Source organism: Microcaecilia unicolor, chromosome 8 (genome assembly GCF_901765095.1).
Source record: "Microcaecilia unicolor chromosome 8, aMicUni1.1, whole genome shotgun sequence".
Lineage (NCBI taxonomy): Eukaryota > Metazoa > Chordata > Amphibia > Gymnophiona > Siphonopidae > Microcaecilia > Microcaecilia unicolor.
Window position 1 is genome coordinate 30,021,268 of NC_044038.1, and position 72,089 is coordinate 30,093,356.

Consider the following 72,089-nt stretch of genomic DNA (forward strand, 5'->3'; position numbering starts at 1 on the left):
TTCCATATAGGAATCCTTGTGTGCTTATCCCACACATTCTTGCAATTCTGTTAACCATTTTCATCTCACCACCTCCCATGGAGGGCATTCCAAGTATCCACCAACCTCTCTCCATAAAAAAGTACTTCCCAACATTACCCCTAGGTTGACCCCCCCCCCCCCCCCCCCAACCTCAATTTATGTCCCTCTTGGTTCTACTGCTTACCCTCTCTCGGAAAAGGTTTGTTAGCATATTAATACCTTTTAAATATTTTAAATATCTATATTATTGTTACACTTGTACCCCTACATTTATTCAATGTGGCAGTACATAGTGCAGAAAGCAGTTGCAGACTCCCAGCTTACATGTCTGACCCTGATTGACCTACCACCCAGGAATGCCAAGAGATCATCTCGCACATTCCTTAATCTTCACTTCCCAAACTGCAAAGGCCCTAAAATATAAACTAATGCAACGCATCAACCTTTTCCTATGTGAGCACGCAATTCTGTGGAACGCATTGCCATGTAACCTAAAAGCGACCTATGAACTGACCCAACTTCCGAAAACTGCTGAAGACCCTCTTTCGACAAGACATACCACAATGACTAAAACATATGAAATCCCTCACATACATCTAGCAAGCAATGTTAAGAGCGCCTCACATTATATCTTTATCATGTTTTTCCATTACCATGCAACCCAAAACACTTCTGTAAACACTAAATGTTCAACTCTCCTCTCCAGTTCCACCATCCACAATATATTGTAAGCCACATTGGGCCTGCAAAGAGGTGGGATACAATGCAATAAATAATAATAATAATAATAATAAAGGTGAAGATTGTGATAGGGTAAGGTTCCCGTGGTAGGACCACACAGAGGAAACGTCGGACGGTAAGGTTCGGTGATGGCCATTACGAACTTTAGCGCTGTTGTGTCGCTGAGCTCAGGTAGTTACTTTGGATCGGGGTATGCCTTTTTAAACAGGTGGATCTTAATGTCTTTCTGTAGTATATCATATCACCTCTATCCCTCTCTCGTGTAGGTCGTTTGGCACAAACCCTCACATTATTTTTGTCACTTGCAAGCTTTAAAAGTTGAGTAACACTTCTTGTTGTCGGGACTCAAGTGTTTACTGCCCCTCACTGAATCAAAGTTAATTAAATACTTCTATACTTTTGGCAATTTCCAATAAAACAACAGGTTCAAACATAAAACATCAAGACTTCTTGACTACACAAATAACACTCAAAAATTACAATGCACTGCTAGTGTTGGAATTGCATTTAGAGGCCTTGTACCAGTGAAGACAGCAAATTGCTTTTGACAAATGAAACAACCGCTGTGCTCTTCTAAAACAAATATCTTAGAGTTGAGGTCATGGCATTCGTTTTCTGTTTCATACATCACTGGAAATCACCTTGCCTGAAGGTGTCATTACATTTATCACTTAGTTGATCACTCTCTGTGGACAGCCCTGATGTATGTCTAGCAAAGGTTACATTCTGTTATTAAATTCTGTCCCTATTGTGAAAGGTATCACAGCAATGACTATCCTCATACCATACTATACATAACAATTCCCACAAATAAATGTTGAGCTCACACGGATGTGTCAACCTCAGCGGGACTCTACTTACAAAGGAATTTTGCCAAAATTTCAACTAGAAGACTACCACTGGGGAATAAGCCCCATACTTTTACACTAAGGCTCTTCCCATTTAATTGATTATTGGGGGGGGGGGGGGGGGAAGGAGGGAAGCTTAGTGAATCAGGCTCCTCAATTGTCATTTGAAAGTTTAAATATATGTTATCCAATGAACATCACGATTCCTTTCCTTGGCCATCATTATGTGGCCTTTCATAACTAAAACTATATAAAACGATTTTCTTGATCCTTGGAAAACTACAGACAGGCCATCTGGACCACTCACAGACATTATAATCAGTGTTTCTGGTTTAACTTCACTTCAAGATGCCACTTGCGGTGAGGTGTAAATGAAATCATAGCTAAGGCGCTGGGAGGAAGGAGAAAATTACCAGCACTCAGAAGAATGCAGCCAAGAAGAAACGTTCAAATTGCTGCTGAAAGTTCTCTAGTGCAGTGAGTTTCATTTTTAAGGTATCATTACTGTGCTCTCAGATGAAAAGTTTTACAGATAACTGGAAATGTGTGGAAAATGTCAAAGCAAAACAAGTATGAAACTGGCATTTTTGCACCTCTCCCTCTATTGGCTTTTGCCTTTCAGTCACGGATACATATTAGTAACAAACCATTCATTTTCCTTTTTTTTCTTGAAAATTTACGATATTTTGCCATCAGTTCACTTTTCTTTTGCAAGCGTTGCATCCTTTTTGGCTTTTTTTAACATAGAGTTTTGACATTTTTTCAGTGCAATTCTCCTAGCGAAAAAGGTGCCGGTACTCAAATGCCTGGCCACCCTTCAGGGGTTGGGGTGATCACTGAGGGACCCAACCCACAATAGCCAGGCCCCCTGCAACCAGTCACAGAATCTATGACAAGGCAGAATTGGTGTGTAGACCCTGAGCTCTCTTCATTAAAACTTGGGGGGACCATGGGTCAATTTTAGCAGACAATGGAAAAGGTGCCGGTAATCAGTACCCCCCCCAAGTACCCCCTCAAAAAAGCCCTGCATTTTTTTTAATATTAAGTTTTGACATAAGAATGGTAATGCTATAAATATTTTTTGCATGCTAAAATGCTGATTGATGTACTTAAAAGGGGCCTCTTATACAATGAGGACATGAAGTCAGAAGCAGAACACACATTTGTAAAGTAGGCATGTTCGGCAGAGTGTGGGCAGGGTCATGCAGAGGAACTTAGAGGTCCTTTTACAAAGACATGCTAGCATTTTATGTGCGCTAAACGCTAGAGATGCCATATATTCTAATGAGCTAACCAGTATTTATTTATTTATTTGTTACATTTGTATCCCACATTTCCCCAGATATTTGCAGGCTCAATGTGGCTTACATAATACCTTAAAGGCATTTCACCAAGTCCGGTAGGGGATAAGTACAATACATGTTGTAGTGGGATAGGGAAGTAAGAATCAGTCAAGTTGGGTTTAAGGTAAAGGGTTTGTTAATGTCTAATACGCTCTTTTGATTGTGAAGTGTTGCAGGGTTGAGACATTTAAGTTGGGTCAGTCGGGTATGCCTTTCCGAATAGGTGTGTCTTTAATAATTTCCTGAATTTTAGGTGATCGTAGGTTGTTTTCACCACTTGTAGCAGTGCGTTCCACAGGCGCGTGCTTATGTAAGAGAAGTGTTGGACGCATGGGTTGTCTTGTATTTTAGTCCTTTGCAATTTGGGTAATGAAGATCAAGTAAGACCGTGATGATTTGGTACTATTTCTGATTGGGAGGTTGATTTATGGCAATTAACTTAGATATATCGTGCTAGGAGCCTTAGATACACAAACTTCAAATTATATGGATCCTAGATATAATTATGCTCCCCTTCTATCATCCATGCAAATTTTAAACAGTATTAAATATATTTTTTTCTTCAATTTTTTGCCTCAGCGGTGCTCATGACCAACTCTTACCTTATGGACTAAAGGGGTGGTCATTTTGTATGGGAAGCTAAGCTAAGACTCATACATGATGAATTGAGGTGGTTTATGTTTAATTTGCAGGTGAAGTCCTTGACACAGCCTAGCTGGCGAAACTGCATGTGGACAACTTTGAACCCCCAGTCTGACTAATTATTAATTAAGTATAAGTACTTAAATCATGAAAATATAATGAATTGATTGCATTTAAAAGCCAACAAAGAACTGGTGCTAATATACATTTCCAACATACGATAAGAGTTCTATGTTTGTGCAGCACTGCATACGCTTTGTAGCGCTGTTAAAAATGCTAAATAGCAGTAGGTAGTAATTTTTGTGCGTCTGACTTGGACAAGGATGTGTAAACAAGAAGGGTTTCAGCAAAGAAGGCAATTTCTCCCTAACTACTGTACTGATGAGATTCAGTTTCTAATTTGTACAGGCACACGCTTGCTGTCCTTGCCATAAGTAGTCTCAGGCTTATGACAACACCGTGCAGGTATTGTCTTCACCCAAGCTTCGGTCCAGACAAATGCCTGAAACATGTTCTAGATGCTTCACAATATTTATTGAAGGAGCTGCAGCCAGCGAGCTCATATCATCAGCCTTTTAGCCTGTCAGCAGGGCTTTACTAATGACCTTGATCGTCCAGATGAATCATTGCATAATCTGTGGAAGAATTCCAGTTGAAACAGGTGAAGTGTGCTTTGCTTTCAAGCATGCAAAAGTACTAACAATTATTTATTGCCCCCACCCTCCCCACCTACAAGGAGCAGGTGATCTTGGTGAGTTAGGTGAAATCCTTTTCCTGGCATTAATTGATAATAGATTTTTTAAAACAATTGGAAAATCATTTCACCCTATATCTTGTCTAAGTCATCAGAGATAAAAGAAGTGGGAAAAGTAAACCAGGCTTATCCAAAGAACTGGGACCAAACAAATAATTAATAATAAATCGACACAGTTTTATTAATGTTTCCTTAGAAATGACTCGACACAACGTTGTGTTTCAGCCTGGTGGCCTGCATCAGGAGTCTTATGTCTTAAGGAAAGGACTGATGGTCTAATTTTACATTAGGTTGAAAAACAGAAGGCTTGAAATAACAACCTAAAGTTGGTCTTAAAAAAGATCGTTGTGTCAAACCGTAAGGCACTGGAATAAGCACTGATGCAATAGTGAAGCAAATTGATAATAGATTTTTTTTTAAACAATTGGAAAATCATTTCACCCTATATCGTGTCTAAGTCATCAGAACATCTTATTCTAAAGAGACTGTGTTGTACCTCTTTCATCCATGGTTTGACTTCATCTCTAGAACAACCTCATGTGAAGAGCTCATGTCAGGACAAGTCATAAGTTTGAAACCTTCCACAGAGTCTGGGGCAGGTTTGTCTGAACTGAGACTCATTTGATAGCAGTTATTCTGAGGATGGAGTACAGCTTGGATCTGCTCACTGAGTTTATGTGGAACTGGGGATGGTAAGGGAAGGGTTGGAATGTGGGGTAGGCATTTAGTTATTGATTCTGTAAATTATATATATGTTTAGATTTGTTCACAAGGTACAGTAGACATTTCCCTGCCCCTGGAGAACTCACAATCTATCTGGGGAAATAGAGGATTATGGGGCTCATTTTCGAAACAGAAAATGTTTAAAAAAAATACAAACAAAAAAAAAACAATGGCACAAAGTGGCAGATGGATGTTTCTTCTGGTCAAAATGTCCAAATCACTATTTTGAAACACATACTTTTAGATATTTTTCTATGCAGTTTGTGTGTTAGTGCGTCCAAGTCACAAGGGGGTGTGTCAGGGTAGTACCGATTTGGGCATTCCCATAACTTGGAAATTTTTTTCTGCCATAATGGAACAAAACAAAATGTCCAGGGCTACAATTTATACATTTTGGTCTAGACTTGTTTTTATGACAACTAAATCAGAAAAAGCTACCCTAAATCCTAAATGACCAGGTGACCACTGGAGGGATTAAGGCATGACCCCTCCTTACTCCCCCCATGGTCACTGACTCCTTCCGGCCCCCAAGATGTGAATGAAACAGTTCATACAGGCTGTATGACAGCACCAGATTTTATGGCCAGTTCCTATTAGAGCAACAAGCAGGTCCATAGAGTAGCCTAGTTGGTGCAGTGCACTATAGAGAAGGGGACCCAGGCCTATATCCCACTTCAACTGTTACACATGGTGGAAAGTGTGAGCCCTCAAAACCTACTGTACTTTACATATAGGCGACCCCTGCAGCATAAGGGCTATTGTAGTGGTGCATAGTTGAGTACAGTAGGTTTTTGGTGGGTTTTGGAGGGTTCACCATTCACTATAAGGAAGCCCCTCACTACCTCTCTACCCCTCATCTCCCCTTACCTCTCCTACCCATAACCTCCGCTCAAAGGACAAATCCCTCCTCTCAGTACCCTTCTCCACCACCGCCAACTCCAGACTCCACCTTTTCTGCCTCGCCTCACCCTATGCTTAGAATAAATTCCCTGAGCCCATACGCCAAGCCCCTCCCTACCCATCTTCAAATACTTGCTCAAAGCCCACCTCTTCAATGTTGCTTTCAGCACCTAACCATTGTACCTCTATCCAGGAAATCTAGACTGCCTCAATCTTGATTGACTGCACTTTTTGTCCTTTAGATTGTAAGCTCCTTCGAGCAGGGACTGTCCTTCTTTGTTAATTGTACAGCGCTGCGCAACCCTGGTAGCGCTTTAGAAATGTTAAATAGTAGTAGTAGTAGATGTGTACTTGGGACCTTGTCTGTGAAGTTCACTGCAGGCCCTCTCAGGTGCCCCACTGCTCTACAGGGATATCTGTTTGGCCGTCTACTAAGAATGCTGGTTCCTCCTACATCCCAATGGCTTGATTTTCTGCTTCTTTCATTTTGATGGTTTTTATTTTTTCAAAAATGGTCCAAAAAGATAGATGCACTGAGAACAACATCTAGCAAATGGCCATTTTCAAAACAAAAAGATAGATGATTTTCTGTTTTGAAAATGGGTATTTTCTCTACTGGATTTTTGGCTGTTTTCTGCAAAACGTCCAAAGCTGGATTTAGATGTCATATCGAAAGTGCTTCTTCACGTCACTTGCCCAAGATCACAAGTAACAGCAGTGGAATTTGAACCAGGATCCCCTGAATGTAAAGCTGGCTGGGAACATACATTTGTCAAAATACCAATGGTACCTGGATAGATGTGTTTATTAGTCTAAGGGGTATGCATATGTGATTTTTTTTTTAACTCTACATTATTGTACAGAATTATCTGTAATTACTTTTGTGTAAAACATTCTTTTTTAAAGAAGTTCAAACCATCTTTATTGAAAATTTTTGAATAATAAACACAATAAGGAAGAAAACAAAATCATAAAGCACATTCTATAAGTACATTACACAAGTAAGTATCTACTATCCTGCTTAACTATTATCATGTTACCCAAGATCCTTAAGAAATACTAAATGTATATTTTCTTATAGATTTCCACTATTCATAATGTAATGTAAGCCACATTGAGTCTGCAAAGAGGTGGGAACATGTGGGGTACAAATGCAATAAATAAAAAAATAAAAAAAATAATAAAGTATCAACGTACCATGTCATACACTTTGAGTACTACAGTATTATTGGATGCATTCGTACAAAAAAGTAAAACCAGTTCCCAAACCTTATTAAGTTTAAAAATAGAGTTAATGTTCTCCACCATATTTATACCCTAAACAAATAGCATTCCACCAGAAAGAGAGAGATACTTTTTCCATTATCTTTCAATTCCATTAATATTGTTTTAAGGCAGTTGCAATCATAATAGGAAACAATTTACATTGTTCAAAGGAAAGAAAATCAGAGGCAAATAGTACGAAAAATAATTAACTTAAATGTGATGGGGAATGGATAAATTCAAAAGGCCAGTTTTTCTATCCCACACTGAAAACCAAAGTTTTAAGTTGCGGACATGAAAAAAACCATATGTTCTAAATGATTACAGGGCCAACATTTGTTAGAAGAATCATGGCTCACCCTATGTTGTTTCACTGGAGTCCACAGAGACCTAAGAAGAACATAGGTTGTAAAACAGGGGCAGAGGACAGAGGTCCATTTGTTTTGGTCCAGAAACTTAACCATTGAGAGTCCAAGATCTGTTCACCAATTTCAATTGACCATAATTACTGTAATGTGGATACAGTAGGTTTGAGATGGGATATTAGTAACTTATGAAAATCGGAAGCCCTATTACCAGTAATTATAGCTTCTGAAAAAAAGAGTATAAATGTCAGGAGAAAAGGTAGTGTAATTAGCCAAACATTTGCTGGATGATAATGCAATTCTAATTTAAAGATATTTATAAAATTGAGACTTAGGTAAGGAGAATTGTGTTGTAAGCATAGAAAAAGGAAAAAATCTTATTATATACAAAATATCATGCATTTGTGTTCCAAAGAAATAGCTTTTTTAAAAAAATTTTTATTTATAACCATTAAAATTTTTACAAGCGATAAAACAACTTGTTGGAAATACAGAGAAAGTAATATGTAGGAATTATTTCAGTCAGGTAATTCTATTCTCTTCCTTAGACCACTAAATGGGGAGAGTGAAACAAGATAAGGAGATCAATTAAACAGTAAACTGAACCCCCCCCCCCCCCCCCGTGGTATTAACCTGATTATCCCCAGATATTACTCATCTAATTCATTATTCCACATTGATCATCTGGTTGGCTTCTTCAAGGCCAATACGGTGTATAGTCAAATCATTTCATTGAAAACATACTTATTGTCCAATATTAGTTAGAAATAATACATCTGATGACATTCTTTCTCTTTTAAAAACCAGAAGTTATTTAACAATACATATACTAAGTCTCTAATTCAAAACCCTCTGATTAAAATAATCCCAGTTTTCACAGGCTTCACTCCTTTTAAAGTAATAATTTGAGGAAATATTTCTGAGGAAAACTTTAGGAGTCATACCCAGAACTCTGGGAAAAACAATAATCTCAATATTAATCATCTATAATAATATTCATTTTATTATTCAAAATTTCTGGTCTATTATCATTTTCAAAATCATAACCACTTCTTGCTCATGTAGAATCATTTGTTATATCGATTTTTTACTCTCAAAGGGTTCAGTTGAATTGTCCATGTAACTCTCTAATAAAATTATATCTGAAACCAAATTATTTACTGCCACCGTTAGGTCCCGAAGCGCCTTCCAGATGGTATTCAATGTAACCTCCACGGGAGCCAAAAACTCCAAGTTGATTTCTCTTAGGTGTTTAGGAGTGGTTCCGCCGATTTGGGTTCTGCTGTAAACGTCCTCCTTTTCAGCATATGCCTCTAACTCACTCCTCCACTCCTTTGGACATGGTGGTTGAATAATTCGGGAGCGATGGAGTTGTTTTTTTCCAAGTCCAAGAGCGTCGGCAATGACCACAACCTCCTCCCCCTGTAGCATCCTCTGCCTCAGATCAATCCAGGAAGTGGAAGATCCAATTAGGGGAATGAACTGCGGATCTTTCACATGGTAACACGCTGTATTGTAAGAGCCACTTCCAAAGTTCCATAGGTTTCTATGGAACTTTGGAAGGCTAAGTGCTTTGAAAATGAGCCCCTATGCCAGCCACAGGTTCTAGCGTTGCTGCTAACTGTATGTAGCACATAATGTTTGTTTTTAAAGTACTATTTTCCTTTTATTTACTTCTTTGCTGAAAGCTGTTGGATGGCCCTTCAATCCCAGTTTCTACTGGACCTACATTATGACAACAGCCATTACAACTTGCATTAACAGCCACCATAATTTACAGTCTTCCTGGCAGAGAGGCAAAACATTTGTAGTGCATGGGGACTCAATTAACTTTACAGTCCTAGAAACTGGTTGAACTCTTAGACACCAGAACAACTAGAAGAAATGCTAAACAGCAAAAATAAACCTGGAAGCTAATAATTTTTTAGTATTTTTAAGAACCAACAGCTATAGCACTATAGCACCAGAAACTTCACATTCCTCTACAAAGGCCTCTCAGGTACTATGTAAGCCACATTGAGCCTACAAATAGGTGAGAAAATGTGGGATACAAATGTAACAAATAAATAAGTAAATGGTCTGTTCAAAGCAAAGGCACATTTGTAGCCTAGTGAAACAACGCTTGTCCTGGGTCTGTGTATTTTGTGGATAAATGGAAGTATTTGGTTTTCTAGTCCAGTCAGTCCATACATGAAATTGCAAAAAACATTTATGGAATGTTAGAGACCTTATCTTTAGAATAACCACATCAGTTTTGTATTATAGCCAGATAGGGGCTCTGCTTATTTTATTTTAAAACATAGCAAAATCAAGATCAGGTTTTCAAAATACTCAGAATAGCTTGATTCTTAGAACAAAGGAATGCAAATATATCTCATGAATAGTCATGGTATAAATCTCCCAAATTCAGACTGCCATTCGAGGTTCATATTAATGATAGAATAGCTCACCTTGCAAACGTTGGCTAGCCAATAAGAACGTAGAATCCCTGTACAGACAAATTTCTAATCACTCTCTTCAGGTCATAATGCAAAACCAATGCCATGTTTTACAACCTTCAACCAGGACTGCTGCTGTGGTATCATGAGATTTAATCCTAGCCAAGACGCCACTAAGCCACAGTATCAACCTGATGCGTTTGTTCCAGATGTTATGTAAAAACATGTGTATCCATGAATTTGGCTGTGACATGATGAGATTACATCAATATTTTTCATACCTTAACTATGTAAGGTGTCGGCTAGCTAAACTGACTTGCTGAGCGGTATTAGGAAGACAAATGGACGTGTTGCATGCAAGCTCTCTGTAATTCAAACACTTTAAGAAATCTGATTTATCAGAATCCCAGTATTTTCAGGTTTCAGTAGATCAGTTGCATCCTGGTACAAAAAAAAAAAAAAAAAAACGAATTGCAGAAACAGCAGTGCCTTGGGTGAAGTCTGTATCTGGCAGCACTTCAAACGTAACATAGTATAGGTTTGGAAAAACTGGTCCTCTGTCGAACTTCTGACCTTAGAAAGATGATAAGTTATTGATCGATAGCACCCTGAAGACTTCAAAACTCCATGCATGCATTCAAGCTGTTCTTTGATAGGTTAATGGATGTGGGCAGAGCTGATATGCTATGTGAAGAAACAGGGGTAATAAGAAAGTTTGGGGTTTAGCCATGCTTCCAGAACATTCTTACATTTTGTGACTGTTTCTCACAACTTTTAGCAGCTGATATTCAAAGCAAGTTACATGCTTGCTGGCATGTCCACTGGTTCAGTATGTGTCATCATGTTATGGCATGTACTCTTATGTCAGCAGCTATTTTATATACAAGTGGGAATGACCTTATATTTTTAATATCTCCCAGGTTAAAATGCTGTGAAATGTAGTGTTACACACTTGCATGGGTGCATTTCAATAAATCTGACGTGTATGTTTGTGTGTGTTAGGTTGAAATATCACTTTCCTGCTTATAATCGAACGAGAAAAATGCCCAAGTTCCCACCTAAATCGGGAGATGGACGTTTATCTCACAAAAACGAATAATGCGGTATAATCGAAAGCCGAACTTGGACGTTTTCAACTGCACTCCATCGCGGAAGTGTACAAAGTTGATGGGGGCGTGTTGGTGGCATGGTGAAGGCGGGACTGGAGCATGGTTATCACCCGAACAGAGATGGGCGCCTTTCGCCGATAATGGAAAAAAACTATGCGTTTGTAGCTAGATTTTAGGGCACTTTTCCTGGACCCTGTTTTTTCACGAATAAGGCCCCAAAAAGTGCCCTAAATGACCAGATTACCCCCAGAGGAAATTGGGGATGACCTCCCCTGACTCCCCCAGTGGTCACTAACCCCCTCCCACCACAAAAAATGATGTTTCACAACTTTTTATTTTCACCCTCAAATGTCATACCCACCTCCCTGGCAGCAGTATGCAGGTCCCTGGAGCAGTTGTTAGGTGGTGCACTGGACTTCAGGCAGGTGGACCCAGGCCCATCCCCCCCTACCTGTTACAATTGTGCTGCTTAATGCTTAGTCATCCAACCCCCCCAAACCCACTGTACCCACATATAGGTGCCCCCTTCACCCCTTAGGGCTATAGTAATGGTGTAGACTTGTGGGCAGTGGGTTTTGAGGGGGATTTGGGGGGCTCAACACACAAGGGAAGGGTGCTATGCACCTGGGAGCTCTTTTACCTTTTTTTTTTGTTTTTGTAAAAGTGCCCCCTAGGGTGCCTGGTTGGTGTCCTGGCATGTGAGGGGGACCAGTGCACTACGAATCCTGGCCCCTCCCATGAACAAATGCCTTGGATTTATTCGTTTTTGAGCTGGGCACTTTCATTTTCCATTATCGCTGAAAAACAAAAACGCCCAGCTCACAAATTGTCGAATACAACATGGACGTCTATTTTTTTCAAAAATACGGTTCGGTCCGCCCCTTCACGGACCCGTTCTCGGAGATAAACGCCCATGGAGATAGACGTTTTCGTTCGATTATGCCCCTCTTTGTCTCCTGGGCCAATAGGTTTTTATTCTGAACAGGGGTGATCTGCATTTCATTGATGAGCAAGGGACAGCTCCTCTGCAGATCAATGAGTCACCCTGAGATCTTTGCAAACTATGTTCACTATTCCAAACAGGCAGTGTTTTCTTTCACAGTACTCAGATCCTCAATAGTGAGAGCTGTGTCATGCATGCGCCACCCAGGACAGAGGTACAAGCTAAATTAGTAACTAAAAGATAAGTAGGCTTTTTCTTACCAGCTGGTGATCTCTAGATATTAATGTCTTTGTTAACTCACTTTTAAAACATTTTGCTGTAGTTGCTTATAATTGGTATTGCATAATGTATTAATGTGCTATAGCTGTTGGTTCTTAAAAATATTACAAAATTATTGGCTTCCAGGTTTATTTTTACTGTTTAGCATTTCTTCTAGTTGTTCTGGTGTCTAACAGTTCAACCAGTCAAATTTTGCATTTTTGCTTAAAGAAATATTAAGATTTGCTTTGCTTCTACATTTTAAAGTGTTTTCTAAGGACACATTTGTTGATAGAGCAGAATGGACCAGTGGCTGTTTCAGTGGTAGCTCTCATGGTTAAATGGATTCTCGGCAGTCCAAATCTTATCCTAAACAGAAAATTAAATGTTACAAGGCTACAACCCATGTTCATAAGGAGAATTAAGGAAGTTACCAAGTTTGATGACACAGGATGCAAACTGAGCATTTTTCAGTAGATTAAAATCGGATACCAAATAATGTTTATTCCTCAAATAACTACTACATTTAGGACTACTGGTCATTTTTTTTTCTCTTCCAAAACTCTCCAGAGATAAAAGTCTCTAAAGATCAGATGCCATAATTCTGACTTTTCAAAACTACAATGAAATCTGAATGCAAACAATTCTTTTAGCTTCCATTAAAACTTCTAATGTCACTGACCCCCTGACCAGAATTGGCTGTGCATGGCTATAGAACAAGATTGATGACCTCAGAACATACAGAAGCTGCAGAAATTTCAAGCATGCAGGTTTTGAGATCAAAGTGTTGTAAGCGAAAGCTTGAAACTTTTTCAGCACAGGGTGTGGTATCTTCTCTCCAGCCCCTGTCATCTGCTCGACCTTGGCGATCGCTCAAAAAAAAAAAAAAAGAAAGAAAGAAAGACATGTGTTCCATCTGAGGACAATATAAAGTCCACACAGAAGCATTTCTGCTGGTTTCCTAGCCAGGGCTGCTCTTCAACCTGGGCTCTCTGCATCCCTTGGCCACTAGGAGCTTACTGCACCTTTCTCCTTCTCCAGCTCAAGAGCTTTGCTTGTTCGAGGTATGTAACTGTATTTCAGATGCTCAGGACCAAAGTTCTAGATTTCAAGATGAAAATGTTGTTGAGTGATTACATTTTATTTAGATACAGTAGACCAGGATTAAGTCAAATTGTTATACTAAAATGTTGATATACTGTAACAGAGATCAGTAGAGATGAAATAAGACATGACAAAAGACTTCATTCTACTTCTACATTGTCCACATAAACTCCTTTTTGCTTTTGTGTCTTCTGTTGCATGGCACCTGCCATTCCACACTATTTCCTTTTCTCTTTCAGGGAACTCATTCGTAGCTATGAAGTTCTGGGAAGCACTGTTGCTTCTGTTCTTCTTGAGTGAAGTGCTCTCCCAAAACAAGCGCAATCCTAAACCTAATGTCAGGACTCCAGCTCAAAATAGAAAAGGTGCGAGCTCCAGCGGGGAAGCAGGCCGGAGCCTGAGTGCTGAGGAAGTTCCTCCAGTGGCTCTTCCTCCTGTGGAGAATGTCTTGGTCTCTCAGTTGAGAAGTCCGTCGCAAGCGCCTCATCCTGTCCTCAAGTCGGTGGATGACATGAAACTTTGCTTCCTCAGGAACACTTCAGTGACCTGTAATGATGGGACTACAGCAGGGTAAGAACCTCAGAACTGTGCTGGTTTGGTAGCATGAAGTCAATGCTCACACATACATTTATATTCTCTGTTTACCATTTGACAGGTATTACTTAAGAGAAGCCAAAGGAAATAAGTTTTGGATTATATTCCTAGAAGGTATGTTAAAATACTGTGTGAGAATGAAATTAAAGGGGGGGGGGGAAGGGAAATGGGACTTGATATACCACCTTTCTGAGGTTTTTGCAACTACATTCAAAGTGGTTTACATATATTCAGATACATATTTTGTACCAGGGGCAATGGAGGGTTAAGTGACTTGCCCAGGGTCACAAGGAGCTGCAGTGGGAATCGAACCCAGTTCCCCAGAATCAGAGTCCGCTGCACGTATATGCAGGACGTCAGACTCACAGAAACAGAAGCCTGCGCGGCTGCGTTGCTGATCTGCAAGGGCAGGCTTCTACATGGAATGTTGCTAGTGGAATAGCAACATTAACATTCCATGTAGAATCTCAAAGAGTAGCAACAGAATCTCAATAGTAGCAACATTCCATCTAGAATCTCCAATAGTAGCAACATTCCATGTAGAATCTCAAATAGGGAAAGGGAAATGGGACTTGATATACCACCTTTCTGAGGTTTTTGCAACTACATTCAAAGCGGTTTACATATATTCAGGTACTTAGTTTGTATCAGGAGCAATGGAGGGTTAAGTGACTTGCCTAGAGTCGCAAGGAGCTGCAGTGGGAATTAAACTCAGTTCCCCAGGATCAAAGTCCACTGCACTAACCACTAGGCTACTCCTCCACTCAAAAGTGAGTGGTATCAAGATTAATCAGAAAGCCTTCTCATGGTTTCACCATTGCAAATACCTTTAATTTAACATAGGGGTCCTTTTACTAAGGTGCACTGAAAAATGGCCTACGCTGTTGTAGACTTCTGTATTGGACGTGCGCAGGTCCATTTTTCAGCACGCCTGCAAAAAAGGCTCTTTTTTTGGACAAAAATGGATGTGTGGCAAAATAAAGATTAGCACACATCCATTTTGGGCCTGAAACCTTATTGCCACCCATTGACTTAGCGGTAAGGTCTTACTCATTAACCAGGCGGTAATTGTCAGCTATACTGCCGATTACTGCCTAGTTAGCAACACACGGTAGAAAATAAAAATATATTTTCTGCCCTGCATATCAGACATGCACCAAAAAATGATTTACCGCTCAGGGCTTGTGGTAGTTCCAATTTGACACACGTTGGACGCAATTAGGTGCCTACAGGCCTTAGTAAAAGGGCCCCATAGAGAAAGTGAACTACAATTTCACCCAGACATATTCTGCATCTGTTGTTTTAAACTGGGCTCTTCCTTCCTTCCAGGAGGCTGGTGTTGCTACAACCGAGAGACCTGTGACGCTAGATATAAAAACATTCGTCGATTAATGAGCTCCTCTGAATGGCCGCAAACAAAGAGAGGTATCACAGATGCTCTCTACTCACTCCTTCCTCAACCTTGTGTTCAGTCATTGAGACAAAATGTTCTACCTTATATTAATGATTTTCCCTTCTGTGGTGGGGCTGTTACAGGTACTGGGATTTTATCAGCCCACCTAGATGAGAACCCCCACTGGTGGAATGCTAATACAGTGTAAGCTATTTTTTTTTTCCTTGGTTCTCTTTAACTATCAGTGTTACAATGTAATTTTGTGTCCTAATAACTTACACTACTGGTGTGGTTTGCCTGCTTGCTTTGCAAGGTGGGGGGGGGGGGGGGCAGAAAAGGTAAGATAGACATACTGACAAAGGGGGGAGGAGGAGGACCAATGCAACATTTGGAGGGGGCACTGCCCCCATGCCCTCCCCAAACTACACCTATGAGGTTGTCTATACAAGAAAATGCCAAGGTACTGTGTAGGTCAAGGAACCTATGAAGGAAATGTATTTAAAGCTAACTGCATGGTATTCTCTGTCACAAAGCATTAGCCTTACTTGGAACCAGGTATGCCAGTTCCTGGTTGTGCTATTTCAGTAGAATTATGCAGTACCTACATAAAATATACCTTTGCAGGAGTATGAGAGAGAAATATCACAGCTCCTCCACAGCAAATGGACTGGGAGCCAACAAATGTGCTATTATAAAGAGGATATAATGGCGGGATTCAGCTGCTGTAATAAATGTTAGGTTAGGTTTGCAATGGGAAATAAGACTTCCCTTGGATAGGGAGGGTTTGGCTATAAAGGTGGACCACTGTATAGCTTCTCTTCCTAAGCTGTCCTTAATGATGTGTCTACTGTCTCCTGGGTCTGTTCAGGTTTGTGCCTTACTGCTCCAGTGATGTCTGGAGTGGAACGCAGCCAAAGGGTCGCCACGGTATGTAATCCTCATGCAGCTCCATACTTACATTCCTCAATAGGCTTTAGTGTGTGTGGAATTTATTCTCTGTCTTGTTTTTTTTCTCTCTCTCTAGAATACGCCTTCATGGGATCTCTGATTATCCGGGAAGTGATTAAAGACCTGGTACCAAAAGGAATCAAACAGGCTAAAGTAGTCATGTTGGCAGGGACCAGGTAAGTTTCCTACGAGAATCAAGGGTGTTTGGAAGGCACATCAACCTACCGGCACAGGTAAAAATGAAGGCGTGAATAACCCACTCTCTGAACCTCCTTGACTGCAGCTGCACTCTTTCAAGGTAGCAGTGTAGTTCTCTTGGCAATTCCTGGCATGACGTGTCACAAACTTTCAGCAAAAGGCCTACAAAGGAAATGTAAATGAAAAGAATTTAGAGCACCAGGCCGAGAACCAGAGAAGCCAGGGCATCAAGCCCATTTCTCCTACTGGCTTTCTTTGTGATTTTGGGCAATTAACTTCCCCTTCTATTGCCTCGGGTACAAATTTGGGGGGGGGCCTATTTACTAAAGGAATCAAAGAGAGGCGCTAGGTGTCTTGCAACAGTGCAAAAGAACTGGAGCAGACACTATCAGATCCAAAGACTCGTTATTTGAACAGACCTGACGTGGCCAAGTTTCAGCACTTCCTCAATGGCAGATAGCACACAGGAAAGGAGCAGCTTGTGTGTTATCTGCCATTGAAGAAGTGCTGAAGTCATCTTGGATGCTCAGTTTTACTACCAGGGCTAAGCATAGTGTGTCCCTGGCTAGCTGTTTTAGTTTTGTACCCCTGATGCAGCCTATCTGGCGAAAGGTGGCCATGTTGGGTCTGTTCAAATAACGAGTCTTTGGATCTGATAATGTCTGCTCTGGTTTTCCTATTTACTAAAGGTCACCTCCCATTTTCCCCTGGATTCTATAAATGCCAAACCAAATTTGGGCACACAAAATTGCTCGTAATCCTGAGATCAGCGCACAAATAAATTAGGTAATGAGTCAGTAACAATCAGTTTTGACATTAATTGGCTCTAATTTGGATTAGCATGCAAATCTGGCTGCTCGCAATTCTATAAATATCCACACCCAGACTTTCTTGCATACAACCTTAAAGGGGGGGGGGGGGGGGGTCAGGGGCATTCCAAAGAATTACACATATTGTTATAGAATTTGGAGGCTGTGTGCCAGGATTTACAACACGTTTCTGTTGGTGTAAGTTCTCGCACCCAACTTTGGGCGCTGGAATATACACTAAGATCTATTCTTTAATGAGCACTCGGTCCAGAGCACCCTTTATAGAATAGCGTTGAGCATGAATTTTTCCCAGTACCTACTTTTCAGCACCATTTACTGAATTCTTCCCTTGGTGTCTACATAAAAATGCTTAATATATAGGGCCTCTAAGCTTAGCTTGGGGCAAGAAAATGCCTCCCGTCCCTGAACGTCACTCATCTTGAGCTCTGATTTGGAAAGATGAGTAATTAAATGTAAAATCCTAATCCAAGTGAATACTGTCTGTCCCGGTCAATAGAAGACAAGACTCATTTGTAACAGCATTTGTAGATCTCAAACAACGGCTTTTAAAAAATCTTTCTATGAACAAATACAGAAATGAGTGCTTGCTTGTGTTTATAATTTCTTTTCCGCTCATCAGGAGCAAAACTGTTCAAAGAGCAAGTGATCTATAGTAGACACTGACTGGCCCACCCTAATTTATAGTAAGAACTGATCTCACTTACACCTGTTGGAAACAGGTTCTTCAGCATCAGAGCTCGCAGAATCAGTTTTGTAAAAGCTGTTTCCCTGACAAATGAAGGCACTGGGGAAAGGAGAAGCTTAATTTTGGAGCCATCTCAGCTAGAACATTTACAAAATAACAGATATTTTATGCTTTATGTATCTTCATATATATATATATATAGTAACAAAGTAAATGACGGCAGATAAAGACCTGTACGGTCCATCCAGTCTGCCAACAAGATATACTCATTTTACATGGTATGTCATATTTTATATGTATGCCTGATTTTGATTAGTCCCTGCCTTTCTCATGGCACAGACCGTAGAAGTCTGCCCAACACTGTTCTTGTACTAAAAGTTCTGAAGATTCTGGAATCCTAAAGAGTTACAAGATTCTGGAATCCCAACATTCCATGTAGAACCCCAAAGAGTAACAAAGTAACATAGTAAATGACTGCAGATAAAGACCTGTACAGTCCATCCAGTCTGCCAACAAGATATACTCATTTTACATGGTATGTGATACTTTATACCCGAGTTTGATTTGTAATTGCCATTCTCAGGGCACAGACCGTAGAAGTCTGCCCAACACTGTTCTTGTACTAAAAGTTCTGAAGATTCTGGAATCCCAATTAGTAGCAACATTCCATGTAGAACCCCAAAGAGTAACAAAGTAACATAGTAAATGACTGCAGATAAAGACCTCTACGGTCCATCCAGTCTGCCCAACAAGATATACTCATTTTACCTGGTATGTGATACTTTATATGTATACCTGAGTTTGATTTGTCCTTGTCATTCTCAGGGCACAGACCGTAGAAGTCTGCCCAGCACTGTTCTTGTACTAAAAGTTCTGAAGCTAACATCGAAGCCCCTTAAAATTTACACTCTAGCCCATCCATATCTATTCAGTCACGATCAGGGCATAGACTGTAGAAGTCTGCCCAACACTGGTTTTGCTTCCCATATACTTCTTGTGAGGTCCTATTCTGTAATAAGGTTATTGAAAATCATTCCCAGTACATACAACCCTTTAATTTCATCTCCCTGATCTTACGTTAATACCTTCCTTGATTCTTTAAAGTGTAGGTCTCAATAGCAACCTATGGGCCCTGTTTACTAAGCCGTGCTATAGGAGCGCTAGCATGCATTAAAAATTAGTACGCACTAATGCTAAATACACCCATAGGAATACACGGGTGTCTCTAGGATTAGCGTGCGCTAAAAATATTAGCGCACCTCAGTAAACAGGGCCCTGTGTGTAGAAATGACAATGCAGTACTGTTTTTTTTAAATCACAAAGGGGTCCATTTACTAAGGCGTGCTGAAAAGTGGCCTGCGCTGGTGTATACACGTGTATTGGACGTGCGCAGGTCCATTTTTCAGCGCACCTGCAAAAAAAGTCCTTTTTTTTGGCCGAAAATGGATGTGCGGCAAAAATGAAAATTGGCGCACGTCCATTTTGGGCCTGAGACCTTACTGCCACCCATTCACTTAGCGGTAAGGTCTCACACGTTAACCGGGCGATAATCGTCAGCACATGTACAATATTGATTACTGCCCGCACGCCGGAAATTTTCTGGCGTGCGTAAAAAATGAAATTATTGCCCGTGCCACGTGGTAGCCAGGTGGTAGTTCTGAACTGGCGCTCAGCCTATGCGGCGTTAGTAAAAGGGCCCAAAAATCCTTCTAATGAAATGCTTTTTCACCTCTATGTGCTATTACAAGGGGTCCTAAACCTTAAGCTCATGGATGTTGTCTTTCTCCCTTTCAGTGCCGGAGGGACTGGTGTGCTTCTGAACATAGACAGGGTGGCAGCCCTCCTAGAGGAGCTGGAGGCTGAGGCAGTTCAGGTCAGAGGACTGGTCGACTCCGGCTGGTTTTTGGACGTTAAACCCTCAAGGCAGGCTGACTGTGTAGACGCCACCTCTTGCACCCCAACTGATGCCATCAAGAAAGGGCTCAGGTACTGAATTTGAAGAAATGGATGTGCTTTGCTTGTATAGTTGAATACCTTTCTAATTGCAAGTCTTCCCAAATATAGCCTAGTGACCCAACTGCTATTCAGGTTTTCAGAATACACAGAAACACTATTCATGAGAGAAATTTGCATATTTGGAGTCTTAGGTGCCTACATGTATAATTTAGCTATAGCATAACCTCAGTGGTGTCACTCACTGATACATATCTTCATACAGTGAGAATTACACACCCACCTGCTCATAGGTATATGGTACTGGTTTTACTATCAAAATTGTTTCCTTTTTATCTTTTTTTACTTATATCAAATTCTTATCATTTAATAAACTTTTAAGATTCAATACTCATCTTAATGATGTATTGCTGCTGGTGGCGTTTTTGTCTGACATAATTTCGTTTTCAGCTGTATCAAAACATACCCCCGTGCAGTGGCGATCCTAGGTTGGCTGCCACCCGGGGCGGATCGCCGCTGCACCCCCCCCCCCAGGTGCAGTGGCATCCATCCCCCCAGGATGCAGCATGACCCCCCTCCCCGGCACATCAAGCCCCTCCCCCAGGTGCATTCTTGGCTGCTGGAGGGTGCAGAGAGCAGTTGCACGCCTGTCGGCTCCACTGGCTCCCTGCTCCCTCTGCCCCGGAATAGCAAGTAACCTGTTCTGGGGCAGAGGAAGCAGGGAACCAGCGGAGCCGACAGGCGCGCGGCTTCTCTCTGCACCCTCCAGAAGCGTGCACCCGGGGCGGACCGCCCCCACCGCCCCGCCCTTGCTACGCCACTGACCCCATGCCATAAGCCTTGTGCTCAGATAAACCTAGTTCCCATTTCTTCCAGGGTGTCCACAAAGCATGAGGCTAATGTAGGTCACAAGTACCTGGCAGAACCCCAAAGAGTAGCGAGATTCCATGCTACCAATCCCAGGGCAAGCAGTGGCTTCTCCCATTTCTATCTCAATAGCAGGCTCTGGACATTTCCTCCAGGAACTTGTCCAAACCTTTTTTTAAACCCAGATATGCAAACCACTGTTCCAGATCTTGGATAAATCACTATAAATCAATTAACCCACCATTGCCTCGGGTGCAAACTAAGGGGTCCTTCTACTAAGCTGCAGCAGGCTGTTAATGTACATTTAGCGTGGGAAAAGGGCTAACGCAAAGCGAGTTAAAAGTGTTTGGCAGTATTTTATCCTTTTCTGTGCACTAGCCATGCACTAACTATTTTATAAAAAAATATTTTTGGGAGGGGCGTGTCACGGGAAGAGAATGGGTATGGAAACGTTAATCAGCTAGTGTGTTTGGATTACTGTACACTAACTGGCTAACTTTGAGGGGCCCTTTTACTAAGCTGCAGTAAAAAAAAGGCCCTGTGCTAGCAGCGGGGGTTGGTTTTGCCGCTTGCTCAGGCTCTTTTTACCGCAATAGGTAAAAAAGCCAAAAAAAGACATGGCCATGCAGTAAGATTGCACTTACCGTGTGACAGGTGGGGGGAGGGGAGCACTTTCCACCACTCACTGAGGCAGCGGTAAGGGCTCCCGCGCTAACTCAGCCATTACCAAGTAGCACGTGGTGCTGCCCGATTACTGTCGAGTAATCCCCTCTTGCACTGGGGGTGGAAACTACTGTCAGTGCCCGTGTTGGGCTGTCGGTAGCTCCAGATTGGCATGTGGTAAGCCTGCGGTGGACTTACTGCTGCTTAGTAAAAGGGCCTCTGAGTTAACGTAGGGGCCAGGGGCATAGCCAGACTTTGGTGGGAGGGGGTGCAGAGCCTGAGGTGAGGGAGCACATTTTAGCCCCCCCCCCCGGTGCCGCCTACCCCCCCACCATTGCCGACCCCCCCCCCCACTGCCACCACCAGCACCAACTTTGACCCCCCGCCAACGACCCTCTCAACCTTCCCCGCCGTCGCCTACCTTTGCTGGCGGGGGACCCCAACCCCCGCCAGCCGAGGTCCTCTTCTTCCGGCGCAAGGCTTCGTTGTGTTTCTGAGTCTGAGGACCTCGGCTGGCGGGGGTTGGGGTCCCCTGCCAGCAAAGGTAGGCAACAGCGGGTTTGCGGCGAGAGGGGAGGTCGAGAGGGTTGTCGGCTGGAGGGTCCAGGGCCAAATCTACGGGGGCCCAGGCACCCGTGGCCCCATGTAGCTGCGCCACTGGAAGGGGCACTTAGGGCCAGATTCATTAAATGGCACCCAACTATAAGTGCTGGAAAGATCCACATGAAACTCGCATTCCACAAAGGCTGCTCCATGCCAAGCGCCCATCAGTGCCAGGACTTATGCCTGCTGAAACCTAGGGTAAATCCTGGCACTGAAGTTGGGTGCGCAAACCCTGAATCCTAGAACAATGCCCTGACTCGCCCATGCCCTTCCCATGGCCACACCCCCTTTTGGGTTGTATGCAAGACGCTTTAGGCACACAGCGTTATAGAATAGCACGTAGGCAGATGCATGCGTAAATCCAAATTAGTGTCAGTTAACACCAACACTTGATTGTCACCAACTCATTAACTAATTAATTTGTGCACTCATCCGCCTAGCATGCCCAAATTTGGGTGACCTTTACAGAATCCAGGGGGTAGTGCCTTCAAATAGGAAACGGTAAATGCTCCCGCATTAACTTTTTTCCAGGTTTTTGCTAACGCTGTTTTGTAGAAAAGCATTAGCATCTCTGTTTGAATGTTCTAATGTATGATTATTATTAGGTGTTTCATTGGTATTATGCTGTCATTGTATTATATCTATTTGTTTGAATTTGGTGCTGTTAAATGCAGTGCATTTTGTCTAGCAAAAAAGGTGCCGGTACTCAAATGCCAGGACACCCTTCAGGGATGGAGTGATCATTGAGGGACCCACCCCACAATAGCCAGGCCCCCTGCAACCAGACACAGAATCTACGACAAGGCAGAATTTGGATGTAGAACCTGAGCTCTTTCATTAAAATATGAGAACCATGGGTCAATTTTAGCAGACAGTGGAAAAGGTGCCGGTACTCAGTACCCCCAAGTGCCCCCTCAAAAAAAGCCCTGGTTAAATGTGTGTATTTGATACTGTTTCATCGTAGTCCTATTAGGTTTCACCTTTAAGTTGTTTTATCTACCCCTCTATAGACTCCCGTGGGATCCTTCCACACGGAGGTGTACAGAGGGTCTGTTCTTCTATGATCTTGTGGACCGCCTCCCTGAATTCCAGTGACACCCCTTCCCATGGGTATCGCTGCTGGGAAGGCATCAGAAGGCTCAGTTCAAATCTAATTCCAATGACCACAGCTTTCTGTCTGTTAGGATGTAAGTGGATTTTTGGCCATTTATGTTCCCACATATATTCTATTAAAAGCCAACCCAAATTAGTTCAGAGACTGAGTGTTACTTGTGTGTGGATTACCTTGCAGAACAAATGACAGGCAAAGAATGAATTAGAAATACAGAGATAGTTTCCAGAAATAAAGTGTTTATTCTTACCAAAATCAAATCTTCAATTTGGTACATTCATCAGACAGATTCTAGGTTCAACTGCACAGAGTTCTGCCTCTGAGGATGCGTTGGGGACAGTTCCAACGATCTGCCAAAATCTCATCTCTTTTATAGGCGCAGGTCTACATGCAAGTCAATGGCAAGACCCTTTTTTTTCTTAATATTGCACAACCTCTGAATCATACTTTCCTTTCCGGCAGGTGCCCATCTGTACCCACCTCTCCTTTCCGTTTTAGCTATTGCAAGTTATTTTGCAATTTCCGTTTTTGTCAACAACTTGTTTTTCTTGTTACCAAAATATCACATATCAGTTTCACATCTTCTTTTATATCATCTTATGATCTGTGTGCCATCTTATAGAATGACAAACTCCATTTTAGACCAAACTTTATCCATTTTTGTCCATTATTTTTACATCTTAGGTGCTATGTTCAATTTGACAGTTGTACCAGATTTTGTTAAGACTCATCATGCAGGCCTGCTTTTGCAGGTTCTCATCTATGAGGCCATTGGTGGGCTTTCAGGCCTAGTCAGGGCTTCTCAGCTGGTTAAAGCTGTGTAACTTGGCCCATCACCATTCCAGTGGATAGGCCTCAAGCTAGAACCCATATTAACAAAGTTTACCTTGTTTATTGTATTTATGTTTATAGTTAGTCATTTTACTATTGTTATGCTGTTAAAATTGTAAATTTTGTATTTACTACTACTACTACTACTTATCATTTCTATAGCGCTACTAGACGTACGCAGCGCTGTACACTTGAACATGAAGAGACAGTCCCTGCTCGACAGAGCTTACAATCTAATTAGGACAGACAAACAGGACAAATAAGGGCCAAGGACACAGAGTAGCAAGATTCCGGAATCCCAAAGAGTAGCAAGATTCTGTGTAGAATTCAAAGAGTAGCAAGATTCCGTGCAGAATCTCAAAGAGTAGCAAGATTCCGGAATCCCAAAGACTACTACTACTACTTATCATTTCTATAGCGCTACTAGACGTCCGCAGCGCTGTACACTTGAACATGAAGAGACAGTCCCTGCTCGACAGAGCTTACAATCTAATTAGGACAGACAAACAGGACAAACAAGAGATAAGGGAATATTAAAGTGAGGATGATAAAAATAAGGATTCTGAACAAGTGAATAAGGGTTAGGAGTTAAAAGCAACATCAAAAAGGTGGGCTTTTAGCTTAGGGTCAGAGATGGAGCTTGACGTACCGGCTCAGGAAGTCTGTTCCAGGCATATGGTGCAGCAAGATAAAAGGAATGGAGTCTGGAGTTAGCGGTGGAGGAGAAGGGTGCAGATAAGAGAGATTTACCCAGTGAACGGAGTTCCCTGGGAGGAATGTAGGGAGAGATGAGAGTGGAGAGATATTGAGGAGCTGCAGAGTGAATGCACTTATAGGTCAATAAGAGGAGTTTGAACTGTATGTGGAAACAGATAGGAAACCAGTGAAGTGACTTGAAGAGAGGGCTAATATGGGCATAACCACACTGGAAAATAGGTACCTAGTTTACCTATGTTTTTGCTAAACTAGGTACTTTTACTTTACCTAGTTCTGCTAAAGTTTACCTAGTTTTTGCTATATAAAAGTAGGTAAAAGTACACGGTAAAACAAGGTAGACTTCATCATTGGATGAAGCAAATCACTTGAATTTCTAGTGTATACAAGGGCACGAATTCGTGAGCATACTGTCTGTGTAGATTCATTTTAGGCCATGTGCTACAACTGTATTTAACTGCATCTGCAGTACACCACGTTGGGTGAATCTCTTCATAACGAAAAAAATTAGCGCATGACTTGAAAATAAAAAAATAGAAAATGCCCTTAAAAAGTGCTGTGTTAAATGTGGGCTTAGCAGTGGCTTAGCCACAGGTGGGGCTGGGTGGGCCGGGGCCCACCCACTTAGGGCTCAGGCCCATCCAACAGTAGCAGATGGTAATGAAAATGCTGCTCTCCACAATACTGGCACCTTCACATGCTCAGTTTTCAGTGAATGCCTGCTGCAGACTACCAAGGTGGAGACTGAAGAGAAGCATTTTCCCACCATCTGAGATACTTTTTGATGTGGGGGTGGGAGAGAGAACATTTGGTGCCCACCCACTTCTTGCCTAGGCCCACCCAAAATCTGTTGTCTGGGTACGCCCCTGGGGCTTAGAGTGCATTAAAATCCCACATTAGTAATGCACTAATGCCAGATTTCAGCACACTTTAGTAAATACCTAATACATCTGAATGTAACTCACCTTGAGCTACTAGTGAAAACGTGTGAGCTAAATCCAAATGAATAATAAATATTGAAGGAAAGTACACACTACTGAGAAATCACGTGCATTATTAACAAAATTGCCAAAAAGCTATATAAGCACAACAAAACAAAAATTTAAAACAAAAAACACAAATAACATGGAAAGCTAAACAAAATTCTTGTGCCTGCATATCTCAGTTATATTCTATCTCCTGGCATTCAGTGGTACACATGTTAGCTTTTTTGTGCCTGATGTTACAATTCTGAGGATCTGTATTTAAAAAAAAAATTCCTATTCTGTCCCTCTGGAAAAGATAGTTTTATTAAATAACCTCTCAAAATTTAGCTTTAAAGGTAGGTAAAAACAAGTAAGTTTGCTTAGCCAATTGTATTTATTTTTTATTTATTTGCTGCATTTGTATCCCACATTTTCCCACCTTTTTGCAGGCTCAATGTGGCTTACAATGTTCCTTCATGGCATTTGCCATTACAGAGTGAAAAGGGTACAATAGATATTACCTAGAGAGCATGGGTGATATAATAGATATGTGGATAGCATAGTACATCGTTTTACAGAGTAGAAGAAGCAATTGGTGCTATCTAAGGACATTGATGACCTGGTAAATTAAGCAGATAGAAATAACAGAACGTCGTTTCACAGTAAGATGCACTTGGTATAATACATATAGTATAGATGAACTAGAAGAACTACACAGTTCATCCAAAGAGTCTAAGAATGGGGAAAAAAAAAAGAAAATCTGTGGTAAATACTGGTGTAAAGGTGGCCAGTAGGATGTTTGCCCCCAAATTAGGAATTTCCAAAACCGGCAAATGTCCCTTGGCAGAAATGTGTTTTCTTGCATGATTTATTTTTCTTGTGGAACTGTTTCCCCACTCTAGAAGTCACATGAAAATAAATCTTTGGACAAAGGATTCCTATTTCTAAAACTGCAATCGAATAGACTGGCAAGGTTTGTTTTTGCAGTTTTTTTTTTAGCTCTAGCCCCAAACTTAAACCCTAACCCCTTGAACTTTATACAGCAAAATTTCAGGACTATAAAAGTAAAACGTTATGTACCGTGAGACAGAAACAAACATCCTCAAACCTGGTCAGAACTTTTATTACAACTTTTTAGAGGTTTGCAGAATTGAGGTCTTAATAACAGAAGGGCTCTCTGTAACATTTCGATGATTTCTTTATAAATTAAATATCAGCAAGACTCGTGTGTAGTGTTTCTTACTCCTGTTTGTTTTGAACCTGATCTGTAAACCAGATGTGATGCCCCAGCAGGCCTCTTGCATTCTTAGAGCAATCTGTCAGGAAAAGAAAACACCTGGTTTCATCTGGAAATTCTACCGCATCTGTTTCCATTTTGCTGCTTCTGACTGCAGACCTTGAATGAAAATGGAGCTTTGCGATTAGGGTTTTTCTTTTGCCACTAACGTAATGCCTGCTGGTCTTCTCTTCCCAGGTTGTGGAATGCAATACTTCCTGAAAAATGTAAACAGCAGTTTAAGAAAGGTGATGAGTGGCACTGCTTCTTTGGCCACAAGCTCTACTCATCCTTGAGGTGTAAGTCAATCCTTGCTTTTGTAACGAGGTTTAAATGGGGCCTTGCAGTCTTTCGTTTCCCCACTGAAGCTCAGTTTTGGAATCTCTGCAGCCCCACTTTTTGTGGTCCAGTGGCTCTTCGATGAGGAACAGCTGAGAATCGAGAATATTCAGCTTGGAATCCAGACCCTGATGGAAAACCAATGGAACCACATACGGAACCTTGGCCGAGAAATGAAAAACTCATTGCGTGATGTTGCGTGAGTACAAAATGTTTAATCTTTGGATTCCCATCCAAAACCCTGAGCCTTGTTTGCAAATTAGATATTTGTAGGTCCATAATTAATCAAGGAAAAAGGGTCTTACTCTTGAACAATTCCAATCCAGGTCCACTTTACTGAAAAATATGTGAATAAATCAAACTCTGTACCCTAGTCCACAAAATCATCCATGGTGACGCCCCAGCATATATGGCAGATCTAATAGAACTACCACCCAGAAACGCAAAAAAATCTTCTCGCACATTCCTTAACCTTCATCCTCCCAAGTGCAAAGGCTTGAAATACAAATCAATGCATGCATCAACCTTTTCGTATAAAAGCACACAGCTCTGGAATGCGCTGCCACGCAACCTGAAAACGGTCTATGAATTGACCAACTTCCGCAAACTACTGAAAACTTACCTCTTTGATAACATATATCATAAAGATCAGCACGTATAACTGCACTATCTCTAATATATCCAGAAATGCTCTTTAATGTCTTTTGCTCTAAAATCATCATGTATTTCACCACCATGTAACCCAAAACCCTCTGTTAAACCAATTGTATGTTCTCTTCTACCTCCATCAACCTTGAAGAATTGTAAGCCACATTGAGCCTGCAAAGAGGTGGGATAAATGTGGGATACAAATGCAATAAATAAAATAAATAAATATTTAAACATAAACATAAAGAGAGAAAAATGACTGCAAATAAGACCATATGGCCTATCCAGTCTGGCCATCCATGCCATCGACTATCCCTTCTTCTCCCCTAGAGATCCTATATAGCTGTCCCAAGCTTTCTTGAATTCAGTCATAGTTTTAATCTCCACACATCTACCAGGAGGCCATTTCACAAATTCACCACCTTTTCTGTGAAAAAGTATTTCTTCAGGTTACTCCTGAGTCTGTCCCCTTTCACCTTCATCTTAAGCCCCCTCATTCCAGAGCTTTCTTTCAATTGACAGAGACTTGTTTCCTGTGCATTTATGCTGTTTACTGACTGGCCGAGCATGTTGGAATTAACCCAGTCAATTTTAAGGACCTCTTTTAAGGACACCGTACCCTTGAGTAAACAAATAGGGTCAGATTCTATAAATGGTGCTCCAAATTAGGGGCTGGAAAAAAATCATCGTGTTTAAGTGCGAATCTCATGCCTAATTATGGGTGCTAGACTTACGTCTGCTGAAACCTGGTATAAATGTTGGCGCCCAAGTTAGATGTACTGACCCAGTATTCTATAACCACATGTGCAAATGTTCGGAATGCTCCTGACATGCCTACGCTCCTCCCATGGCTACGCTCCCTTTTCAGATAGGCACTATGGGAGTTAGGCATACTGCCTTATAGAATAGAGTGCAGCCAGATGCATGTAGAAATCACAATTGGTGCCAGTTAACATCAATAATTGATTAGCACCCACATTAGCTGTTAATTGGGCTTCTTAATGAATTAAGTTGCAAGTGAATTTCAGGATCATGCCCAAATTCTGGCACACAAATTTAAGTACCCTTTATAGAATCCGGGGGATAGTGGGTCTACATTAGCTGTCTGAAAGCTGATCAATATTTTTATTGAAGAGGAACTGTTAGGTTTGAGTATGATGTAGTTTTTAGCAGTGGCATAGCCACATGACGCCACGGGGGCCTGGGTCCCCCAAAATTTCCATGGACCCCTGGTTTTGCTGGCGAGGGTTGAAGCGTTGTCCAGCGCCGGTCTGAACTTGCTCAATTTCACTAAAAGGAGCATGCAGGACATGAGGGGAAGACAAAGCAGGGCAGGCAACGCGGCGTGCTGGACAATGCTTCAGCTGGCAGGGGTTGGGGACCCCCGCCAGCCAAAGTATCTGCTACAGCAGTGGATGGGGAGTGGCAGGGCAGCGGGGGAGGGGGGGCAGCAGACCAAAATGTGCCCCCCACCTCAGGCTCTGGCCCCCTACCACCGTGAGGTCTGGCAACGCCCCTGGTCTTTAGTGTAGAGTTAAGAACCTAAAAGCTCTAGATCCTCCATTTGCCACTGTTTCTTCAACCTTGAGTGGCAGCTTTAACCTCTCAGGTCTCCAACTCAACGTGGTAACTGTTTGGGACAAGTAGCATTGTGAGCGCATGAATGAATGCTTTGTGGGCAGTCAGTACTCTGTAAATAAATACTTTGGGACAAATGGAAAATCCAATGTTGCTGGTAAATTCTTTTGTCTTTCAGGGCTGTCTTCGCTCCGGCTTGTCTGTCTCACACTCTGATTACAAAAAGGTGAGGAAAAATAGCAGAAGCAGGTTCCCCTTATGAAAGGGAGTAATTCTATAAAGAAGAAGGCAAAAACTTTCGTAAATGACCAGAATACTGGCCTCTACGTGCGTAGATGTGCACATACATGTCAACATGCCTAAGCTCATGCTTCCCAAACTTTTCTATGATATAACCCCATTTTAACACTTGAAAAAAATTCATGTGACCTCAGATGATGATGATGAAAAAAAAAACTAGAAGACCTCTGCTCACCACACTTGGTCATCCACTTCATTTTCCCTCCACTTATTCAAAGCAGCATTAAGCACAGAGCTCTGTGTGTCAGTGTGTGTGCTAACGGACCCCGGCGCTCTGCATGGGTTCCCAGTCTAACAGGAAGCCCACGCAAGAAGAGGAAGCAGGGCCTGTGAATACCCACCGACTCACAGACCGCATATTGACTGCCACCACTGGGCACAGGACACAGTGGAGGTCAGGAGCGTAGCCAGATGGGCAATTTTGGGTGGGCTTGAGCCTAAGGTAGATGGGCATGGAATTCGCCCCCCATGGTTTGCTCCTCTCTCCACCCCTCCTTGCCCACAAACCCCAAATATTAAATACTTGACCAGGCAGGGATCCCCAAACCCTGCCAGCTGAAGATTTCCTCCTCCTCGAGCAGCCAGCACTCTTCCAAACGGCAGCCGGCAGCACTTGCCTCAAACTGATGCTGCTGCCGAAAGGCCGTGCATGCTCAGTGCTTTTACGTGTGTGAAAACTGAGCATGTGCAGAAGGGCTGGTCTCAGCGTCAGCTCAAGGAAAGTGCTGCTGGCTGCCCAAGAAGAGAAAATCTTCAGCTGGCAAGGTTTGGGGATCCCAACCAGCCACAGCAAGAGTGTCACAATTTTGGATGGGCCTGAGTCCAAATGGCTACGCCACTGGTGGAGGTTCACAGAAAGGAGGAGTGACCTTGTTTCTGTGACCCCCCCCCCCCAATCTATTGATGTTGTTATCCCATTTGGGGTTCCCCTATGCACTGTTCCCATAAAATGGCACCTAAATGCGAAGGTGGCTGTACCTATGCTGACCTGACATGCCAAAACACAGTAACTGTTGAGAATGTAAGTATCAGAAAAATTCCCCCCAAAATGATTTCTTTGAATAAATCCCCAGGATGTCATTCTTGACCAAAACTAGTACAGTACTGCAGTGGTTCTCAAACCTGGTCCTGGAGGCACCCCAGCCAGTCAGGTTTTCAGGATATCCACAATGAAATTTCATGAGAGAGATTTGCATGCACTGCCTCCATTGCATGCAAATCTCTCTCATGAATATTCATTGTGGATAGCCTGAAAAAATCAGGGTTGGGAACCACTGTAGTACTGTGTTCTGGCTTAACCTGTCTCCCATTTATCAAGAGATTCTGTTTTGGACTTTAGCTGCAGGCTTGAAAATGCATCCAAATGTTAAATGGCTTCCATATTAATAAATACACAGTAACTACAGGACAGCTGGTGATTTAGCTTAGTTTTGACAAAACTTTGAATTACTGTGTACTGGCTTCCCAGGGCAGTAGGAGTGAAGTCTGGGTGGAGTGCACAATTACACATAAAAATGATAGAATACTATAATTTGTGTGTGTTTAGCAAGCTAAGTGTGAGCATTTATACCAGTTTCATGGCAGGTGTATCACACCTAAAAGGTAGGTGTGCATGTGCTCTGCTATACAATGATTCTATAAAGGAAAGTAGGTGCCTACTTTTAGGGCCGGCTTAACCTTTGGATCAGGTGAGGCTCTGGCATCTAAGAGCACCAAGATACCAACTTTTGACCTCACCTGATCTACAGGTTAAGCCTTTTCTCCCCCCCCCCCCCCCACCATCACCTTCCCCCCCCCTCCCCGATCAAGTCTCTCCACTCTTCCCTTCCCTGCAGGTTCGGCACTGCTCTTTCACCCTCTCTCACTCCCCCGCATGTACGTCAATCGCCAGTAGCAGCTGCAGCATGACAGGCTACCTTGAGCCAGCCCCTGGCTCAGGACACGGCAGAGGGAAGACCCAGGGACTTGCTGAAGGCAGCCTGTCAGGCTGCTGTTGCCACCAGCGACTGATGTAAACTTTACAGGACCACGAGAGTGAAAGAGGTGAGGGAGCAGTGCCGGATCCAAGGGGAGGGAGAAAGAGGAATGGGGGAGATGCCAGCCCAAGGGAGGGAGTGATACTGAACCTGTGGGGAGAAGGGGGAGGGGCACCAGAAATAATGCTATGAGGGGGCATCGCCAATGCAAATTGGAACAGGGCACCACTATCACTTGAGCCAGCCCTGCCTAATTTCCTTTATAGAACAGGCTCCAAAAGGTGCACTCTTAGTGTCTAAAAGTAAGTGCCCCTTTATAGACTTGCCCCCCCCCCCCCCCACCTCACTGCCACATGTCACAGATGGCTGATTGAAGGCCTGTCCATCTTTTCACTATTAGGTCATGTACTCATTCCTGTGTTGGAATATATCTACCAAATATTCACTTTTAAGCACATCTGCATCGCACCTGTCAGCTTGTTATTTGCTGCCTTCTAAGAACGGCCTTTATGAAAGAATTGAGCATTCTTTTACGGGGAGATTTGCTGTGAGGAGCACAATGACAGGGATAGTGATAGGGATAGTATCAGAGGAACTGCTCTGCACTGGAGTCTTTGAACTTTAAACAGGTCTGGTTTTCTGGGCGATCAGACTTTACAAATTAACCATAAGAAGTACATAAATACATAACAGAAGTACATAAGTATTGCCATACTGGGAAAGACCAAAGGTCCATCAAGCCCAGCATCCTGTTTCCAACAGTGGCCAATCCAGGTCACAAATACCTGGCAAAATCCCAAAAAAGTACAAAACATTTTATACTGCTTATTCCAGAAATAGTGGATTTTCCCCAAGTCCATTTAATAACGGTCTATGGACTTTTCCTTTAGGAAGCCGTCCAAAACTTTGTAAAACTCCACTAAGCTAACCGCCTTTACCACATTCTCTGGCAACGAATTCCAGAGTTTAATTACACGTTGAGTGAAGAAAAAGTTTCTCCGATTCGTTTAAAATTTACTACATTGTAGCTTCATCGCATGCCTCCTAGTCCTAGTAGTTTTGGAAAGCGTAAACAGACGTTTCACATCTACCCGTTCAACTCCACTCATTATTTTATAGACCTCTATCATATCTCCCCTCAGCCGCCTTTTCTCCAAGCTGAAGAGCCCTAGCCGCTTTAGCCTTTCCTCATAGGGAAGTCGTCCCATCCCCTTTATCATTTTCGTAGCCCTTCTCTTTACCTTTTCTAATTCCACTATATCTTTCTTGAGATGCGGCGACCAGAATTGAAGACAATATTCGAGGTGCGGTTGCACCCTGGACTGATACAAAGGCATTATAATATCCTCAGTTTTGTTTTCCACTCCTTTCCTAATAATACCTAACATTCTATTTGCTTTCTTAGCCGCAGCAGCACACTGAGCAGAAGGTTTCAACATATCATCAACGATGACACCTAGATCCCTTTCTTGGTCTGTGACTCCTAACGTGGAACCTTGCATGATGTAGCTATAATTCGGGTTCCTCTTTCCCACATGCATCACTTTGCACTTGCTCACATTAAACGTCATCTGCCATTTAGGCGCCCAGTCTCGTAAGGTCCTCTTGTAATTTTTCACCATCTTCCCGCGATTTAACTACTTTGAATAACTTTGTGTCATCAGCAAATTTAATTACCTCACTAGTTACTCCCATCTCTAGGTCATTTATAAATATGTTAAAAAGCAGCGGTCCCAGCACAGACCCCTGGGGAACCCCACTAACTAGCCTTCTCCATTGAGAATACTGACCATTTAACCCTACTCTCTGTTTTCTGTCTTTTAACCTGCACTAGAACATAAGCGTTGCCATACTGGGACAGATTGAAGGTTCATCAAGCCCAGCATCCTGTTTCCAACAGTGGGCAATCCATGTTACAAGTACCTGGCAAGATCATAAAACAGTACAATACATTTTATGCTGCTTATCCTAGAAATAAGCAGTGGATTTTCCCCAAGTCCATCTTAATAATGGCTCAAGGACTTTTCTTTTAGGAAGTTAGCCAAACCTTTCTTTAAACCCCGCTAAGCTAACAGCTGTTCCTAATGAATATTTCCTATGAAAAGCTTGAAAACTGGACCTGTTGTGGCCCTCAAAGATTAGACAAAGAAAAGGCATTTTGGATTCAGAGCATGCTTTTTTCAGTTGTAGTCAAGGTGAGTTACCTTTAGGTACAGTGGCTATTTTCCCATCCTTGGACGGCTGACAATCTAGGTTTGTACATAAGGCAATGGAAGGTTAAATGACTTGCCCAAGATCACAAGGAGAAAGGCAGAGGGATTTCAACTTGGCTTCTCTGGTTCTCATCCTGCTACTTGAGAAGCCCTTGCTCATGTTTTTTTCTTATTTGGAAAAATAAATCTCATTTTGGCCAAACAAGGGAAGGGAAGGGAAGGGAACTAGGTGGAGCATGCTGGAGAATGGGTGTGAATCCTCTGCCCATGCCAATTGAAAAATGGCTGTCAGAACCTCCAACGGCAGTCTTGTGAGGCTGCCATGAGAAGTCTTGGCAGCCATTTGGATTGGAGCTGTGCAAGGAGCAGGAATGAGTGTAGTTTCTTCCTGTCTCCAAAGAGGCTACCAGACCACCAGGGCTACTTTGAGAGAGCAGCGACATAGGGCAGGAACAAGAGGGGTTCGTTCCTACCCCCAAAGCAGTGGGGTAGCTACGTGGGGCCTGGGGGGCCTGGGCCCCTGTAGATTGGACCCTGGACCCCCCTGCCGATGACCCGCTCGACCCCCCCTCTCCGCCGCCAACCCGCCTACCTTTGCTGGTGGGGGATCCCAACCCCCCGCCAGCCGAGGTCCTCCTCGCAAAAGGCTTCCTATTCCTTCTGTTTCTGACATATTGCACATTGTATGTGCAGGACGTCAGAAACAGAAGGAATAGGAAGCCTTTTGCGAGGAGGACCTCGGCTGGCGGGGAGGGGGGAGGGTCGACAATGGCTGGCGGGCGGGCGGTGTTGGTGGCAATGGGGGGTGGGGGGTCGGCAGCGCCGGGGGGGGGCTAAAATGTGCTCCATCACCTCGGGCTCTGGACCCCCCTCCCACCGAAGTCTGGCTATGCCCCTGCCCTGAAGAGTCCATTAGACTATGAGGGCTTCACTAAGGTAGGCCCGGGGAGGGCCTATGAGTGGTCAGGCGAGAAGGGATGGAGCGGGAGAGTGATTGCAGGGCGTGGGGGGAGGGGAGAGAGAGGTTTGCTTTCAGCTGAAAATACACAAGTATTTTTGGCCAAGACCTGAACCTGGATTTTGGGTTATTTTTGGTGCTGAATCTGAAATTCGGTCAGCCTCTAATCAAATATGTATATGTAATATCGCATCATACCTTATATTATGAGTTTATCTTGTTGGGCAGACTGGATGGACCATACAGGTCTTTATCTGCCGTCATCTACTACAGTGGTGGAAATAAGTATTTGATCCCTTGCTGATTTTGTAAGTTTGCCCACTGACAAAGACATGAGCAGCCCATAATTGAAGGGTAGGTTATTGGTAACAGTGAGAGATAGCACATCACAAATTAAATCCGGAAAATCACATTGTGGAAAGTATATGAATTTATTTGCATTCTGCAGAGGGAAATAAGTATTTAATCCCTCTGGCAAACAAGACCTAATACTTGGTGGCAAAACCCTTGTTGGCAAGCACAGCGGTCAGACGTCTTCTGTAGTTGATGATGAGGTTTGCACACATGTCAGGAGGAATTTTGGTCCACTCCTCTTTGCAGATCATCTCTAAATCATTAAGAGTTCTGGGCTGTCGCTTGGCAACTCGCAGCTTCAGCTCCCTCCATAAGTTTTCAATGGGATTAAGGTCTGGTGACTGGCTAGGCCACTCCATGACCCTAATGTGCTTCTTCCTGAGCCACTCCTTTGTTGCCTTGGCTGTATGTTTTGGGTCATTGTCGTGCTGGAAGACCCAGCCACGACCCATTTTTAAGGCCCTGGCGGAGGGAAGGAGGTTGTCACTCAGAATTGTACGGTACATGGCCCCATCCATTCTCCCATTGATGCGGTGAAGTAGTCCTGTGCCCTTAGCAGAGAAACACCCCCAAAACATAACATTTCCACCTCCATGCTTGACAGTGGGGACGGTGTTCTTTGGGTCATAGGCAGCATTTCTCTTCCTCCAAACACGGTGAGTTGAGTTCATGCCAAAGAGCTCAATTTTTGTCTCATCTGACCACAGCACCTTCTCCCAATCACTCTCGGCATCATCCAGGTGTTCACTGGCAAACTTCAGACGGGCCGTCACATGTGCCTTCCGGAGCAGGGGGACCTTGCGGGCACTGCAGGATTGCAATCCGTTATGTCGTAATGTGTTACCAATGGTTTTCGTGGTGACAGTGGTCCCAGCTGCCTTGAGATCATTGACAAGTTCCCCCCTTGTAGTTGTAGGCTGATTTCTAACCTTCCTCATGATCAAGGATACCCCACGAGGTGAGATTTTGCGTGGAGCCCCAGATCTTTGTCGATTGACAGTCATTTTGTACTTCTTCCATTTTCTTACTATGGCACCAACAGTTGTCTCCTTCTCGCCCAGCGTCTTACTGATGGTTTTGTAGCCCATTCCAGCCTTGTGCAGGTGTATGATCTTGTCCCTGACATCCTTAGACAGCTCCTTGCTCTTGGCCATTTTGTAGAGGTTAGAGTCTGACTGATTCACTGAGTCTGTGGACAGGTGTCTTTCATACAGGTGACCATTGCCGACAGCTGTCTGTCATGCAGGTAACGAGTTGATTTGGAGCATCTACCTGGTCTGTAGGGGCCAGATCTCTTACTGGTTGGTGGGGGATCAAATACTTATTTCCCTCTGCAGAATGCAAATAAATTCATATACTTTCCACAATGTGATTTTCCGGATTTAATTTGTGATGTGCTATCTCTCACTGTTACCAATAACCTACCCTTCAATTATGGGCTGCTCATGTCTTTGTCAGTGGGCAAACTTACAAAATCAGCAAGGGATCAAATACTTATTTCCACCACTGTATGTTACTATCCCCCTTCTGTTTAACTAAGCTGCGCTGGTGGTTGCTGGTGTGCTGCTGCCACCACAGTCCATTCACCTAGCCTGTCAGGTTCTCAGGACACCCACAATGAATAGGCAAGAGAATATATTTGCATAAAAAGAAAGACGTTGATGTAAATGTATCTTATGCATATTCATTGTGAGCATCCTATCTCAAGAACTTGGCCGAGAACAACTGCTATAGGCATACATACAAAATTCCACACGGTAAACATTTTTGCCTAGATGTAATCTATAAGTGGCGCCAAGATTTACACGCAGTATACAGAATACGCCTAGGCAGACCTCAATGCGCCTAAAACTATACACACCCATTTATACCAACAAAAATGTGGCATAAATGCCAGTGCATAGATTTATGCGCACTGGGCCATATTCTATAACAACGCGTATAAATTTTGGAATGCCCACAAAATGCTTATTTCCCCACCTATAACCACGCCCCTTTTTGCCTGTGTGCACTAAACTTTAAGCGCAGTGAGTTACAGAATATGCTTATGGATTTGTACATGTTGTCAGTAATCGTTGTCGGGTCCAGTTCACAGAGGCAGTGGGTTCCCAAAGAATACACAATCCACATGGGTTTGGATATATACTGTATAGAAAGTATATTGTATTTGCATATATAGGATCACAGCACTTAGTACAGGTAAATATTCCAATGCTGTATCTGTATGTGGGCTTAGAGGAGAATCAAGGAGAGACAGGTAAGAATGGGGGGGGGGGGGGGATGCAGCGAAAGAGGGAAGCCTTGAGGTAGGGCTGGAGATGTGTATATGTGTGGAGAAAGAAGGAAAGAGCCTAAGAAAGCAGAGCCATGTGCTCTGGGAGAGAAAGCTTTGGGGTAAAGCTGGAGAAGAAAGGGGGGCCAGAGCCGGGGCTCTGGTGGTTGGAGATGGGTGTGTGCAGAGAGAAAGACAGAGAGAGAAGTGACCTGAGCAGAGCGCTTCTGCTTTATACCTCAGGAGCAGAAAGAGATCAAAAAACTTATTTTCTTCCCAGCCTTTGATTTCAGCTCTTTCCTTTACTAACTCCAGTTTGCTTTCTGAAGTCAGGAAGGTGACCATTTTCACAGGTTGTACCTTTGAAGTCCCTAGTTCTGGAGCCTATCTGTCTGGCTTTCTTTTGTTCTCACCAGAGCACTGTTCCCAGATGCCCAGAGAGGACATAGGTATGCTAATCAGGAGTAATTGAAGCTGGGCAACATTTGGTACATTCGCTATCCTTAGTGATTCCTGAGGGGGGGGGGGGGGTTATCAGAAGTCAGAAGCTGGTTTAATATTAATCTAAGTATGTCAAGCTGGTTTCATATTAATTTAAGCATGTCCAGCAATCCTAGTTGGTTTCATAGCAATGCTGCCCTCCAGCAATCCTGACACATGTAAATTCTAATTATTGCCAATTAGCGTTTATTATTGCTTGTTATGTGCTGTTAACAATGCTGATTAGCTTATTCAGCCAATTAAGTTATGCGCGTTGTTACAGAATAAATCTAGTCACGCTATATAGAATCCAGGGGATAATGGGGTAAATATTTAGCTGGCAGTGGTCAGCGTTTTACTGACCACTGCTGGTGTTATTTCTGGATATTCAATGCTGGGCCATGTCCAAGCTTCGGCACTGAATATCTTTTTAACGTGGCACCAGCTAACACATAGGGGTCCTTATACTAAGCCACAGTAAAAAGTGGCCTGCGGTAGTGTGGGCGAGTGTTTTGGGCATGCACTGGGCCATTTTTTTTACCGTGGCTATGAAAAAGGGCTTTTTTTTTTTTAGTGGGCTGCGTAATGGGTGCGCGCTGAAATTAAAACTGGTGCACACAGCGGCATAGGAAGGGCGGGGTGGTGGGGGCAGTCCTCCCTGGGTGCACGCTGCTGGAGGGTGCAGAGAGCAGCTGTGCGCCTGTCGGCTCCGCTGGTTCCCTGCTCCCTCTGCCCTGGAACAGGTTACTTCCTGTTCCGGGGCAGAGGGAGCAGGGACCCCGTGGAGCTGACAGGCGCGCGGCTGCTTTCTGCACCCTCCAGCAGCCAAGAATGCACCCCGGGGGGGGGGGGGGTTGATGTGCTGGGGAGGGAGTGTCATTGCACTGGGGGGGGGGGGGGGTTGTGCTGCACCCTAGGATCACCACTGGGTGCACACCTTTTTATGACTTTGCCCTTACTGCCACCCCGTTGACTTAGCAGTAAGGGCTCACACACCAATTGCTGATTACTGCTGGGAACGCCCTCCTCCCAGTAGAAAATGATTTTCTACCGTGAGATTCGGTGTACGCCAAACTCAGAAATACCACCGGGTGTACGCACTAGCCTGGTGGTAGTGTTGATTTGGCGCACGCTACCTGCGCATTAGCCCTCCTGCACCTTAGTCGGTTAAGCCGATATTCAGAACTTAACCGCATAAAGATAGGACTGTTTTATACGGTCCAATTTATACGGTTACCCTGGCCGGTTAAATACTGAATATTCGCACTTAACTGACCAACTGCTGATTCCACCCTCCTCCTCCCCCTCAACGCTCCCAAAATAGCCAATTTTCACTTAGACGCTAACCGCTAATTTCAGCAGCAATAACCGGTTAGGTACCACTGAAAAATAGCAGATAGCCCCAATCAATCAATTTAATTGGTCATCAGCTGTATGTCTAACCTATTTCTCCATTTCTCAGCAACTGGATGGATTTTCAGGTAAAGAGTGTCTCCTTGCCCCGAGCCTTACATTGCTGGGAGAGGAGATTCCAGGAAAGCGCCAAAACTCTCAAGACTCCCCTCCGCAGTTGCCCCTTTCATCTGATTGACAGTTGCCAGTGGCCTCACTGCAACCCCACCTGTCCAGCTGTGCATGACCACACCACGGGCCAGGAGGTGAATGTGAAGCAGACTTTGCTCAGAATGGGGCTTGACCTCCAGAAAAAGGCCCAGGAGCTGAAAGTGGACCCCGGCAATCCGATGGGGATGTTCAGGAATGGTGGCTAGAGCCCAGCTCAAGCTTTTCTGTGCACTGATTTCAGCTCTTCCTATGACATGAAGCTGCTATGTGCTATTCTTAAGCAGAGAGATAAGGTTTTTTTTTGTACAGTGGCAGGCATTCAAGTGTTACCAGTATTTTGGTGATCGCATGGCTTCAGTTACTGACTGTATTTGCACCTTCCAATTAGGTTGCCGCCACAGCTGCTATCCATCATCATTTCACTTCTATTCCACAGAGTTTAAGTTAAAGCCTTAGTGTATGGAGAGCAATGAGGTTCGTAGTACCGAGGCTTCCTGAACGAAGGAGAGGATTTGAAAACCTGATCACCTAGCAGCAGGGGCATAGCCAGACACCCAAGTTTGGGTGGGCCTGGACCCAAGGTGGGTGGGCAGAACTCCGCCTTGTCCTACAAGTGATTTGGTTTCTCCCTCTCTCGCCTGCATGCCATATGGTCTTTCAAACATCTCCTCTTCCCCATATACCTTTTAAATAGTAGATTTTCACCGGCAGCAAACAGTTGTTGGGAGTTTTTGGCTGTTGGGGCTTGGGACCCCTGCCAGCCACATTATAGGTGTGCTGCTACTTGGTGGGCCTGAACCTAAAGTGGATGGGCCTGGGCCCACCCCAGCCCACCCTTGGCTACGCCACTGCCTAGCAGATCTTACTTTTGAACCAAGAGCTGCTATATTTTCAGTAGATGTTCTTCTAGCAAAAACTTGCATTCAGTGATACCTGCTTCTGATAGTGAACACAGCCTGCCACGACTTAAACCTGAATGAAGGGAAAAGTCGAGTCTAAACTTCTGTGTGTTCTGAAGCATTAAGCTGAAACTTTGGTATCCAGATTTTACCATGTGACTTTCATTTTAAAAAGTATTAGTGGAGCAGGGGAAGGGAAATAGCAAAAAGGAAATGCTGTGTTTGTTGTCAGTATTACTAACGCATTTACCTTATGCATAAATATATTATATTTGATTCATACAATTATTTATTATAAAAAGAAAATTGGTCAAAATTCATCATGGATAGGAATGGAGATTTGGCCATTCTTCAATATGCAATATATATCTGAGGTAGCTTCCACCTCAGCTTCTCCATCACCTATTTTCACTAGGTGTCCATGAGTCCCTGGTTCATTAATTATTTTACTAGATTATTTACTGTAGATTGGTTCAGTAGGGCTTTTCCATAATTGTAAAGAGAAGTATTTCCCCCAGGTGAAATACATGTCTCTCTTCACGAAAGTCAAAAATACTATCCCCTTAAAATACCTCTGGTAACAAAGATAATTCGAAAATAAACCAGGGTTCAACTAGAACTCTGCTCTAACCACTAATCACAAGGGTATGGATGGAGAGCTAAATGAACCTGTTCAGCATAAAAAAAGAAACTAAATAATACATTTTGTGTGAAGGAACTCACCCAAGTGGGCAGCCCACTAGTCGTAGGCTTATCCTAATGGGTGGAAGGGTTTCTCTATCATGGAATCTCTCCTAAAAATTAATGAGTGCACCCGTGAGCAACCATATGCTCTGAATCAAATCAACACAAAGGCAAACACAATAATACAAATGTCTTCACGAAAGTGCATCAAACTATGCTAAATGAACATGATTTAACATGGACATTAACACAGGGTCTGATTTAGTCTTGCTAATTCACAGGTAAAGTTAACACCTGCTGTGTTAATTTAGCTGAGTTGGTGTGCTTTCATGACTAGCAGTTAAAGGTTCTTATGAAGAAAACATAATCCACCATTATACTGAAACTATTAAAAGGTACGTAAATATTTAGAGATCATATATCTCTGTATACGCAAACAGTTATTTTGTACATATTTCAGATAAGCATTAAAAATGTATTCTCTGTTATTTTCATCTCTTCTTGTGGTAGTTTTGGTTTGTACCAGATTTCTCAATAAAGAGATTTGTGAAACCAATGTTTTATCAAATTATTCTTTTATTATCACAGTCACTGGAGATAATTTAGCAGAGGGCTACTGCATGATGAATGGAAATTGTCTTTATGTATCTTTAAGGGAAACCAATGGGAGGGGGGGGGGGGGGAAGAAAAGAAAAGTTGCTCTTCAACCAATCAGGCTTTACTGTACTTCCAAATTTTTCTAAAATCTTACCATATCCAAATGTGACTTGCAATAAATGCAATCGGCTGGATCTTCCCTTTTTCCAGGAGGGCTAAACATCAACATCTGGAAGCTGTGGTTATTTTTTGTTTCATTATACAGAAAAATAGAATGTAACATAGTAACATAGTAGATGACGGCAGAAAAAGACCTGCACGGTCCATCCAGTCTCCCCAACAAGATAAACTCATATGTGCTACGTTTTGTGTATACCTTACCTTGATTTGTATCTGCCATTGTCAGGGCACAGACCGCATATAAATACAGTAAGGTCCATTTAGTTTGTCTATCTGCCATTCTTGCTGCAATTCTTCAGACCTTTTTTTTTATTATTAATTAATATATTTCAACATTTCACTACACAATATGAATATGTAATCGGCATTACACATAGGAAATCCATAATAAAATGAGGGAAAAATCTTTAAGGCCTATTCATCCACAATTAAAGATAAATTGGATTCCAAGAATACAGAAACCTAAATAACATAAAACATTTAGAGAAAATAATGTAACGGTTGCTACCTCGGGTTACCGACCCTAGCCTGCTAATTAGGGAGGGCATATAACATTCATATCTACTCTAGCATCAAGATGCAATTCTTTCGACCTTAATGTATCTTCAATTTTGTACTCACTTCCATTCCTCTACAGATTTTTGTGGCTGTCTCAGGGTTTCTTCAATTCTATTTGCCTCCATGCCTTCACTGGGAGGTTGTACCATGTATCCAGGGCATTTTTTGAGGAGGTACTTGGGGGTTCTGAGTACCAATACCTTTTCCATTGTCTGTTACAACCGACCCATGGACCCCAAGGTTTAATGAAAGAGATCAGTTAGTTGGCAAGTAGCTGAAAAATGCCCAAAGTGCTTATCTAGAAGCTACTGAAGGTTTTGTATTAAATAAGTGCTGGGAATGTTCAAGAAAGAATGGGTGCCAGGTAGAAATATCTTGTTTCATTCTGTAGAAGCAACATTACCAGAACTGATCTAAAAAAGATACATAGAAATTAGTATAGACTTCCTAGCACTGTAAGCACTTGAGCTGGGAATTGCAGTGGTTCTCACAGAAGAATGACTACAAGCTACAGCACTAAACTGAGAAACTAAAAAAAAAATAATAATAAAAAATACAACACTTTGTAATAGTTAGTCCTTTCCTGGAATGAATGTGGAAGGACACTCTCTTCAATAACTTCAAGGGCCTCAATAGAAATAACTTCTATACCATAACCTCCATATGTAAAATACAGCTTGAGGTTGTACCTTCCTCAAACTCAAATAGTATAAGAACTTACAATTTACAATTAAATCCTCTTTCCAGCGTTACTACAAAACATTTTTAATTGTCGGTAAAAAAGGACCTCAGACAATGCTACATGATAAACTGCCACATCCACCGTATGGCTAATTTTTTTTATATATCATGAGCCAATCATTGGTCTAAAAAACCTTTTAAGTCAATCTTTATTGAAATGTATATCTTCTATTTTTCTTTTATTTCTTCTTTATTTTAATATCTTGAGACTAAACCTTTTCTTCATTGCTAGCCTGCACTGTGATCCTGTGAAAATCCTTAGTCATTTCTTCATTACTAGCATTAAGTATAATCATGCATCAAATCACACTTATCTTTGTCTAGTCAGGCTCCTGACAGGCACTCGTTTCACCTGACCAGCTCTGTCGGAGGATCTCACGTCAAAATCTGCAATGAGAAATGTTTGTTAATCTTCTTTAATGTTGGAAAATGTACATAAAATTACAATACCAGTTCTACTCACTGCGGGAACACTGCCTGTTCTCACAGCATGGAGTGCTAATACACAAATAAAAAATGACACTACTACTTCAAAAGAACGCCAAACGTTCACAGCCAATCACCAAGCAGAGTGGGTGCTGTTGGTTACGACTGGATTAATCATCAGCACGTCGTTCCTCCAATGTATTGTCATGCAATCTCCACCGCTTCTTACAAAAACAAACCCAATTGCCAGATGTATTTAAACCAATGGGCTTCAGCGATTTGAGTTTGTGTATCCAGCATTGTTCCCTCTCTAGCAATCTCCGATCTGTCTCCTCCTCTAGTGTGGTATGGTAGGTGATCAATAACAAGAGACTGAAATGAATCAAAAATACAAACGGGTGAAGTATAATAACAGAGATCTGTTGCTACACAGTAAGAACAATAGCGATGAGTCAACAGAGGTCAACAGTAGCACTTGTGTACTACATTTTACGAAGGGAGGGGAAGAGGTGGCCAACGTAATTAAGACCAATGTTGACATTTTGAAATCACATCCAGCCTTTACACAACATAGTTTCAGAATAGCTTTCTCTAGGGGTAAAAATCTCAAAGAACTTTTGAGTCCAGTCCTCCTCCCACAGATTAATGACACAACTAGTGAGGCAGGACATAGAAAATATGGTGCATATAAAACATGTTCAATCACTAAAGAAACCAATGTGTCACCAGAAAATATTTTTTACGTTTTCCAACACACTGTAAACATAACATAATTTGTGATATATGTTCTTCAGTATCAGTGTAAAAAGCTATACATGGATAAAACTTCCAGAAATATGCATGTCAGAATGACAGTTCTTGTGTACATGGGTTAAAACCAGAGGCGCCTTTAGTAAGCCATTGTATACAGGCAAAACATGGTTTTGATTCATTTCAGTGTAGACCTTTGGGAATGACAGACCTTCAGCGCCTACAGTGGTGGAAATAAGTATTTGATCCCTTGCTGATTTTGTAAGTTTGCCCACTGACAAAGACATGAGCAGCCCATAATTGAAGGGTAGGTTATTGGTAACAGTGAGAGATAGCACATCACAAATTAAATCCGGAAAATCACATTGTGGAAAGTATATGAATTTATTTGCATTCTGCAGAGGGAAATAAGTATTTAATCCCTCTGGCAAACAAGACCTAATACTTGGTGGCAAAACCCTTGTTGGCAAGCACAGCGGTCAGACGTCTTCTGTAGTTGATGATGAGGTTTGCACACATGTCAGGAGGAATTTTGGTCCACTCCTCTTTGCAGATCATCTCTAAATCATTAAGAGTTCTGGGCTGTCGCTTGGCAACTCGCAGCTTCAGCTCCCTCCATAAGTTTTCAATGGGATTAAGGTCTGGTGACTGGCTAGGCCACTCCATGACCCTAATGTGCTTCTTCCTGAGCCACTCCTTTGTTGCCTTGGCTGTATGTTTTGGGTCATTGTCGTGCTGGAAGACCCAGCCACGACCCATTTTTAAGGCCCTGGCGGAGGGAAGGAGGTTGTCACTCAGAATTGTACGGTACATGGCCCCATCCATTCTCCCATTGATGCGGTGAAGTAGTCCTGTGCCCTTAGCAGAGAAACACCCCCAAAACATAACATTTCCACCTCCATGCTTGACAGTGGGGACGGTGTTCTTTGGGTCATAGGCAGCATTTCTCTTCCTCCAAACACGGCGAGTTGAGTTCATGCCAAAGAGCTCAATTTTTGTCTCATCTGACCACAGCACCTTCTCCCAATCACTCTCGGCATCATCCAGGTGTTCACTGGCAAACTTCAGACGGGCTGTCACATGTGCCTTCCGGAGCAGGGGGACCTTGCGGGCACTGCAGGATTGCAATCCGTTATGTCGTAATGTGTTACCAATGGTTTTCGTGGTGACAGTGGTCCCAGCTGCCTTGAGATCATTGACAAGTTCCCCCCTTGTAGTTGTAGGCTGATTTCTAACCTTCCTCATGATCAAGGATACCCCACGAGGTGAGATTTTGCGTGGAGCCCCAGATCTTTGTCGATTGACAGTCATTTTGTACTTCTTCCATTTTCTTACTATGGCACCAACAGTTGTCTCCTTCTCGCCCAGCGTCTTACTGATGGTTTTGTAGCCCATTCCAGCCTTGTGCAGGTGTATGATCTTGTCCCTGACATCCTTAGACAGCTCCTTGCTCTTGGCCATTTTGTAGAGGTTAGAGTCTGACTGATTCACTGAGTCTGTGGACAGGTGTCTTTCATACAGGTGACCATTGCCGACAGCTGTCTGTCATGCAGGTAACGAGTTGATTTGGAGCATCTACCTGGTCTGTAGGGGCCAGATCTCTTACTGGTTGGTGGGGGATCAAATACTTATTTCCCTCTGCAGAATGCAAATAAATTCATATACTTTCCACAATGTGATTTTCCGGATTTAATTTGTGATGTGCTATCTCTCACTGTTACCAATAACCTACCCTTCAATTATGGGCTGCTCATGTCTTTGTCAGTGGGCAAACTTACAAAATCAGCAAGGGATCAAATACTTATTTCCACCACTGTATATTGCCTAGTGATTAATATATATTTTCTGTTCAACATGTTAAATGCTGTGTTCAGGTCTAGGATAAATAACATCCACTACTCTATCTCCCAGGGGCGTAGCCAGACACCCAATTTTGGGTGGGCCTGGGCCTAAGATGGGTGGGCAGAAGAACATCGCCCCATCCCACAGGTGATTTGGTCTCTCCTTCTCTCACCTGCATGCCACATGGAGGCATATTTTCAAAGCACTTTGGGAGGCTAAGTTCCATAGGTTTCTATGGAACTTTGGGAGGCTAAGTGCTTTGAAAATGAGCTTGATAGTCTCTCAAACATCCCCCCTCTCCTGTATACCTTTTAAATAGCATATTTTCACCAGCAGCGAGCAGCAACTAATACACACTGCTCATGTTGGCCCCACACCCTTCCCTCTCATGCAACTTCCTGTTTCCACCTAGGCAGAAATACATCAGAGGGAAGGCTGTGGGGCCGGTGCGAGCAGTATGTATGTCACTGCAGGTGAAGATCTGCTACTTACAAGGTATGCAGGAGGTACACTTGTTGGGAGTTTTCGGCTGGTGGGGCATCATAGGTATGCTGCTACTGGGTGGGCCTGAACCCAAAGTGGGTGGGCCTGGGCCCACCCAAGCCCACCCTTGGCTACGCCACTGCTATCTCCACTTAATCTCACATCACCTGGAATCCTAACCCATGCAGTCTCAGTACCATACTGCCTGAATTCAGATTGACAAGGATCAAGTGTATTGATGTATCCAAAGAATCTACAGCCTTTTCACAATTTTAGAGATAAGAAGGGAACATTAGACAATGGGTGATAATATTGGCTCTAGATTGGCCTGGCTAGCTAGCTAGTTATTCCTTTCTTTATTTTACAGAAGCTTCACTATAGTTTATTTCAGTGGTAGTGAGCGATCACAGTTCCTGAGGAAGACGTTTATATTATCACTCAGAAAATCTAAGGAAGCCTCTTGTGGTACCTTTACAAAATAGGTTGAAAGGCAAGAGTTTTCCTATTTCATCCAGAGATATTTCCCTAAAACTAGTTATAGCTATTTGACCTTTGAACCCTGGTCTACAGACTTCTCCTCTACCATTCTGCTGTTTCCCTGATAGTTACAATTTTCTCACTGAAATTAGTCGCGTACTGATCACATTCAAAGCTGTCTAATTCCACCATGTTGTTTTTCAAAACCACTGACAGCCCCCTCAGTCAATTCCTCATCAAGCCAACTACCAAAGCAAAGTAAAATCCCCTTGCATTTGTACTGTCCTGTCTATAAAATCTTGCTGCTCACTTTCTTGATCTACACCAAGCTCTCTCAGCCATCCAAAGCTCCTGCTTCTGCTTCCTCAGTTCTTCAGTGAATCCTTTCTATCCCTAACAGCATATCACTTTTCTGGTACCAAGTTATTACTTGTCAGTGAAAATGCTTGGTTCCAAATTTCTACTTACTAATCCCACTGATATTGAGGCAGTAAAAAACCTTTTTTGGTCGGAAGGACCAAAAAAGATCAATCTACAGCACCACCCCAAGCTCTCCAGTTGCTAATACTGTGTTGGCCAAAATATTGGTTGGCTCCCTACCCCAGTGGCCCATCTCATTCTTCTGCCTATGCCATATGTCATTCTGATCCATCTGTAAGATGCCTCATGCTTTCTCTCAAAAGACAGCATTATTTAGAATTAACAAATTCTGCTTCTTCTTACAGGAAATTGACTTTACCATCTTAACCTCAGGGTAACGGTAGGAAAACATTACCGGGAAATGGTATGACCAAGGTAATAAGTTTAAAAGCCAAGTCTGAAAAGTTCCAACCTAGGGAACCCTCTTCCTGGGTAAATACAAAACTTGAGATATGCCCACCTTCATGAGCAGGGGATTTCCCCCTGTTGAGCTAACCCTATATCCTGCAGTGTATTTATAAAGACATCAGCAGCCCCTAGAAGCTTCTATTCACCTACAAAACTGAAATCTCCCAAAATGTGAAACAGAAATACTAGCCTGAATGTTTCTTTCAGTCTTTGCATGAGCACAAATCAATTATGTTTTGTTTACTTTTAATGGAATCTAATCCATTGTTCATAACCACTGTAGAAGGATGGGTAAGGCTTTTTTCCACAGTGTATAACAATAGTTTGTGATTACACATCTCAGTTCTATATAATTGAGCAGAACCTTTATGTGGTCATTTCCCAGAATGTTTCCTGAAACAATTGATGAAAGGCCAGGTAGCTACCATCTGTTGTGTTGTGCATGTTTGTCTGAGGTGTGTGCATTTGAAAAGCCTTAAACTCAAGAGCACATCCTTATGTTTGGCCTGTAGAGACAGATCATATAAGGAGAGGAAAAGGAGGTTATCTGGTTGTATAAGCCTAAGAGGTTTACTTATCACTTAAAAGTAAAACCATAAGGATGGCTTCAGAGTTTTGATTATCTGGAAAACACTGTTAAGTCACCCCGATGGGAAATTTAGGATTTCTAGCTATACCTGAAAACCCTCCAAAATCGTCCTGGCTGCTGCAATCCAATGATGTCACCCAGCTCCTGCCATCATGGCCAGATGATATCATTGGTGGGAGACCTGCTTTTCTAGCTACAAAGCTAAGGGGCCATGGAGGACAGTGATGCTGTCTTTGGTGGAATGACTCTGGGTGGAGAAGGCAGCTATAGGAATGGCAGCAGTTCACCCAGTAAGTTGCAAAATTGTACAACCATTACTGCTGCCATTTTACATATATTTTAAGGTTCTAAGCAAGGTGGACTGTCTGAAGAAAAAAAAAATCAGTTAGTGCTGAAGATCAAACTTAAACTTTTCTTGGAAGCTCAAATGACAAGACGTTTGACATTCATACTCCAGCCACATCATGTGAAGAGAAAGAACATTAAAGACATCATTCTTGGCAAGACTGAAGGTCAACGTAAACAACGAAGACTGGCAATGTGATGGATTGATACAATAACAGCAGCTAAAGCACTCCTCTATCAACAGTTATTTGCCTGACTGAAGACTGAACACATTGTGGTATTCCTGAAAACCCCATGAGTTATCTGTGCCTCCAGAAGAGGGTTGAGAAGCACTAGATTAGGAGAGAGGGAGAATATGAATTCTGGGGGTGATGAGGGAGCTTGAGATAGCATTCTGGGAATAAAGAAGGGGCAGGAGGACAAGAGTGTGTGCCTGCTTTGGATAATGATGCAAGAGTGAGGGTAGAGAGAAAGAGAATAAGTGACTCCTGGGATGACGAGGAGGCTTGAGACTACATGCGGGAAATGATGGGGAGGGGGAGTGGAAAGAGAGACAAAGTTTGTGTATGTGGTCTCAATTTTATGTCTAATAATATTCACATTGCAATAATGGTATGTAACATCAACATAAGTTTGAAGTATACGTTTTGTAGATGTCTCTCTTTGTTATTTAAGGATTTAACCAACGAAATCCTTAATTCAAAATTAATCAACAAGGAACCTCAAAGCTCCTAATAGGGAAAATACTAACCACTATTAAAGTCAGGAGTAGAGTACTATCATAGGTCCCAGTGAGAGGGAAAAAGGAGAAAAAAAGACCAAACGCAAAAAACTCACGTATACTTAAGAAAAATGAATGATCTGAAAAACTCTCTCTTTCCTTCACTATTTGTTCTAATAAACAAAGTGAGACAATAAAACTACAAAACCCAAATACCGGGAATACACCCGGAACAGCTACCCACGTGTGTTTCAAACTTATGTTGATGTTGAATTTATATTATATTAGTTTGAATATCCCTGGTGAAGTATAGAGTTTCTCGAATAATGGTATGTAAAAAATGTAAAATGAATTGCATAATTTAATGGAACATGCATACTAAAATTTCAGTTTACGAAACAAATACACTAATAAATCCCTATTTTTCAGAGGCTGCCAAAGCACTGAGGGGTCCATTTACAAAGGCGCGCTGAAAAATGGCTTGCGGTAGTGTAGGTGCGGGTTTTGGGCGTGTGCCGATCCATTTTTTTAGCGCGCCTGTAAAAAAGGCCTTTTTTTGCCGAAAATGGACATGCGGCAAAATGAAAATTGTTGCATGTCCATTTTGGATTTGAGACCTTACCACCAGCCATTGACCTGGTGGTAAAGACTCATGTGGTAACCGGGAAGTAATGCCCTACGTGCAGCAAATGCCTCTTGGCAAGCGTCCATTATGCGTCTGAAAATAAAAAATATTTTTCAGATGTGCGCCAAAAATGAAATTACCTCAAGTCACGTGGTAGTCTGGCGGTAACTCCATTTTGGCGTGCGTTGGGCACATGTAGATGCTTATGCGGTTTAGTAAAAGGGCTCCTGAATTGCTTGAAAAATAAATCCCTATATTTTATTTATTTATTTATCTCATTTGTACCCCACAGTTTCCCAACAGTGTCAGGCTCAATGTGGCTTACAACGGACCACAGAAGCAGATGCCAATGCAGTAAAATGAAGCTAATACAGCAGAAAAACCTACAAGAGATATTGGGGAAGAGTAGGAATTTGCGGAAGAATTAGGGAAACCTGGAGGGAACAGGGAAGGGGAATGTGTCCAAAATGTCTCTAGATTGATGCGCTTCCAACAGTGGAGACACATACAGAGGCAGTGGGATAAGCACTTCCAAATAACATGGTCTTTAGAGATTTCCTGAAAGTTAGATGGTTGGTGATGGTTTTAATGGTCTTTGGCAAAGAGTTCCAAAGCTGAGTGCTGATGAAAGAGAAGGAGGTAGCACACGTAGATTTGTACTTGATGCCGTTGCATTCTGGATAATGAAGGGTAAGATATGAACGGGAGAGTCTAAATGTATTCCGGAGAGGTAGGATGATGAGATCAATCATGTGATTAGACCACTAGAATCTTGTTTTTTGAAATTAAATTTTTGTATGACCTTTTAGGTGGATTCTATTCTATTCTCTCACACACAGATAAAACGCTGTATATAATATAGGTAGGAATTATCTCCCTATGCTCAATCATTGCCTAAGAATTTATTTGGCTCCCTCTAGTGGCATATTGTAAGAATAGTACTAATTCAGTCCTATATTATGATTTTTCCTAGGTACAGAACAAGGTGGATTACATAAAAGGAGAGATACTGTACTTTGGGCACAAGATTGATACCTACTTATAGATATGAGACAGAGTAAGGATAAGGCACAGGGCAGAACACACAAAAATCTATTTATTTACATCACAAGTCAGTTACAATAGGCATTTCCTTGCTCCCAGACTGCTTATAATGCACTATTTAACGTTATTGGTAACTAGTAAAAAAAAGGCCCGTTTCTGTTTTAAAGGAAATGGGCGCTAGCAAGGTTTTCCTCGGAGTGTGTATGTTTGAGAGTGTGTGTGTGAGAGAGAGTGCATGTGCGAGTGTGACAGAGAGAGAGTGAGACTGGGTGCGAGTGTGTGTGTGTGAGAATGAGAGTATGTGCCCTCCCTCCCAGTTCCAGGATCATTGTCCCCCCCCCCCGGTCTGTCTCCCAGTTGCAGGGGGTCCCCCCCTCCCTCCCAGTTGCAGGGTCCCCCCTCCCTTTTTCCCAGTTGCAGGGTCCCCCTCCCTCCCTCCCACCCAGTTGCAGGGTCAGTTGCCCTCCCTCCCTCCCTGTTGCAGGGTCTGTCTGTATCCCTCCTCCTTTTGTCCTCCACGTTTTACGGCACTGTCTATCCAGTTGAAACAGCTTTAGACTTGTTTCAGATGGAACAATTTAAAAACGACAATGTGAAGCAGCATCTCCTAGGTTTGCTTGGTTTTGAGTGTATACCAATGACAGCTGCGTAGGGAAGTGGAAACAGAGATTAACCAATGGGCTTCCTTGCTTACCATAGACTTGCTTTGCTCACTTCCACTCCTGTCTATTAAACGTCCTGCAGCATCTCATAGGTTTGCTTGCTTTGTGACTTCACCCGAGGTGCAGCCAATCAGTGGGATTCATGACGTCAGTTTGATCTACAGCACCTAGCAGACCACGGTTCCAGGCAGCCTCAGAATGTTGGAGGTGATAATTACTATATAGGAACTAGTAAGAAATGCCCGTTTCTGGCAAAAATGAAACGGGCGCTAGCAGGGTAATCCCCCCCCCCGTCCTCCCTCCCGAGTTGCAGACACCCCCTCCGTGCCTCCGTTCCGAGTTGCACACCTCTCCTCTTCGTCCCTTCGTGACGTGGTTGCGAGGGCCGCCCCGCCCTCAACGTCATTGCGTTTTGACGCGAGGGCCGCCCCGCCCTCAACATCATCGCGTTTTGATGCGAGGGCGGAGCTACAGTGACTGGAGCCTGCAGGCCAAACCGGATATCTCGGGCGCCTCAAGTTTCCGGCTTGAGGCTTCAAAGTGCCTTTTATATATATAGATAGGGCCCATTGCACAAAATGGGACTTGTAGTAAATAATGCATGCAAATGCAGAAGAGCAGTTTATTAAATCTAACCTACAGTTTATACCTGAGGCCAGGCTAGCTCTTACAGACTCTGGTGCCTGAGCCAGTTTTTGCTTTTTAATTCTCGTCTAAGGGTCATTCTTTCAGTATGAACTATGCAAATGTTATGGCTCATACCACAAGAATGGCCCAACACCAAAAGGTTCGTGTGTTGTTTGATCATTTCATTTTTCTATTTACCAGTTTCTCTGTTGGGTTTCTCCTAAGCTCTTATCCAGGATCCCATTTCCATTTTCTGTTTCTTCCTGTTCCTTGTCTTCTTCCCATCCTCCCTTACATTTGGCTCTGATGTTGATCCTTTTGTTTCCTTTTTATCTACCTATAGCTAGGTTTCATTACTTCTTGTCCCGTCTCCAGTCTCCCTCATTTCATCTTTCAGCTACTTACCAGCTTTTTATTTCCTACTCATACTTGCTTGGTCCTCCCATTCTTCACCTGTCTCTCAGTTCTCCTCTAGCCTCCTATCCCTCTTATCTTTAACCCATTTTCAAGTTCCCCATTTCCACCCTCTGTGCTTAATTTCTTCCCCAGCCTCATGTACCTTCCTCTACCTCTCATCCCCTTACCAGCCCCAGCTATTTCCTGTTCCCCAAACTCCTTCCATTTCATCCTTCTTATATCTTCAAGAGGACTGACATTTTCCCTTTTTACACTTCCCATTTCTACCTTCTCTCACCTCTTTGGACATAATGAGAGACAGTCCCCTTCCTTTGTCTCTTACCCTGCCCATAGCCTTCTGTCCTTTTCAACTGCCTCTCAAATGCTCCAGCACTTTCAAACTATTTCCTCTCCCCATATTCTGCACTCCCTCTCACAGCCCTACTCATACCCCTCATTCAACCATCTAGATCTCATTGTCCTTCTAATCCAGAGGCTCTCACTACTTCCATTGTATGTAAATGAATCTCTTGCATATTCATTGTGGGTATGCTGAAAACCTGGCTGGCTAGGTGTGTCCCAAGGTCTGGGTTGAGAACCACTGTTCTAATCCCTGGTCAGTTTCTTAGTCCTCATTATCCACTAGTTTAATCCCCACCCTTCAACCCTAGCTAGTCCCTGCATCCTCAGTTAGAATCCCTCCTTTTGAGTTCCCACTTGCACTCCCAATAATCAGCCAATCTTAGAGTCTGTCTGTCTGTCAGTCTTCTAATCTCCCAACCAACCATTGAGTATGCTTACATCTAAGTCCCTGTCTCTGTTCTCCTTCATCCCTATGTCCTCAGATCTGCCTGCAGTTTCCCCCTATCCTAGGCATTCATTGCTCCTGCTTTTTCAACCAGACCTATTTTTCTCCTTCCCTACTATCTTCTACAGCATTATGACCTTGCTTCTCTCCTCTCACAGAACCCGTCTTCCTCTCCCTCCTGCATCAGCCCACAGCCCTCTACACTGCCTAGTATCACCCTCCAACTCACTCTTCCCAACAGCTACCAGCCCCCTTCGCCCAGTCTCTTCCTCAGTATCAGCATCAATCTCCAGCTTCCAGTCCACGGTTCTAGCATCAGCCCCCACCATCCAGCTCCTACATCTGTCTCGTCTCAGCTCAAGCTCCTATTTGCCCCAGCAGCTCCTTGTGGACAAAGCAGTGGGAGCATGTTCTTCCCTACTTCAACTGTGCTACTCCTCCAACCACTGTGAAGACAAGAAACACCAGTGGTAGCATGCAGGAGCTCTTTTCTGTCTATACTCAAATATACCTCTGTCCTTCCTAGACATAGCATGAAATCGAGTGTGGAAATTAACAGGCAGTATGCAGGGCATGGCTAACTAAACCTTGTTTTGTGCAGCACATACATTGCACCTCCTCCACTGTCACTTCCTGAGGCTTCTCCTTGGATCCCGTCAAACCTCTGATGGGTTTTCGGTGTTTCTGTAGCTTGTTTTTTCTGTTCTTTTTGCCATGAGACCTGTCCCATATCCACACTGCTTGGTGCACAGAGGTTGGTGTGCCACACATTTTTGAAAATGTAGGCTTGCAGTGAACTTGAATAGGGTGAGAAATACTGGTCTACATGGTTAGTGGTCAATGAGGGTAGAACGGTAGCAAAATCATGTTTTTGAAAGTAATTGCACACTTGACGGATCTTGCACAAATGCATGAAAAAGGTCTTTACCTTAGCAGAGATTTGCGTTTCCATTGTGAGTTGTACCCCAAAACTATGTACAGTCTTTAGTTGGAGTGGGGTTCCAGACAAGGAGGGTATTTTTGTCATCCTTGCTGGCTTAATCAGAGAAGTTAATACCCGGTTTCCAAACAGAGATGCATGGTTTTACTAATGGAATAAATCAAAACAGGGGCGTAGCTACGGGTGGGCCTGGGTGGGCCCAGGTCCACCCAATCTCGGCCCGGGCCCACCCAGTCTTTTGCGACCCTCACCTTCCACGACGACGACTTCGTTTTTTTGCTCGCAGCGGCGAGCGGGCGTAAAAGCAGCAAGCAGCAAGCCAGTCTCAACTTCGTCCTTTGCTTCCTGCCCTCTCAGCGTCCCGCCCGCCTGAAAGGAAATGACATCAGAGGAAGGCGGGACACACAGAGGGCAGGAAGCAAAGGACGGAGTCGAGACTGGCTCGCTGCTTTTATGCTGCAACTTCGAGAGTGTAAGTGAGCCAGCCAGCCCGCCCATCTAGTCCATTGTAAAGAAAGAAAGAAAGAAGCGATTTGGTTTCCACTCCTCCGCGCAGCCATCGCCGTTCACTCAAAACACAGGGCAAGCAAACCTGTGAGCTGCTGCATCCACGTTGTCGTTCTTTTGAGGGGGGGCCGGAGGAGACGCCAGATAGAATGGGGAAGGGGATTGAAATAAACAGGATGGGCAGGGGAGAGAGGTGAATTGCCGGACAACAGGGATTGATGGAGGGGGCAGGGGAGAGAGGAAATTTGCTGGAGATGGATGGAGGAGAAGGCAGGGGAGAATGGAGAGTTGATCGACATGTATGGATGGAGAGGAGGGCAGGGGAAGGAGGAAAATTGCTGGATATGGATGGATGGAGGGAAAAGGGGAGAGAGGACATTTGCTGGGTATGGATGGATGGAGGGGAGGGCAGAGGAGAGAGAATTGCTGAACATGGATGGATGAATGCAGGGGACAGAGGACATTTGCTGGATATGGGTGGATGGAGGAGAGAGCAGGGGAGAATGGAGAGTTGCTGGATGGATGGATGGAGGGAGGGGAGAGAAGTCAGGGAGGAGATGCGCATGGATGGAGGGGAGGGAAGAGAGGAGAAATGCTGGACATGGATGGAGTGGAGGGCAGGGAAGAGAAGGAAAAATGTTGGACAAGGATGGAGGGGAGGGAAGACAGAGGAAGTAGAAGCACATGGATGGAGGGGAGTAAGGAGAAATGCTGGATATGGATGGAGGGAAAACGGCTGAGTTTAAGGGCTGGTTTGAAACACGTTGAGGGCAGATACTGAAACTCGAGGAAGGATAGGGACAGGGCTACAGATGGTAGACAGGACACATAAGGACACAGGAGGATGGTGGATATGGTGAGAGAAAAAATATCAGATGGAAAGAAGACACTGCATAAAACAGAAGACACTGGGACCAAAGCAAATAGATCAGACAACAAAGGTAGAAAAAGTATTTTATTTAGAATTTATTAATTGGAATATGTCAGCTTTTGGAAATGTGAATCTGTGATATTTTGCATGTAAGTTTCAATTTTTCTGGTATTGCTGCATGCTGAATCTGACTTCTTGAGTTAACTTTCCAGTTCAGTATCTTGCCTTCATATTTTTTGATTTCTAGTTCCTTGTGTCATGTCTGTTGTGTCATGTGTTTTTCATGTGTGATCAAGGTGCAGTATTCTGCTAGCATGTAGTATTTGCAGCCCTTTTTGTTTTGCTTTTTTTTTCACAAGGTAGTGTATTAGTGTTTTAGAGCCTAGTGTAATTACAGTTCTGCCTTTTCAAGCATAAGGTTGTAGTTCATCCTGTCCTTGGAATTAGTGCTGTTATGGTTTAGTAAGGATATGAGTGTGTTTTTGCACAAGTTTGTGTATAGCATTTTGCAGTGGACAGATTGTGGGATAATGTAATTATATTTAAAAATATCAATTTTTCCATTAAGTATGTATGTGGTTATACAGATGCAGGGCAGCTGTTGGGCATCAAGTGAATTCTAAGGCATTATTTTGTAGGATCCCAAGAGACACTACTCAAACTTATACAGACAGTGTGTGCCCACCCATATTAGCTCTGGGCCCACCCAAACTCTCAGGTCTGGCTACGCCACTGAATCAAAATAAAACAAAAAAAATAAAATAAAATGAAATGATATATTTTTTTATTGGACTGACAATACATTTTGACTCTCTTTCGAAGAAGAGAGCCTTTTTCCTTAGGTCAGGACAATAAGAGCAAAAATTATATCAGAATATGTGAATGGAAAATAAAACCATTCCGATGAGAGTCTCATGAGGAAAGGTAGGGGTGGGGCGGGGAGTGTAAAAAAAACAGACTGTGACAAAGCAATATACTTTTATGGTTTATAATGTGATTAAAAACCCACCTTCAATATTCCGCCAGCAGTGGTAAAGTGCTGTCACCAGCTGAATTAGGCCAGATATTCAATGCTGGGTTATGTCCAGGCATTGAATATCTGGAGCCATCTGGATAAGTGCTGGCCACCAACTCTTACGCAGGTCTCAGTCAGTATTCAGACAGGACCCACATAAGACACTTATGTGGGTCCCGGCTGAATAAAGGCCAGGACCCGCATAAGCAAATTCACTTCCTTTCTGGTACTGATCACCACCCCATTCTGATCCCCTCCCCAGCCATGAGATCTTCCCAATTTCCCCCACCAACATGCCCCACCAACAGCAATGCCCCCCCAACAACAATGCCCCCCCCCAACAACACCCATCTTGCCTCTTCACAAGACCTCCTCCCTCCCAAGGCCCTCCCTAGGCCTACCTTTGTATCCCTGGTGGTCTAGGGGGTCACCAAGGCAGGAGTAAACCCCACTACCTCTTGCCCATGTTGGCTCCAGTTGCAAAATGACTGCTGTGACCTCTAGTGATAACATTCAGTACTGCAAGACTACCAGCAGAGGTCGCAGCAGCCATTTTGCATGGGCAGGAGCAAGTGATCACGTAGCACTAAGACACAGGTGATATGGAAAGGACTCAAACCGCAAACCAGCAAAGATAAGTGAAAAATATCTACTTCTAACAAAAGTTGCACTATAGTTATAGTAAGTGATAGGAAAGGGAAGAGAGGAAGGGGAGTGGAGGAGTGGCCTAGTGGTTAGGGTGGTGGACTTTGGTCCTGAGGAACTGAGATCAATTCCTGGCATAGGCAGCTCCTTGTGACCATGGGCAAGTCACTTAAACCTCCATTGCCCGCCGCATTGAGCCTGCCATGAGTGGGAAAGCACGGGGTACAAATATAATAAAAATAAAATAGTGCTATGATGTTTGGCGGCTGAGTACCGACTCCATATACATACTATGGTAAAGGCACTGCAAGTTCAAAATTAAAAAATTATAATGCTTGTTTTAATAAGTGAATTTCTGGTGAAAGTGTATAATTAGCCAAAATTTAATGCCAAGAAGTGCAGCGTGATGCACTTGGGTTGCAGAACTACAAAACAGATGTACCAGATAGGAGGGGAGACACTGGTAAGCTTGACACAGGAGGGGGACCTTGGGGTGATGGTGTCTGAGGATCTCAAGGTGTCTAAACAGTGCAACAAGGTGGTGACCGTGGCCAGAAGGAAGCTAGGTTGCATAGAGAGGGGTATGACCAACAGAAGAAAGGAGGTGTTGATGCCCCTGCACAAGTCGTGGGTGAGGCCCCACGGAGTATTGAGTTCAGTATTGTAGGCCTTATCTTGCTAAGGATGTAAAAAGACTTGAAGTGATTCAGAGAAAAACAACAAAAATAGTACAGGGTTTACGTACCAAGATGTACATGGAGAGACTTGCTGACCTAAACATGTATACCCTGGAGGAAAGGAGAAACAGGAGTGATATGATTCAGACGTTCAAATATTTGAAAGGTATTAATCCACAAACAAATCTTTTCCAGAGACGGAAAAGTGGTAGAACTAGAGGGTATGAATTGAGGTTGAAAGGGGGCCGACTCAGGAATAATGTCAGGAAGTATTTTTTCACTGAGAGGGTGGTTGGAATGCCCTCCCACAGGAGGTGGTAGAGATGAAAACGGTAACAGAATTACAAACACAAAGGAATCCTGTTTAGGAGGAATGTATCCAAAGAAGCTTAGCAGAGATTAGGTAGGAATGCTAGTACTAGGCAGACTTCAAGGGTCTGTGCCCTGATCAAGGCTGAATAGATTTGGATGGGCTGGAGTGGAGCTTTTCAGGGCTCTGACAACAGCTTCAGAAATTTTAGAACAAGGCCAGTGCTGGGCAGACTTCTACACTCTATGCTCTAAAAATGGCAAAGATAAATCAAGATCAGGTATACATATGATGTATCACTTCATATCACATGTAATGAGTTTATCTTGTTGGGGAGACTGAATGGACCATACTGGTCTCTTCTGTCATCTACTACGTATGTGCAAAAAGAAAAGTTTTGGGGGTATGAAACCCCGGGTGCCAGGGCACAATTTCAAGGTGCCATGGTGACCTGGCGCCTGGGATTTGTCGAGCCCTGGCATAAGGTATTATGTTGAGCAGACTGAATGGACCGTCGTACGGGTCTTCATCTGCTGCTATCTACTATGTTACTAGGAACACTGTACTAGAATCAACCAACAGATGTAAAGAGGAGATACACTGTATCAAGATCAACCAGCAAATTTCTACATAGCTGTAGAGAGGATGAGTTGAAACATGAGATGCAAAGCTCCTTGAATCAGCATACCTCAGGGGCGTAGCCAGACAACAGATTTTGGGTGGGCCTAGGCAAGAATTGGGTGGGCACCAAGTGTTTCCCCCCCCCCCCCCAAAAAAAAAAATTCTCTCAGCTGGTGGGAAAACGCTTCTTTCTACTTTGGCAGCAGGCATGCACTGAAAACTGAGCATGCGCAGGTGCCGGTGTTGTGGAGAGTAGCATTTTCTTTACCATCAGGGGGAAATCTTCATGTGCTACTGCTGGGTGGGCCTGAGCCATAAGCCCACCCAAGCCCACCTGTGGCTACGCCACTGGCATACCTGCAGCAGAATTTGAACAGATTCATTCAATTTGTGGGAGTCCACATCAGAGAAACTTGAGGCAGGCATCTGTGAATCAGCAAAACCACAACAACTCCGGTCAGAAATCTGGCTAGTTTGCACTGTACCTTGTATTTTCTGCACATCTCTGTGAAGTTGGATCAATCTGCAAAATGCGTAGCAGAGTAAAAACATCTACTATTGAACAGGATCCAGGGTGGGTGAAACCTTAGCTATGCCCCTGTCCCCTACAGAGGGGATAGCAACTCTCTCCCAGGAAGGGGCAACCCTCATTTGACCACACCGTTCGAGAGGGGGTTAGTTAAGTAGGAGGAGGCTGTGAGCTGCTCTTGGTTAGTGTGTTCTCAGGGTTTCTGGTGGCATAGCTTATTGTGCAATGCCCTCCTAACCAGTGGCGTAGCCAAGGGTGGGCCTGGGTGGGCCAGGCCCACCCACTTTGGGCTCAGGCCTACCCAGTAGCAGCACACCTATGCTGATTTCCTAGCCCCACCAGCTGAAAACTCCCAACAACTGTCCCTCCTGCAGACCTTGTAAATAGCAGATGGCATGCAGGTGAGACAAGGAGAGACCAAATCAACTGTGGGACAGGGAGGGGTTCTTCTGCCCACCCATCTTGAGTCCAGGCCCACCCAAAGATGGATGTCTGGCTACGCCCCTGCTCCTAACCCTATCCTCTCTCTCTCTCACATAGTTTTCTCCCATGAGTAAGTTATGTGACGGAGAGGGCCTTTTTGATGATGGGACTGTCAGCTTTGAATGACTTGCTCGAAGTAATCCATAGTTTTTCAGAGTTGCTAGGTTTTAGGAAGGTGGTGAAGACCTGGCTGTTTAGGCAGACATATGCAGATATGACAGCTGGAATGTGGGACCACTGTGGATTGGGCTAGGGGGAGGATGAGTGGTTGGGGGGGATTATATTGCTGTAATGATTGCATGGGGATTTTAATGTGTTTGTTTTATGATTTTTGAACAGCTATAAAGATGTGGCAGCAAACATAATCCGCCTTGAGTGAATTCTTTCAAAAAGGCGGTAAATAAATCCTAATAAATAAATAATTGGATATGGGCAGGACTTTGAGGATGAGTTTGTCACTGCACAATGCCAGTGCAACGCGACACCTCTCTTCGAATTGGTACTGCACTTTCCAGTGGAACCACTTGAGCATCAGAGCAGAGGAAAGGCGATTCCTCCTTTGCACTTCCACGCAAAAGCCATTACTAAAGCTTCTGAAGTCCATGGTCCACTCTGGACCACGAGGAACTTGCAGCCCGCAAAGGACATCACCCCAAAGGAGTGGGGCCCCGGCTTGAGGCTGGGCAGCAGTTCATAAACTGAACTAAATAAATCTCCTAGTTCTATAGACTTGCATGCTCAAATTTCCGACTACTGCAGAAATTTGTGCATGAAAGCTATACAATAAGGTCAATTGCACACGTAATTTAATTCAATAATTGGCTATTAACTGGAATTAGCAGCCATTTACTGGTTATAATTGGCTGTAATTGGCACCAATTAGCAGTTACAAGCATTACTGTCCTTAGTGGGTATTCTATAAATGCACAATCAAATTTCAGAGCATGTAACTTCAAGGGGGGGGGGGAGGTTGGACCTGGAAGGGGCACAGGTGGGTAAGGGGTGTGTCAGGCAGATATGTGCACTGGTTTTATTTATTTATTAGTATTTATTTACCGCCTTTTTGAAGGAGTTCACTCAAGACGGTGTACAGTAAGAATAGATCAAACATGAGCAATAGGCAAATTACAACAGTAAAAATATTCAAAAACAATACAAAGTATGGCATGTTATACTAGCAATGTCAACACAATACGTAATAGAACATTATAATTGGTAGTGGAGGATAAGGCAAAGTTGTAATATATAGATGGGTAAGAAAGTAGGAAGAATTTGAAAGTAAGGTGACTGATTTGAAGAAAGTTGCACTTGGAGGAGTGGATAAACATGTCTCACTGCAGTATGTGGAGCCCGAGTCACTCCTTGTGAGTGTGAGTGAGACTAACAAGTTAGTTACTTCTTCCATTAAAGGCTTGGTTGAAGAGCCAAACTTTCACCTGCTTCCTGAAGTAGAGATAGTCTTGTGTTGTTATAGATTACTATCATTGACACACCTAGAGATAGTGTATCAAAAGTTAGGCGTGAGCATTTACGCCAGCCACTGGATTGCGTAAGTGCTTGCACCTAAAGTTAGGTGAGTAAATGTTGACTTATTCTAGCATTTTATAACAGCAGTTGCATGCACAACTGCCATTACAGAATTTGTGCTTAGCAACGCATCATCCTGGTACCTAAATTTCAGTGATTTGTTTTGAGAATTTACCCCAAAATGTCTATTAACACACCTATAGGTCAAAAGTACTTGCAATGTCTCTTCTTACCTTTGCACAGAGGGGAAAATGTCAAGTCAATCTGATCTCAATATACCTTTGCAGATGTCATCAAAATGTTATAGGAAAGCATAAGTGATTTTCGTTTTTGTAATTTATTTTTTGGGATTTATTAACCACCTTTATGAAGAAATTCACCCAAGGCAGTGTTCAGCAGGTACTGCTTAACATAAAACCACAATTTTGTTAACAGTACAAGCAACAGTAAAATGATCAAATATAAGCATGAATACTATCAATGGGGTAAACTTTTAAATCATTTTTATACCACTGCCAGATGTGAATATTATCTTCTTTTTGACAGACAAAACTATGATAGGACAATTTTATTGTTACTTTCAAACTGAAGGATACTTTATAATCATATAGGCGAAGAGCAGGTAGATGCTGGAAAAATATACTCAAGACGGATGAAATGGAAAGGGCAACTGCTGTCAAACATTAAAAGTATCCTTCAACAAGGAAGAACGGATAGCCAGTCACAGGCCAGATGAGAAGTACCGTGTGGGAAGAAGAAAAAGTTTTGGCTTAAAAAACGTCATTGTATATAATACAATCAGACCCACTGTTGTAGGATAAATTAAAAACCTCATGTAACTACAAACAGAGCTGCAAGATGACAGGTGACAGAGACAAAACACTCGACCTTCAAGTCTGTTTATGACACTAGTGTGGCTGAAGCATCACTACCTTTTAATTAGCCATTCCAGTGCCCCTGCACCCCCTACAGATTTAAGTGCAACATAGTAGGCAGGGTGCATTCTACTGTCAGATGAGGAGTGTGGTAGCCGTGTTAGTCCACTGTTAAGGTTATCAATAGAAATCAAACAAAATAAAACATGGAAAAGAAAATAAGATGATACCTTTTTTTATTGGACATAACTTAATACATTTCTTGATTAGCTGTCAGATGACATACTTCCTCCCTAGAGAAGGGCTTCTCAACCCAATCCTCAGGACACACCCAATCAGTGAAGTTTTCAGGATACCCACAATGAATATGTATGAGATAAATTTGCATGCACTGCCTCCCTGGTATGCAGAACTACTCTCATACATGTTCATGATGGATATTTTGAAAATCTGACTGGCTGGGTGTGCCCTGAGGACTGGGCTGAGAAACACTGCCCTAGAGCACTGTTCTTGCCAGTAGTGTATTTAGGGTAGATGTGTTGTGGCATATACATACCCTGTCAGATCCCCCCCCTTTAAAATCCTCTCAGTGTCTTCACCCAGCAGCGGCACTTATAGGCTGCATGTGGCCTGCTTTGGGACTTCCTCCCTAAACTGTCCTGGGGTGGCGGTGCAGGGGGAGGGGGCAGGGAGACACACCCCCTGTAAGAAGCTCCTGGCTACACTACTGATTCTTGGCAATGTTGAGAAAGAACTATGGCCCCGATGATCGGAAGCCCCATGCTGATCCATACAGTGCTCTAAAATTAGAGTTGGAACAGCGATGGCAATAATGCACTATGATCAGAACTAATAGAATGCAAATTTAGGCATGCTATTAACGCTGATCACACTACTACTACTACTTATCATTTCTAAAGCGCTACTAGACGTACGCAGTGCTGTACACTTGAACATGAAGAGACAGTCCCTGCTCGACACAGCTTACAATTTAATTAGGACAGTCAAACAGGACAAATAAGGGTCAAGGACACAGAGTAGCAAGATTCCGGAATCCCAAAGACTACTACTTATCATTTCTAAAGCGCTACTAGACGTACGCAGCGCTGTACACTTGAACATGAAGAGACAGTCCCTGCTCGACAGAGCTTACAATCTAATTAGGACAGTCAAACAGGACAAACAAGAGATAAAGGAATATTAAAGTGAGGATGATAAAATAAGGGTTCTGAACAAGTGAATAAGGTTTAGGAGTTAAAAGCAGCATCAAAAAGGTGGGCTTTTAGCTTAGATTTGAAGACGGCCAGAGATGGAGCTTGACGTACCGGCTCAGGAAGTCTATTCCAGGCATATGATGCAGCAAGATAAAAGGAGTTAGCGGTGGAGGAGAAGGGTGCAGATAAGAGAGATTTACCCAGTGAACGGAGTTCCTGGGGAGGAATGTAGGGAGAGATGAGAGTGGAGAGGTACTGAGGAGCTGCAGAGTGAATGCACTTATAGGTCAATAAGAGGAGTTTGAACTGTATGCGGAAACGGATAGGAAGCCAGTGAAGTGACTTGAAGAGAGGGCTAAAAGGGGAAAAGGTGGGAGGATTGTGCCTGAGCACAATCCTCCCGCACTTGATTGACAGGTCCAGGCTGTCAAAAGCCTGGATATGTCAAATGCAGGAAACAGAGGTCCATTGGACCCCAGACTCCCGCCATTGCACAGCCCTAGTGCCCCCCCCAACCATGACACGGGGCTGGAGGTCGGACCTCCAGTCCACCCGATCCCTCCCAACACAAAGGCCCGGGGGATTAGCCCCCTAACTCACCTCACAACCCCAAAGAATATCCCTTGTGGCCCTGTGGGCTGCTAACCTAGCCTCCCCACCCACTCTGGTGGTCTAGCAACCTGCCCTCTCCCCCCCCCCCCCCCCCGGTACCTCAACGATGGGAATAGCACACTCCCTTCTCTTTCAGCGCCGCATTGAAAGTGCCCAATGCATCCCAGGCCCTTGTGTTGGGGGGTGGGGGTTCGGGTAGACTGGAGGTCCATCTGTTGGGGGGGCACTAGAGCTGTATGATGGCGGGGGTCTGGGGGGGGTCCAATGGACCTCCCCAGGACACTGTGGCAGCCTGGGCTCTCTGACAGAGGGGATGGGGGCTGGAGCACAGGCTTAACCCTAATGCCAGCTCTGAGCTGGTGTAGGGTTAAGGTGCTATTCCACCTCTACGATCATTCTAATTTAAATAAGGTCTGCGTTATTGCCTCTCGTCAGTGCTGCTTGTTAGTCCAGAGCTTGTGGCCTCTAGCGCCTGCATTTAACTTTGATCATCGGGCCATATATTATTTTAGAATAGTAGCTCTGAGCCCAGTCCTTGGAACACACTTGCATGCATGTTTTGACCAGTGGCTCTCAACACCGTCCTCGGGTTTTCAGTAGACCCACAATGAGCATGCATGAGATAAATCTGCACACACTATCTTGTATGCATAACTCTCTCATTCATATTCATAGTGGGGCTCAGTGCAAAGCCGACTGGCTAGGTGTGTGCAAAGCCCACCTCTTTAACATTGCTTTTGACTCGTAACCACTCGCCTCCACCTACCCTCCTCTCTTCCTTCCCGTTCACATTAATTGATTTGATTACTTTATTTTTTTTTTTGTCTACTAGATTGTAAGCTCTTTGAGCAGGGACTGTCTTTCTTCTATGTTTGTGCAGCGCTGCCTATGCCTTGTAGCGCTATAGAAATGCTAAATAGTAGTAGTAGTGTCTGGAAAACCGCGTTGGGAAGCAGTGGTCGAAAGTGAGCACACAATGCAAGAAGTGTCAAAAGATGATATAGCAACTGCAATTTTTTTTTAAACTGTGCATGAACATTATATATGTATGCATGCATCTTTTTAAAAAAAATTTTAACTAAGGTGTATGTGCATGTGTATACCGCAGGAAGGTGCATGCCACGGTGGGGCTGTTTCTTTAAGGCCCGGCTGCTTGCTGCCTCTCTCTCTCCTCCGGGACTTGCAGCCTCACTCCTCCGGTCCCAACCTCTGGTATTTCCTCTCTGAGCTCACAGCCAGCGTGACGCGGACTCCTCCGCTCTCCCCCCTCGCTCGGAAGAGGAAGTTTCAAAACTGAAGTAACGGTCAGAGAGAGCCCTGAGCTGCAGCCGGGGTATGGCTACAGCATGTCCGGTTACTCGCTGAATGTGCGCGTCTTCTGGCCGCTGCTGACCTGCCTGTGCACCGCGCTCTGGTGCCTCTACCACGCCCTGAGGAGAGAGCGAGCCGGGGTCGGCGGCGAGCGAGAGCCCGACCTGGACTCGGGCACGGCGCGCCTCTGCCAGCTGTCGCTCTTCTTCCTGCTCTGCTACTTTCTCGTCAAGCAATGCTGCAGCGGCGGCGGCCGGCTCGCGCCGCCAACAGCAACCTCTGCGCCCGGCGCGTGCGGTCCGGAGGCGCGCGCCGAGCAGGAGCGCGAGCGCGGAGCCCGCCGGGCTGCCTTGCTGCGGGCGTACTACGCGCAGCGCGTGCGCCTCTCGCCGCACGTGCTGGGCCACAGCAAGGCGCACGTGAGCAAGATCGTGGGCGAGCTGGTGCAGACGGGCAAAGCCGAGGCGCGGGGCGGCTGCGGCAGCCTGGCCTTCCGCGGCGACTTCGTGCAGATCGGCAGCGCCTACGAGCAGCACAAGGTGGGCAGCCCCGACTGCTTCGACATCCTGGTACCTCTCAAGCTACCGCCCAGCCTCAAGCCGGAGCCCGTGTTCGCCGGGGCCCCGCTCCGCGGAGGCGGCGCCCTGTGCGGGCTGCAAATTGCGCGCGGATCGGAGTGCGCCAAGGACTTCCGGAGCTTCGGCGACAGTTTCGGCGTGGACGTGCAAGGGAGGCGCCGCCTCTCCTCCGCCCTGGTGCTCAAGTGGTTCCACTGGAAAGTGCAGCGCTGCCTGGCGGTCATCAAGTACCAGTTCCAGGACAGGTGCCACATCGCGCTGGTCGTGTGCAATGACAGGCTGGTCCTCAAAATCCTGCCCAGATCCGATTACGTCTGCTGCCACATCTCGATGGCTGTTCGCCTGATCCCCGCTGTGCACGTGGGCGATGCCACCTTCCTTATCGCCCAGCCCTGGGCCGAAACCGAACTGCTGGTACCTGGTTTGAAACTGGAAGCCATGTGGGGGATCAATTGCTCCAAGCAGGAGCAGAGGTTGCTCGGTTGGTTCAAGGAGCAAACGCCGGCCAGGTCGTGCCACCTCAAGTGTCTGCAAATGGTCAAGGCCCTGCGCGATTTGAACTGCAAGACCTTTGCGCCTCGTTTTTCCGCGCAGTGGAGGGCCGTCCTCTCCTCCTACACCCTCAAAACGGCGCTTTTCTACCTGCTTCTGAGGGGTCCCTGGGAAGCCTGGGAGGAGAGTTGCCTTGCAGAAAGGCTGGAGGACTTTTTCCTGTTTTTCAGGGAGTGTTTACACAAGCAGACGCTTATGCATTTCTTTTTGGGGAACAGCGGGGTCCCAGATGTTGTGACTATGCCGAAGGCATTGAAAGATGCGCCAGCGGTGAATCTGCTGGCAGGTTTTGAGGCGCGCACTTTAGATTTAGTCTCATTCCAGCTCCTTAACACGTGGAATCAGATTCCTCAGTTGTTAACAGTAAATGGAAATCCGAGGTACTTGGTGAAAAGCCCCACTTCTTGTAAAAGCACCAGTTTCTGCTGATGAGTCGCCATATAAAGTGAGACACTTTTTTTTTTTGGTCTGCTTTCCACCTTCCTGTTGACATTGACACCATCTGGAAAGATTTTGGATAATCAAAATAAGTTACATGGCAATCTAGGTGCTGCTGCCTAAATCGGTAGGGAGTGAGAAATTGGCCAGCTGGAACATAGGGCACACTGTAGTCAATACAGGATCAATTCACAACCTGCTTAATTGCATAGTAATACATTAGAATCTATTCTTTGACTTCAGCTGGCTGTTCTGTAAGTTGTCTGAAAAAAGGCATGAGTAGGGGAGCACAGCTTGAGCTTTCCATGTTATTGCCACCCAGCAGTAGTGAGAGTTCAAAAAAAGTGAGGCAGTGCATTGCAGAGATGGCCTGGACATGTACGGCAGGCACTGCTTTCTGCTCCGGTGCATTTTATTTTAAGAAAGTGATATGCTAGAGATATTTCAAGGTACTTAACTGATCCCTGGTATCCAAAACCAGTGATGATAATCCTGTTAGGGAGATGCACTGCTTAGTCCCTCCTCCTCCCTCCCCCTCCCAAAATGATAAGCAGGCTGCCAGCCTCAAGAAATGTTCTGAATTGTGTTCTTATCTTATCCAGTGGCTGGGTGCCAAAGACCTGTCAGCAGGCTTTCGCTTTGTGGCTTCTAGGGTCAGAACATGTTATAAAGATAAACTTTGGTAACCTTGCAAAGAAATATCTCTCTTATCTGAAGGCAGTAGTGAAAAATAGAGAACATAAGAGGTTGGGAGCAGACATCAGAAATTGATCTGGATTGTGCTATGGTCTGTAATTCTTAAAATGTTTAATTTGTCTGCATTTGCTTGTCCATCATTGAGCGTATCACATCAATGTGAACTATATTCCTAAAAACATTGTCCCAAACTTGCCCATTCCCAGTGGCGTACCGCGGGGGGGGGGTCCACCCCGGGTGCACGCTGCGGGGGGGGGGGTGCCGCGTGCGCCTGTTGGCCGAGTCCGCTCGTTCCCTCCCTGCTGCTCCCTCTGCGCGGAACAGGTTACTTCCTGTTCTGGGGCAGAGAGAGCAGCAGGGAGGGGACAAGCAGACTCGGCCAACAGGCGCGCGGCACCCCCCCCCCCCCCCACCAGGTAAAAATGCACCCGGGGGGGAGGGTGTAATTTCGCCAGTGGGGGGCACCGCGCTGCACCTGGGGGGGGGCGCATCGGCGATCCGCCCCGGGTGTCAGGCAGCCTAGGAACGCCATTGCCCACCCCCCATCTCTTTATTCTACACCTTGTCCATGTGGTGTGTCCATCCTTTACAGGTGCCCTTGCGATACTCGTAAAAGGTTCTGAAAAGGATCATGAGGCCCTTTCAAGAACTTTTCAACACTAATATTCGTTCAGGGCTGTCCAAACAATTTGAAAGAAACTCCAAATGAGTTTATTTTGACATTGATACTGCTCTGTGAATTATCTGTAACGTTGCTGGTACCTGCATTATGACTTTAATTAGTGACTTTAGGAATTTGCTTCTTAGAACAGGTGCGGCATTTAAAATGCTGCTGCATTCTTAATGCTTTTTAGTACTTCCTTGTCAACAAACACCGAGTAGCCAGATTCATAAAGAGTATCATAGTAACAGAGGGCAAACATACCTTTTGAGTATATTTTTTTAGAGAGAGGGGGAAGGTCAGCCTCCGAATAAAATCCTGGTAGTAGACTAAGGTGCTCGTTTTCAAAGCTCATAGACTTACAAAGTTATGTGGAGGTGTATTTTCAAAGTACTTAATAGTAACCTATGTAACTTTGTAAGTCTAAGTGCTTCGAAAATCAGTCTCAATGTGGATTATCTCCTCAGGGTCCTAATAACCTTGGAAATTTTGTGCTAATCCATGGCCAGTCATATTTTTCTTCAGTTGTCTTTATAAAAATCGCCTTTAAAAATACTGAATTGCAAATTTAACATATTAACCTAATGCATAATCTTATTTTAAAATGTTCTTGCAAAACTTTCCAGGGCTTGCTTACAGCAGCGTAATGGAACAGTCAACTGTTGAGCCAACTCTGCTGAAATGCACTGTCGCAGCAGTATAGCGCCACTGTGCAAATAATATACAAAGATCTGAACGTGCTACGTATGTTTGACCATGTGCGCACACATACAGCACAGTTCATAAACTTTTAAGCCATTTGTTCCCTCCCTCGTCTTGTTGGGACAGTCAAAGGGACAGGGCCTCCTGCCTTGCCTGTTTTCTATAGGAGATAGGAGTGATGATGGTGCTATACATACTGACCCTTGCATTGTGAAGCAGGCGGGTTTAGCTGCACTGTGTTAATTGCTGCTTATTTACCAAAGGTGTCAGGATCAGGGACTTGCAAACCAGAGTACTAGGTGATAAACTAGGCTCGCTATAGGTTTTAAGCCTTAAGTATAGCTGAAAAGCTTGCATATTGAAGAAAACATAGTAATGTTTTGTGCAGTTTCAATAATGTGTTCTAAATTATGTAATACAGTACATAATATGTATAGATCTGTTTAATTATAAATATTTGACTTATAAAGAATGTAGTTTCATACTTATACAAAAGCTATCAAAAGATATGTGCCTTGTGCAAGAATAGCACTTTATTTTGATACATCAGAACACTGAACTTTGCGCAGATGGGACACTTAAAGAATCAGTTCTAGAGTGCAGTGTCTGATTTACAGAGAAGACACTTTCAAAACTTTAAAGCAGGTTCTCGAGAGTAGGTAGAGAGACAGTTTCAGGAAGCACATTTCAGGTTCTATTTAAGCCCCAGTGGTTGAGATGGACCATTTCATGGCCGCGAGGACCTAGATCCAAGAAATTCAGGGCTAGAAGCAAAACTGAGGCAATGCTTCAACTGTGATAGCCATTTTTTCAGTGGTGGCCTCCATTGCTGTGGTTTCTACCTATGGATAACTGCCCACCCCAAGACCTGAATGCCAAAATTAAGGGCATGTCTGGTAAAGGCAAGAGCAGTCAGCTCATTCACAGGGAGAACTTTCTTTCATAGAAAACGACAGTGGAAAAAAAAATCAAAAGTGCTGATTTTTGAATTTTTTCTTTTTCTTTTTTTTAATTTTATGTTTTGTAAAGCAGTCATATGAGCAGTGAGCTCTTGTGGGCATTTAACTGCCAGAGAATGTTTACTGAGTCGTGTAGGTAGGTGGCTGGAGGAAATAACTAATGCTCTTTTTGAAAAAAGCAAAAAGTAAGATGTAAACAAAAAAAAAAGCCTATGTAACTTTAAAAAAAATGAGCATGCTATTCTATACAGAAGAACTTTTAAAATTTGTATTATGTTTACAGCAGAGTCTTTCTGGTTGTTAATGTCCACTTTCTGTGCAGCCCAACAAAACGTGTGGGATTTCCATCCCTGCCACTTAAGCTGTGTCCTTTTAGTTTGTGCTTTTTTGTCATGAAATCGACTAGAAAATTTCTAGTTTTATAAAGACAGTTCCACGTGACCTCAGAAAACATTTTTTTTAGCTCATTGGGAAATCCTGCATTAACTATTAAGCACTGCACACAGCTAATTTTAAAATCTGATATATGCATCTCATTGAAAAGAAGAAATATATTTTTTAGTTGCTATCAGCTGTAAGACAAGACAACCTGAGCTGTCAGCTTGCACTTGAACATTCCAGGACCCAACAGAAAGGGTCCCAGTTTTAAAATAACTTGTAATGTCTGTAGCATCATTAATTCCTGATGTAAATATGGTTAATGTATGGAATTATTAATTTACAGTAAGCAATGTAAACATAGTTGAAACATCGAAAAACCCCAAATAGATACCAAAACAATGAAGGTACAGATTTTCTTTTCCAATTAGTACCAGACGTTTAATCATCATAACCTAAAACCATTGCAGCATGGGTTTAGAGTTAGTAATTAAACAGTCAAAATAGTCTAGCATATAATTTTTTTTCTTTAAGAGGTATCTGGTAAAACTTTAAAAGACTCAAAACCCTTAATTTTCAAACTCTCTAAATAGGTACTGCCACCATAATGTGCCGTTTGAGTTACCTCTGTTTGTAATTGCCTGCCTTCCTCATCTGCCAGAAACTTTCATCGTATTGGCCAGAATTATCTGCCCACATTCTGGCACAGCAATATAATTTGTTTCCCAGATGTGGTGAGCTAGTGGGGGGATTTAAAAGATATCTAGCATGTGGTAGCATGGATGGAGCCCGGAGTATCATCTGATGAAGCATTTTGTGCAGAGCATACGAATGCATATTTTAATTGTACATTTTTTTTTGTGAAAACACCTATGGGTACTTCCAGTTCTTACATGAAGGCTGTTTTCATCTGTGAACTGTTCAGTATTTTCAGAGTTTACA

The 72,089-nt window shown here is 43.6% G+C and overlaps 2 protein-coding genes across 2 annotated transcripts; both read left to right on the forward strand.

The window, feature by feature from the left end:
* Window positions 1–13,708: 13,708 nt before the first annotated feature.
* Window positions 13,709–39,970, forward strand: LOC115475984 (palmitoleoyl-protein carboxylesterase notum2-like). Its single transcript, XM_030212074.1, has 11 exons — window positions 13,709–14,022; window positions 14,108–14,160; window positions 15,376–15,471; window positions 15,583–15,643; window positions 16,308–16,366; window positions 16,464–16,563; window positions 19,895–20,086; window positions 27,282–27,382; window positions 27,474–27,621; window positions 29,827–29,874; window positions 39,664–39,970. The coding sequence occupies exons 1-11, from the start codon at window positions 13,709–13,711 to the stop codon at window positions 39,968–39,970; spliced, it is 1,479 nt and encodes a 492-aa protein (XP_030067934.1).
* A 26,223-nt stretch (window positions 39,971–66,193) lies between these two features.
* LOC115476226 (inositol 1,4,5-trisphosphate receptor-interacting protein-like 2) lies at window positions 66,194–68,647 on the forward strand. The gene has a single exon (XM_030212483.1). The coding sequence runs from the start codon at window positions 66,219–66,221 to the stop codon at window positions 67,740–67,742; it is 1,524 nt and encodes a 507-aa protein (XP_030068343.1). The 5' UTR covers window positions 66,194–66,218; the 3' UTR covers window positions 67,743–68,647.
* The last annotated feature ends 3,442 nt before the right edge of the window (window positions 68,648–72,089 follow it).

Bases quoted from the DNA above. Each gene is read 5' to 3' on its own strand.
- LOC115475984 (XM_030212074.1), top strand. From the start codon at position 13,709: ATGAAGTTCTGGGAAGCACTGTTGCTTCTGTTCTTCTTGAGTGAAGTG. The intron at 15,644-16,307 runs GTAAGCTATTTT...GGGTCTGTTCAG, and splicing joins TGGTGGAATGCTAATACAGT to GTTTGTGCCTTACTGCTCCA. The intron at 27,383-27,473 runs GTAAGTCAATCC...GAATCTCTGCAG, and splicing joins GCTCTACTCATCCTTGAGGT to CCCCACTTTTTGTGGTCCAG.
- LOC115476226 (XM_030212483.1), top strand. From the start codon at position 66,219: ATGTCCGGTTACTCGCTGAATGTGCGCGTCTTCTGGCCGCTGCTGACC.